The 60,948-nt window shown below is 33.4% G+C and overlaps 5 protein-coding genes and 2 pseudogenes across 6 annotated transcripts; 5 read left to right on the forward strand and 2 right to left on the reverse strand.

The window, feature by feature from the left end:
- Positions 1–3,728: 3,728 nt before the first annotated feature.
- On the forward strand, positions 3,729–4,331 carry LOC128040998 (wall-associated receptor kinase 2-like). Its single transcript, XM_052630249.1, has one exon. It carries the CDS (start codon positions 3,750–3,752, stop codon positions 4,329–4,331), a length of 582 nt encoding a protein of 193 aa, XP_052486209.1. The 5' UTR covers positions 3,729–3,749.
- Positions 4,332–10,611: 6,280 nt separating this feature from the next.
- Positions 10,612–13,345, forward strand: LOC105769748 (wall-associated receptor kinase 2). Of its 2 annotated transcripts, XM_012590590.2 has the most exons (3): positions 10,612–11,588; positions 11,722–11,895; positions 12,024–13,345. In XM_012590590.2, exons 1-3 carry the CDS (start codon positions 10,625–10,627, stop codon positions 13,223–13,225), a joined length of 2,340 nt encoding a protein of 779 aa, XP_012446044.2. In that variant the 5' UTR covers positions 10,612–10,624; the 3' UTR covers positions 13,226–13,345. The 2 variants fall into 2 exon arrangements, with proteins under 2 accessions (XP_012446044.2, XP_012446045.2); XM_012590591.2 differs by lacking the exon at positions 11,722–11,895.
- Positions 13,346–19,649: 6,304 nt separating this feature from the next.
- Positions 19,650–23,225, forward strand: LOC128032017 (wall-associated receptor kinase 2-like; annotated as a pseudogene).
- Positions 23,226–33,858: 10,633 nt separating this feature from the next.
- On the forward strand, positions 33,859–36,353 carry LOC105766860 (wall-associated receptor kinase 5-like; annotated as a pseudogene).
- Positions 36,354–36,682: 329 nt separating this feature from the next.
- LOC105769747 (probable methyltransferase PMT24) lies at positions 36,683–41,776 on the reverse strand. The gene is made up of 9 exons (XM_012590589.2): positions 41,615–41,776; positions 39,874–41,011; positions 39,642–39,791; positions 38,504–38,774; positions 38,302–38,412; positions 38,021–38,195; positions 37,535–37,804; positions 37,173–37,367; positions 36,683–37,080 (listed from the first exon to the last, which is right to left on the reverse strand). Exons 2-9 carry the CDS (start codon positions 40,975–40,977, stop codon positions 36,855–36,857), a joined length of 2,502 nt encoding a protein of 833 aa, XP_012446043.1. The 5' UTR covers positions 40,978–41,011; positions 41,615–41,776; the 3' UTR covers positions 36,683–36,854.
- A 2,732-nt stretch (positions 41,777–44,508) lies between these two features.
- LOC128040999 (magnesium dechelatase SGRL, chloroplastic-like) lies at positions 44,509–46,864 on the forward strand. The gene is made up of 3 exons (XM_052630250.1): positions 44,509–44,631; positions 46,395–46,538; positions 46,667–46,864. Exons 1-3 carry the CDS (start codon positions 44,509–44,511, stop codon positions 46,862–46,864), a joined length of 465 nt encoding a protein of 154 aa, XP_052486210.1.
- A 728-nt stretch (positions 46,865–47,592) lies between these two features.
- LOC105769750 (TOM1-like protein 4) lies at positions 47,593–54,939 on the reverse strand. The gene is made up of 10 exons (XM_012590593.2): positions 54,490–54,939; positions 53,939–54,102; positions 52,509–52,587; positions 52,180–52,278; positions 51,964–52,077; positions 51,395–51,543; positions 50,576–50,657; positions 49,203–49,288; positions 48,937–49,128; positions 47,593–48,485 (listed from the first exon to the last, which is right to left on the reverse strand). Exons 2-10 carry the CDS (start codon positions 54,046–54,048, stop codon positions 47,873–47,875), a joined length of 1,524 nt encoding a protein of 507 aa, XP_012446047.1. The 5' UTR covers positions 54,049–54,102; positions 54,490–54,939; the 3' UTR covers positions 47,593–47,872.
- Positions 54,940–60,948: the final 6,009 nt, after the last annotated feature.

Below are 60,948 nucleotides of genomic sequence, written 5' to 3' on the forward strand. Positions count from 1 at the left end.
TAGCCCAGAAAAAAAAAAGAAGAGCAGGCCAGCAGCAGCCCCAGGCCCAGACCAGTGCAGCCCAACAGTAGTGAAGCAGGCCCAATTGCGGCAGCCCAGTACCAGCAGTAGCCCAGCAAGCAGCTAGCAAGCCAGCCCAGCAAAAAAAGAAGAAAAAAGGAAAAATAAAAAAAGCCCAAACAGCCCATAACTTTGGGTTTTGGTAAATTCTTGAACTTTTAATTTTATCTAAATATTTAAATGCTGTCCCGGTTTTAATATTATTGCATATTTTTAAGTATTTTTTATTTTATATTTATGTTTTTTTAATTTTATTTTATTTTATTCGTTAAATTCGAACAATTTTGACGCATGAGGCCACGAACCGATTTAGCATTAAGTCATTGATTTCATCGCTACGTTGGGTGAATATCGATGGCTCGTGTTAAATACGGGACGCCCTTTTTAAGATTGAAGGAAAAAAATCAAAAATATTAAAAAATCCTCGTGTTTAAAAAAAATTTGTGTTTTAATAGGATCACGATTAAATATTAAATTCAATCGGTTTGACACTAATTCGTCGATTTCATCGCCATGTTGGGGTGAACATCATCGATTCGTATTAAATACGGCACGTTTTTAAAGAAAGAAAAATTTTGTGTTTCAAATTTTCGTGTTTTCAAAAATTACTCGTATCTCAAAAATTTTTGACTTTTCGCATTTTCAAAAGTCTTCGTGTTTCAAAAAAAATTTCGCGTTTTTAAAAAAAAATCTCTCGTATTTCAAAAATTGTCGCGTTTTAAAAAAATTTCTTGTTTTCAATAATTCTCTTGTTTCACAAATTTTCGTGTTTTAAAAATTTTCGTGTTTTCAAAAAATTTACCCTGTTTTCAAAAATTCTCGTGTTAAAAAATTTCGTGTTTTAAAAAAAAATCGTGTTTTCAAAAAAGTTATTGTGTTTCAAAATTCTCGTGTTTTCAAAAAAAAAATCTCGAGTTTCAATCGGATCATGATTAAATATTAAATTGAAATTGTATTTTTGAAAATTAAGACAACGCGCGTTTAACGAGATACCAATTTTGGGCGTCGCGAGGGTGCTAATACCTTCCTCGCGCGTAACTGACTCCCGAACTCTAATTTTCTCTAGATTTTCACGTAGACCTAAAATCACCTCTTTTTTAGAAAAAAATTAAAAATAAATTTTTTTCTTTTTTCTTCTGAAAAGAGAATTTATTAGGTGTCTGATCACACCTAAAAAAGATCAGTGGCGACTCCTTTTTCAAATAAAATCGAGATTCTGTTTTCAAAATTGCAATAATTACTTCGAGTAGCGCCCGTACCGAAATTTTTAGGTCGCTACATTTATGACTTGTGTGTCATGCATATGGAATAAGTGTGGAAAGTAAAGAAATGCAAATGAAAATAAAGAAATTTGGAAGAGTTAAAGTTATATAAAATCCTACTAAGCTTGGGATAATATGTATAAGTGATGCTGTGGATTTATTCACCTTGTGAGTTGATGAATATAGTTTCATGAGTATTGTGGTATCAATATTGGATTATTCTTGATATGTACAGATTTCATATTTGAAATGAATTAATATGATTAAAGATTACACGAGCTTACTAAGCATTCATTGCTTACATATTTGTTTTTATTTACCCTACAAATTATCGGAAGCTCGAACGGGTTGGAAGCTTGTCGGAGTTATATCACACTATAAATTGATTCTATCGGTAATTTTAGATGATTTGATTCTAGTTATATAATTACATGTATAAGTTAATTTGGCCAATGTTGGCTTATTAATGTTTTGTTATATCTAGCCATAGGGATGGCTAGTGATGAACATGTTTTGATGTGCATATGAGAGGCTATATCATGTTAGATGTGAGTGTTTGGTATGCTTGAATGATGATAATCTTATAGGTATGTTAATACTTAGTACAAGTATGCATATATGTGAATTTGGTCAATTTGATAAGTTTGAATACTAGAGGATTTGTGATGATCATATATGTATAAAACTTGGTTTTAGCTTGATTTGAATACTATATGATGTGAAATATCCGTTTATTTGATCTGTAGATTCCGATAATGCTTCGTAACTCTGTTCCGGCGACGAATACGGGTTAGGGGTGTTACAGTTTTGACAGTAAAATTTTAATGAGACACATTATCTATCAATAGACATCCAAGGGAAGTGTTATAAATATTTTATTATTAAGTGGATGTTTACTACGATCAAGATAAGTTTGATATACATTAGGACTCTAATGTTTATAAGAAGTAGAGTTTTATATTATTTATATTTCTTATGTCTATAAATATAAAATTTGGAGAAAATTTGGAGATGCATTACAAATATCATTATTGATTCATAAAAATAAATTATTTTTACTTTTCTATTATTTATTATTTATTATTTATTTCATAACATATTCATTATAGTAATTTTAAAACAAATTAAAATAATAAAAAATAAAAGCGACGTTGAAGTCTTTGTTATCCAAGCTTAAGTAATCTAAAACTACATTACTTAAGTTGAAAAAACACTTAATATTAAACTTATATTTATAAAATGTATTCAATAATTGAGTAATGATAGAGAGGTCAGTCATTTATAAATAAATTTTATTTCGCTTGAAGTTTAATATTTAAATATTTTAATTTTAGTTATCTTATTTAACATTTCATATAAAAATAATGAAAAAATCATATATTAATATTTATTTCTTTATTAAAATATGGTTTTAAATAAATTTTTGGCTAAGTTAGAATTAAATTGACTCATAACACAAATTTTAATAAGACGCATTGCATTACTAAAAAAGATGTGGATTCAAATTTAAATATTGAAAAATAAAAATACAAGTCTTGAATATAAACTATAAAATAAACATGCAAAATTATAAAATAAAATAAAAACAATACATATACTATGGGCAGTGGCAAAATCAGAAATTTTTTTATGAGACTGAAATTAAATTATAACTTTTACGACGATAAAATTATAATTTTACTATTTTAATAGACTATATCTTTATAATTTTAGAGGATTAAATCAAATTTTTATATTTTAAGTGGGTCAAAGTGTAATTTTATTTTTATTGATTTAAAATTTCAAAATTTAAATTAAAAATTTTTTATTTTAAGAGACGGGTCGCTGTCGGTAAGCATTGGTTAAATAAAATAAAATAAAAGAATAAAACGACGTTGCCGTTGGTATCTCTCATTCAATTACCCCACTTCTAAAATTTACCGTGTGGAAAAAGTCATTGATAGTTATTGTAGTGGACAATTAATAAATACAAAAAATTATAATTTAAAATATAACATTGTTTTAACAGGGATATGAATGATCATATCACTTGACGCACTGAGATAAAAATCACGGATTCAATATTTTTTCCCTTCCCACCCAAATAAAGTAATAACTAATATATTCTACCCCCAGAAAATCAGAAATGTGTTACCAGTACTCTTCATCCATCCAGGGTTAATTAAATTTGGGGAAGACATTTATCAAGAAAGAAATTGAGTTATGAATAATTTAAAAAAAAAGGATAAGTACTATAGAATAGGCTACGGTGAAGATGAGTACTAGAGACGTTGGTGGACGACAGCTACGTCAGGGTTACGCTAACCTAACTCATAGACACAGCTTTGAATCTTCAAACAAGCTTTCCTATAAAATTGTAACCAATATTTAGATCTTCCCCAATATCTTATTCTAGTAATAGCCGAGAGAAAAAAAGAAGCAAACGTCATGGGTTTGAGTTTTATATTTAAGAAGCTTGCTCTGGTTGCAGTTACGTTGACACTTACAGCAACTTCAGTGGCAGCTCAAACACAACCAGGTTGTGAAAGCCGCTGCGGGAATATCAGCATTCCTTATCCCTTCGGTACAGGCGATGGTTGCAAAATTAGCAGCGACTTTTTCATTACTTGTAACACCACTTTCAATCCTCCAAAAGCATTCTTAGACACCAGTAATATTGAGATTCTCGACATCTCTCTGGATGGTTATTTGCGCATAAGTCAATCCATAGGTTATGACTGTTACAACAAAGTCGAGCCTTCATATTTTGCTACGTGGATGTGGTTTTCAAAATTCTCCTTATCTCATACCAGAAATAAGTTCACAGCCATTGGTTGTGATACTTATGCTTACGTAAAGGATTATTTGGGACATACGTATTCAACCGGATGTTTAACGTTTTGTGATAATATTACCAATGTGGTGGAGGGATCTTGCTCTGGCATCGGCTGCTGCCAGACTGCTATCCCTAAAGGAGTGAGGAGTTATCATGTAACGTTTGGTAGTTCTAACAACCATTCCAAGGATTGAGCAATACATTTTTACAAGGATGTCCTAGTCTAGAGTGCCACACACTCAGAGGAACAGACGTTTTAGTTGTAAAATAGTGTGCTGTGCGCATAGGTTGAGAATTTCTGAAAGCATCGGTCAAATGGAGCTTGTACAGGCCATGGTGTACTGATCCTCTAAGAAATACCTCCTTGGTCCTTAAGTCACGTACCTCGCACTGTGTCGGGAGAAATTCAAACATCACCTGGTTGTCTCTTGTGAACTTAGACACAGATAACAAATTTTTAGTAATGCCAAGAGTATATAAAAGTGATTTCATGTAAAGTGGTCGTGTCCTAGTGAGCAAATAGGACTGACCAAAACATAGAACAGGAGAGAGCTACAATTTCCAACATACACCTTACTTGGCCCATTGCGAGATGGATTATCACCAAGAGAGGTAGCAGAGTGAGTGAGATGATGCGTTGCCCCAGAGTCAGGATACCATGCAGGGCTGCCCACAATGTCAGGTGTAGCAATTAACACATGTGGTGGAGAAACAGTAGTAGAGGAAGGTGAAACCTGTTGTGTGTAGTCACTCATATATGGATGGGCCCAGTTAGACGTAGGCGCTGACTGATAGGACCAGTTGGAAGGAGGTTGAACTACCAGGTGGTATAACTGACACAGCAGATGGTGTTTAGGGAGAAGGACTAGGTGCATACATGCACATATTTGCTTGCGAAGAAGGCCTGTAGTTGGTACTTTTGTAAGATGCATCAAACTGATGATAGCATCGATCAACCAGATGTCCAGTTTTTCCATATAACTGGCATTGAATACAGGCTCCAGACGAGCGACCACGCACGACCCCGAGAATTTGATGCACAATAAGGTGGTACAAAAGTATTAGTAACTGACTGCGCAGGTTGTTGAGAAACTAAATTGGCAGAACTAGGAGTCTCAGCCAGTATAACCTGTTGTCTAGCTTCAGCATCAATTAGCATAGTTGTGACATTCTGAACAGTGTATGAAAGATGACTAGCAAGAATGATTGAAACAATGGACTCATATTCGAACGGTAGCCCATTAAGGATAGCAGTTATATGCTCATGTGCACTGATATCCTCTCCACAGCTAGCAAGATTATCACAGTAGGATTTGATTTTCAGCAAAAACTCTTTCATAGACATATCACATTTTCGTTGAGAGTGTAACGCACGACAATATAACATCAGTCGAGAAGTAGTTTTGCTACCATACAATGTTACAATAGAATTCCAAATCTGAGCACTGGTGTCAAGCCCAATGAGATGAGGAAGAACATCTTGACTTACAGAGGACAAAAGCCAGGAAGCAAGAGCGCTATGTTGCTGTTCGAACCTAGTGAACTCAACATTTTCTTCAAGCACCCCATCATCACCTGGAACCATCGAAGGGGGTGGTACGGTATGCAAGTCAAGAAAACTTTGCAGTTTGTAAGCTTTAACAGGTATGCAAGTCAAGAAAACTTTGCAGTTTGTAAGCTTTAACAGCCAACAGAACCTGTTGCCACCATAAAAGATAGTTGGAATCATCGAGAAATATACTCACTTTCTTGGTAGAGAAGAATCTGCTATCAAGAACACCACTAGCAAGATTAGACGCCATCGTGGGTGCAGCAGACTGAATAGCAGAAGGACTCGCTGGTGGATCCATGCAACAAGCAAAAAAAACCGAAACTTAAAGCATCAATCCCAGGAAGAGAGAGACGTCTGATACCATGTTGAAATATAACCAAAAATATTATAAAACTGAAGAAGTATATTAAACTTTATTAAGTCATATTAATGACCTGATACATGCATTTATAGCAATAGTTGAGAACTGTTTCTTTAACAAACTAACTGCTATCTTAACAGTCAACTAACTAACTTCCAGATACTCTAACAATTTGCGCATAAGTGAATCCATAGGTTATGACTGTTACAACGAAGTCGAGCGTACTTCATATTTTGATATGTGGATGGAGCTTTCAAAATTCCCCATATCTCATACCAGAAATAAGTTCACAGCCATTGGTTGTGATACTTATGCTCACGTAAAGGATTATTTGAGAGATACGTATTCAACAAGATGTTTAACGTTTTGTGATAATATTACCAATATGGTGAAGGGATCTTGCTCTGGCATCGGCTGCTGCAAGACGGCTATCCCTAAAGGAGTGAGGAGTTATCATGTAACGTTTGATAGTTCTAACAACCATTCCAATATGTTGAGCTTCAATCCTTGCAGCTAGGGATTTGTTATGGAAGATGGAGCCTATAACTTCTGTATTTCAGATCTTTACGACGAAAATTTCAAGGACAAAGAATTCCCAATGATACTTGATTGGACAATCGGGAATCAAACCTGCTCAGAAACTAAAATGGATCAAGAAAATTATGCTTGCAAGGAAAATAGCGACTGCATAGATCCGGAAAATTGTCCTGGATATTTGTGCAAGTGTCTTGATGGTTTTCAGGGTAACCCTTATCTCTCCCAGGGCTGCCAAGGTAAAGTTACAATCTTCTCCATTACGAATTCAAGTTTGGTGAATTTATGTTATATATATATATACATGGTCAGTTAAATTCGAGCCAATATATTATACTGTGCCTAATTTGATATTTCAGTTTTACCCAATGTGTGAGAAATTTCAGATATTAACGAGTGCAATACGTTGAAGCCTTGCAATGGAACATGTAACAATGCGCCTGGAAGTTATAATTGTTCATGCCCTGATGGGTTTGAAGGTGACGGCTTGAGAAATGGAATAGGCTGTAGCCCTAAAGTAGTCATGCCCCACCATCAGAGCTTTTCTGTTGCTGTAGTTGCATTAGGTTGGTACATATAAACGCTACTATAGTAAAATAATGTTTTAAAATAATGTAACTAATATATATTCTGTTATGAAAACAGGTATAGGCGTAGGTGTTTTGTTTTCACTCTTGTGCTTGTCATGGGTTTATATGGGGCTTAGGGAAAGAAAGCTCACCGCAGAGAAATCGGAAAACTGTCAGCAAAATGGCGGGATGTTAATGCGAGAACAGCTTCCAAAACGGGCTGAAATGCTTACTACCTAAGAGCCCCAGATTGGAATCTCTCCATTTTCCTAGCAACCATGATCGGTGCTTCCCGATTAAAAAATAAGTTTGAATCTTCCAAACATGTTTTCCTATAAATTTGAAACCAATATTTATTTACGTGTCCTTTCAAAAAGTTTATCTTAGGTTTTATGTATTGCCAACAAAATTTAAAGAGCATGTTCTGTTTGTAGTTTAACAATTATAGTGACTTCATTGTACAAGAAAATCGAGTAAAATTCCTTTTTAAGTTCATGCACTTTGAAAGTTGTAGCCACAACATTAAGCTTTAATGTATTCAATTTGTGCACGTAAATCCATTCTTTTGCGAGTAATTTGTTCAGGTTTTACCGATTTAAAAACATACTTTCAACATTTAGCAACAATCTTTTGTAGTTCTTTTATTCACTTGATCAGGTCTAGACTATGATCATAATGAGAATATTATATGAGATTTAGCCCATTTAAAAGCATCGTAGATGGAGAGTGCCTTTAAATATGACAGGCTTCAATTTAGCGAGTTTTGAATTAGCATGGCCAATAGGCTTGAAAGGAAAAAAAGAGCTCCTCCACATCAAGTTATATTTTTCTTGAGAATACCTCCAATATTAGCATGGCCAGGATTATCAACATTATACATAAATAACTCAAAAAGGAGGAATAAAAGTTAATTATCTCTGAGATTAATTTCATGAACTTTGGGCCATCTTACATTCTCCATCTGATAAGCTGTCAGCAGAATATACTCACTGTTTCTGCTATAACCATATTGGGTGAGTGTTAGGCCTGTTGTGCCTCCACCTATCCATTATCCATATGTTGAGTAGAGTTATGGTTGAGGAAATTTTTATTTTCTTTGCTCAATCCATCATCTTCTAGCACCCATTAGATTCACCTTTTATTTATTATTAAAATTTTAAAATATTTTGATTTTTATAATTAAATAATCAAATCAATCTTAAATTTATTTTATTTAAACTCAACCAAAATTAGATTCAATTTATTGAGTTAAACTGATAACTTGACCTTTTATGGTCTACTTGAAATTTCCATGTAACTATTCTTTTCAAAATTTGACAGCTAAACTATTATAACTATAGTTTTTATTTTTGTTGGAACGAGTATTATGATATAGATTGGTACTTAGAAATTTAAGAAATAAATTTGTCACGTTTCCAATGGATGTTAAAATAAGGAAGAAGAGAGACTTAAATTGATAGCTATGTCGTTTTTGTTACAAGCCACTTCTCTCTCCAAGCCCGGTCGTATTGTTACAATTCAATTGCCTTGAACAAGTCATTGATAGCTATGCTTGTGATAAACAGTTGGAATTTGTAGCATTTTAGATTTATTAAATTATAAAAAACTATTTATTTTATAAATAAATTTAATAAATAAAAATTCATCATTTAACAAATTTAAAAGGGTTAAAGTGTAAATTTGTCATGACACGCTATAGATGAATATTGAAATTTGTCACTATACTTTATTTTTATTATTTGACATTATGTTTTGAAAATATTAGTAAATTTATTATTCAACTCTTATGTGATTTAATTTTACTGATAAATTTTATCAATGACTAGTCAATTAAGAGATAAATAATAATAATATTAGTTTGTGAAAAGAAAGCAATGGAATTGTTAAAACCAATATATATGTGGAGTTTTACTTTTGTTTTGAGAATCAAATCATAATACTTGTGATTATAAAAAAATAAAAAATGGTCAGCATCTTAATAAAGATGGGTACTATATAGACAAACGTTGACCGTATGACTTCATTATTCTACTCCTTCGTATGGGTTACGCTAACTTGGCTTTGAATTTTCATACATGCAATTCCTATAAATTAGTAACCAAACTGTTAATCCTAGATACAGCCGAAAGAGATTAATAAAAAAAAAATTACTCAATTAAGAGAAATAATAAAACTAAGAATTAAAGATTATTTTTCATCAGAGTGACAATAAAATTAAGAGCTAGAATTTTATTCAATTAAGGAAACAATAAAATTAAGAGATAAATACTATTTTTCATAGTATTTGACGATATTGGTCAACATTATAGGCGTAGTTAGGGGTTGGCAAGAGCCTCGGCATTCCTTAAAATAGAAAGTTTTCTATTTAGTAAAGGTAAAATTATACTTTAGCCTCCTAAAAATGATAAAAAATTTGATTTAATCTTTTAAAATTTATAAAAATATAAACCAAAATTACATTTTTTACCATGTAAAAGACCACCTTAAACAAAAATTCTGAGTCTCTGCACTTGATTTGACAATATTTGGTGCTCTTGATTAAGGAAAACACAAATATCAAATTGCTTGATTTTGTAAACTTAGATTAGAGTATTATTCTGTTTTCTCATCAGAGTACAAATCACAAACAAAAGCATTTTTAATTTCTAACTTATTAATTAACGTAAGTTCAAATCGTTAATATCTAAATTTTATACTCAATGTAAATTTGTAAAAATGAAAAAAAAGTACTGAGATGCAATAATGCAATTCATTAAAAGAATCTGCAATGCAATGCATTTAAAATTTATTAGAAGAAAATAAAATTGATAAAGTTTTGCAGTGCCATGGAAGAGATAACTCTAAAATGTAGTAAATAATGTTTTTTATAAAAGGAATGTTTTTGTGTTTTATTATTGAAGAAAACTAGGAAAGTTTAAAAGGTTTGTATTAATTTAGTTTGATGTGATTGTTAGAACATTATGTATGGTGTCGGTAAATCTTTCCCTTAAAATGAATAATCAAGAAAATAAGAAATGCAACAAATGATAAATAAAAAAGTTAATAGTGGATTGAAATGTTAAATTTCAGACTAAAAACCGACAAAGATTTAGGAGTCGAGTCTACTACTCCTGTAAATATCCTGGGGATATGTAATAAAACGAATGACTAAAACGACCAAGACTTGGAGTCATGTTCATGTCGAGGGGTTAGCTGTCCTCAACTACACTATTAAACTTACCCTGTAAAACATGTTAATGTATGCAAAAGCAATTACTTATGCACTGTTCATCCATGGAAAGATAAATTTAATTTGGATGGAAGGTTCCTTTACACCTTTGTGAATGAGTCAACACAAGACTAAGGAATCATGGGCTCACTTTAGTATGTTACAGTGGGTTTGAATCTTCATTCATGCTATTCCTATAAATTACCACCCAATAGTTAGATGTTACCCAAATAAACGTTTTGACTGAAGAATTAGTCTTTCCAATGTGGTACTATATGTCAGGAATAAATGCCAACAGAAATATTCTACGCACGCATTTGCCTCCAAAAACACGCAGAGAAATGAAGGCCTCCATGGGAGATGAAAGACGAGCTTGGCATCTCGCATTTGTTTGCCTGTTACTAGCAGCAGTTGCAGCAGCAGAATCAACTCCAATAGCCAAGCTCGATTGCCAAGACAGATGTGGGAACGTTAGTATCCCATATCCATTTGGTACAACGACGGATTGTTATCTCAATGAAGATTTTTACATAGCTTGTAATTCGACTCACTATGATCCTCCACGGGCATTCTTAAGAAGAAGCAATATAGAGGTGACAAACATAACTGTCGAAGGCAAATTGTGGATTATGCAATTTATAGCCCGCGATTGCTACAATAAATCGGGCTCCCCAGTTTCCAGCAAGACTCCTTCCATCACGCTGTCCAAATTCAGGGTCTCGGATACTGATAACAAGTTCGTTGCCATTGGCTGCGATACTAAAGCAACCATTCAAGGTGTTCAAGACGACAAGGCCGGATACACGAGTGGGTGCATAAGCAAGTGTGACAGTATTGACTATGTGGACAATTTTACATGTTCTGGTATAGGCTGTTGCCAGACATCCATTGCTAAAGATGTACGATATTTTGACATTACTGTAAGAAGCTACCATAATCACAAAGGTATCTGGGATTTCAATCCCTGCAGCTATGGCTTTGTTGTTGAAGAAAATAGCTTCAATTTTTCTTCGAATTATCTTCGTGATCTGCAAAATGTAACCATGATGCCCATGGTGCTTGATTGGTTTATCGGGAACGAGACGTGTGAAACGATAAAGACCAAGAGTTCGGATGATGTATGCCAGGGAGATAGCACTTGTTATAACGTGGATAATGGATCTGGATATCGTTGCAAGTGCTTGGATGGCTATCAAGGAGATCCATACCTACCTAATGGTTGCCAAGGTATTTTATTTCTTTATTTCCACAAATTCAATTTCCTTTATATTTTCAACAGTCTTAGTTATTTAGAGGTTATACTATACAGTAGCTCCTTTTTGGTGAAATTGTGGTGGGAATGGGATCTATTCTTTTACAGACATAGATGAATGTAAAGACCCAAATCTCAATAAATGTGAAAAGATATGTGAAAATACAAAAGGAAATTACACGTGCTTGTGCCCCAAGGGTTATCATGGAGATGGAAGAACAGATGGTACAGGTTGTGTTGCCAATCAATCTGGAGGATCACTTATAATTGAGCTTACTGTCGGTAAGGAGTTCTATTCGATTTCAGTCTTACAAGTTCTCTGCTATACTATTTAAGCGTCCTTTAATGCTTATCTTCTGAGTCTCAAAATGGATTCTGATGACTGTTTTATGACCACCATGGAATAATAGGGCTTGGCGTAGGCATTACAGTATTGATAGCAGGTAGCACTTGGTCGTACTGGGCATTCAAGAAGTGGAAGCTCATCAAACTTAAACACAAGTTCTTTCGACAAAATGGAGGCTTGATGTTGCAGCAAGAACTCTCCAGGCGGGACTCTTCCACTGAAACGGCTAAAATTTTCTCAGCTGAGGAGCTGGAGACGGCCACCAACAACTATGATGAAAGTAGGATTATTGGTCGAGGTGGTTATGGCACAGTCTACAAAGGAACTCTATCAGATGGGAGAACCGTAGCAATTAAGAAGTCCCAAGTTGTTGATGAAAGCCAAATCGATCAATTCATCAATGAAGTTGTTGTGCTTTCACAAATCAATCACAGGAATGTGGTGAAGCTTTTAGGTTGTTGCTTAGAGACGGAAGTTCCATTGCTGGTTTATGAATTTATCACCAATGGTACTCTCTTTGAGCATATCCACAACAAAAGCAAGGCTTCTTCCTTGACATTTGAAACCAGGTTACGTATAGCAGCAGAAACTGCAGGTGTGCTCTCATATCTGCATTCCTCAGCTTCCATACCAATCATTCATAGGGATGTCAAGTCTACCAACATACTCTTGGATGATAGTTACACTGCCAAAGTATCCGATTTTGGAGCTTCGAGGTTGGTTCCACTAGACCAAGCCGGGATATCAACGGTGGTTCAAGGGACTCTCGGATACCTGGACCCTGAATACTTGCAGACAAGTCAGCTGACAGAGAAAAGTGATGTTTATAGCTTTGCGGTAGTCCTTCTAGAGCTACTGACCGGACAAAAAGCACTTTGTTTTGAAAGGTTAGAGGAGGACAGAAATCTTGCAATGTATTTCATTTCAGCTTTGAAAGAAGATCGCTTGGTGCAAATTCTTGAGAAGTGCGTAGTGGATGAAGCAAAGATAGAGATGGTTGAGGAAATTGGTAGCCTTGCAAGGAGGTGCTTAAGAGTGAAAGGAGAAGAAAGGCCCACAATGAAGGAAGTCGCAATGGAGTTGGAGGGGTTGAGAATGATGCTGGAGCATCATCCATGGGTAAACAACGATGAGTCGAGGTTAGAAGAGACTGAGTATTTGCTCGGTGAACCATCGTTGAAAATTGGTTCTAATAGCGGTATGAATAATGTTACATATGATAGCATCACAGATCATATAATTTTACAAGTTGGTCATGGAAGATAATAGTTTCAATCTTTCACCTCAGGATATTTATTTTCTAAACTTACAAATCTTTTTGTTTGTATTTAAAAAATATACATTGTAAATTTTCTAATTTTATATCTTCTTTTTTTCCAAAGTCATCCAACGTTATGTCATTGCTATCAAATTATATTACCATTTTAAATATTTTTATAGAAATATAATTAAATTAGTCGCCGTTATATTACATCAATATTAAATTTAAATTCAAAATATAAATAAATGTAATAAAACTTTAAAACATAATATCAATAAAAATAAATATGCAATCATTCTGTATTTTAATTTTCTATATTTACTTACACTCGAATTGTTTAAAATATGAATATTATAATATTTTACTATAAAATCATTAATTAATTTGATGTAATAATTTTAAATATATATAATTGTTAATTTAATTTTTAAATTATAAATTTTAATATAAATATATAATTTCAATTGGATATTATAAAGATTATGATATTTATATAAATACATATATATTTTTACTTTGTTAACAATTAGTCAAAAATTGACAATTGTAATAATAAAATTTACAAATCTATTTTATTATCAATTTTAATATTTTTATGTTTTATCATTTATTATTTTATGCATAATATTTTTATCTTGTATTGTAAATTATTTATTACTACTTTTATGTTTATGCTATTAATTGATTATAAAATATTATTACTTATATAAGTTGAAATTTAATTATAAGTTGATAAAATTTTAATTTAAAACATGCAAATTAATGAATTAATCAATGATTTCACTTTTTTTGGTAGTTCAATAATAAATTAAAAAGCAGCTCTAAACATAACACTACCAGCTAACAAACTGGAGCATAAAGCTCGACATAGACAACATAGTCTTTAGAAGAGTCTCTTACAAAGCAAACTAGGAGTGCTGCCCTTTCTAGCCAGTACATCAAGGCAACTATTTCCCTCCCTGAAATTATAAAGCAATCAACTATTCTGGAAGGTCTCCAATAAAGTCTTGCAAACATTCACCAAGGTGTTGCAAAGCAAATTTGAACAAGATTGATTCTTAATAATAACTGTAGTAGCATCAACTTCCACAATAATATCAACAATGTTCAAATTTTTAGCAACAGTGTTTGAAGAATAGTTGAGAAATCTATGACAACCAGACACCCATCTTCCTTGGAAATCTCGAATTAGAGCTCCACGCCAGCTCCTGCTGAACCAGGATTTCCTATCGAAAAACCGTCACAATTAAGTTTGAACCACCCAATCTCTTGTCCATTTCACTTTGATGAATCTTGGCATATTTGTATCCTTGATCTTATTGGAGATGGAAAAGATCTCAGTTGCATTAGCAAGAGCAGTTGGGATAATCAAATCAGGAGTGTACTGTTTTCCAAAGACTTAATCATTCCAACCAACTAAATATTTCTCAATATAGATTTTTTTTTTTTTGCCTGGTGTAAAAACATTTTGCTAAAGAGTTCACTTCAATCCGGTCTTGAAAAGGAAGGTTGAAGGTAGAAAGAAGTTGGGGTGAAATTCCCAATCTTGACCAGATTAATTTCAAAAACAACTTGAGAGTCTCAAAGGATATATATGGTTAAGTGTGTCTGTAGTCTGTACCCGTTGCGTAAAAGGGCCAACAATCCTGCAAGTTTAAGGAAAAAAACTATGGGAAGGATGAGGTGAGCGACCTCCCATACGAAAAAGGTGATTTGGGGGATAAGATTGATTTTCCATATTGATAACTTGTTTTAGTATAGTTTTTTTTTATAGTGTTTTAGGAGGTTATTTTAGCAATTACTTTAGTTTTTAGTGCATTTTATAGTTTTTTTATATTAATTATTTTTTATTTGATTTTCATTTTTAGATCTAGTTGGATTTATTTATTATTTTTTCTCTATATTATAGGTTTTGAATGAAGAACAAAATGTTTGGAGTATAGAATGAAAAAATTGTGAAAAAAAGTCTTCCGCTCCACCAAATATCGATGTGGTGGAGCACAATCTTCACTTCAGAATTTTAAAACATCAAGCAATTTGCTCCACTGCACTTCTGTGTTTGGATGAGCAAAACGATTAAAACTCTAAAAATAAGGGGTAACGTGATTTAAGAGAAAAGAGGGGGAAAAGCGTAAAAGAAATAAACTTTGAGGCTAAGAGGAGAAGAAAAAGAGATTCGGAGCACTAAACACTAATTCAATAATTATTTTTCTCTCTAAATTATTTCTTTTTACTTTATCTTAATGCAAGTTTGTTATGAACTTTTTCTTGTAATGCTTTCTCAAATCAACATGAATTAAATTATATTTTCTTGAAACAATAATGAATCTGATTTGTAGTTAATTAATTTATTTTCTCTTCAATTATTTCGATCCTTGTTAATTATTTATTCAACCCCATGCATTTTTAATCTACTTGTCTGGCCATAAAGTTGTATTAATTTGATAATCTTGATTTGTCTTGGAAGAGAAAATTAATGTTTAGATCTAGATTGAATAGATTAGGATTAAATGTGGTAGCGTGGATGAACTAGTTAATTTGAGGCTAAAATAAGAAAATACCTTATGCCCTAATCAACCCAGTATGTTTGATCATAGTGACTTCACCCAACTTGCTTAGCATAGAAATATAGTTAGCAGAGAAGGGGAATTAGCTTAGCTAGATACTGGAAGGGTCAAGTTAATGTCATTGAATCATGTGTTAGTAATTAAATAGATTCAACAATTGACTGAGAGATAATTTATTAATGGAACTAGGTGAATTTAGAGTTCCAAAATTTTAAAATTGACTGAAAAACTTAGTAATTTTCATTGTTTTAGTTTAATAAAAATCTCTTTAATTTGTTTAGTTTAATTTTAGCAGTAATTATAATTTATTTTTCTTGATCCAGATTTAATAAAATTGAATAGTTGGTACTTAGCAGTTTAAAATTTAATTTTCGTGGGACAGTATTTTTTTATTACTTAATTACTTAATTTGACATGTGCATTTGTCTTAACGGATTTTCAGTCATTACATATCCAGCTCTAGTCATTACTAGAATTTTATGTTGTTGTTTCCTTTATACCAAGGGCCAATAGCTATGCAGATTCCAAAGAGCTAGAAGATCCCGGTAGAAGTCAAATTCCATCCAAGAATATCCTTGCCTCTGCGAAAAGTGGAAGTTGAGATAGCATTTAGAACACTTGGAGAGGTGAGTTTTTCTTCATTGAATTTAAAGGGTTAGTAATGTGTGATCGAAGGGAATTGAGCCCGACCAATTTTCGTCCCAAAGATTAACAGAGGTAACATCCTTGACGATCCATTTGAAGCATCCCCAAAGTAACCTTGAATGCTTTTGAGAGCATTCCAGGTGATAGAGGGCTGTGGGGAATGTGAAAGTTCTTGAAGATACTTTAATTTTAGGATTTTAGCCCAAAAAGATTTAGAGTTGTGTAATAATCTCTAGCAAAATTTGATAAGTTGGGCTTTGTTTTGAGCTCTCATACGTGAAATATTTAGTTTCTCTAATCTTTTAGGTTTTGTGATAGTCAATCGAATGATTCTATGTAATTTAAACAAAAAATTGTGGTTGATTTGATTGATTGAAGAATAGATACTACTAGGAAGCTTTGATAGTATGAAGTATTTTTAAATTTAAAAAATAAAAATATTTTTAAAAATTAAAATAGAAAAAATAGAAAGTATTTTAATAAATCAAATGGAGCTTAAGTGTTGAAAATTTAAATGATGAACTCTTAATGTTAAATTAAGGATAAGTCACCAACTAATGTTGAGTGTAAACTTTCAAGTAGAGAATGCATATTTGAATATTGAAGACAATATTGTAAGGCCACAAGTTTTGAAAATGAATTATAAAACGAATATGGAATATAAAAAAAAAATTGATGTGGGTTTTAGCTTGTGATCAGAAATTTCCAAGAATATCCAAGTGTTCTAAATGCTATCTCACCTCTCCAAGTGAACGTGAGAAAGGGGAGGAAGATATGAATATGAAACAAAAGGTCAACAGACCTAGCTCTATGATTACCATGCATATTTATAGACTTCTTTCTCACTGCCTTGGGTTGATTGAGCAGGTGCTCAAATCTTCATTTTCAAATTGAACGAGTTAGAAAAACCAAGTTACATAAATTGAAATTTAGGTACTAAATTTTAAAGGTTTGACAGGTATTAGAATTGGAGTATAATCATACGTTATATTTATTGAAGACTATGCTGAAACTTCTGGGGAGGTGGTTGCATGGAAAATTTGCAATCAACAACACTAATAAACTGTTTGGTGTTGAATATGGAATTTGTCTATCCAATTGTGTTACTTTATGAATGCCAGAGAAATTTTTCCACGCCCTTGCCTTCCAGAGCACACAGAGAAATGAAGGCAGCCACGATTAGTTTTACATTAAATTGTATCCACATAAGGTCAGAGTTGTGCACTCTCTCATGTTCTATTGATCCCTTGTGGGTAAACTTGATTTGGGGAAGATTACTTTTCAAGAACGTAATTGAAAGAAATTATAGGATAAACAATTTTTTTTTTTTAAGTTTATTAGCTTTTAACTCCATTTTACGAATAATCAACAAAACAGAAAGGAAAGGGTCTACGTTGCATTAAAGATGATTAATAAGGAAAGAGTCTATGCTGGCCTAACTCATAAACATGATCGGTGTTTCCCATTTAAACCAACTTTGAATCTTTAAATAAGCTTTGCTATAAATATGAAACCAATATTTTTATTCAAGCAATAGCCGAGGAAAAAACCAGAGGTCATGGGTTTGGATCGTATGTGTAAGTGTCACGGGCCGCAGTTCAAAGCCCGTGACCAGCGCACCAAATGCATCCAATGGAGGTCTGTTGCTCAGATGGGGATCATTTGGCCCACAAGAACTGGCCCGATTCAAAGAGATATTGGAGAAGCCTGTCAGATTGAAGCCTGGTTGGCCCGATAGCGAAGAGATGGCAACTTAGGCTAATATGGTAACTAATCTTAGAAGATAGAGGGAATCATATCTTGTAAAGATTAGATTAGATTTGATAAGGCTTATCTTGTAAATCCCTAAAATTAAGGGATATGGTTAAATCTCATCCGTCGATGTAATTGTATCTTGACCGTCGGTTTTGGGGGAGCTCAACTATAAATAGAGAGCCTCCCCCTCATTTGTACTCACTCCTGAATTGTTTCATTATTCTTTGTGAATAAGAGAAGTAGAGAGCATTTACTCAAACACTTTGCAAGCGCTCTTTCTGTTGTTCTTTTGCTTAGCTTCTTTTGGCAAAATCGCTTCCGCTGTTCAATTGGTGCCTTGGAGGAGTTCTTAAAGAATCCTCATCGAGTTAAGGCTGACTTGGGCGAGTTTGGAGCAAACGGATCGCCTAAGGCCGCACGGATTGCGAGACGAAAGGTCTAGCCCCGTGACAAGTGGTATCCGAGCCAAGTTTTGAACCAAGTGATATCTGAGTTGTTGGTTCAAAGGCACCGTTGGGATGTCGAAAGAAGAGTTCGAACAAAGGTGGGCGAGGAAGTCTTTGAGGGAGACAATATCGGCAGTAGAGGAACGTGTGGAAAAACTCAAGGGTTCCATGGAGGATGTAAAGGAGGCACTCGATGGGCTCGAGGATCGCATAGCAAACTGGGAGGAGCAGTCCAGAGACTATGTAAAGATGTCTCTTGGTTCCACCATGGATAAGGTAAACGAGTTGTTTAATTCACACCGGGATAAACTGTCGGACAGGAGTGATGCTCTCGAGGCCATGATGATGGCTTTGAAGGAGGAAACAGTGGCCACGACGAGGGCTTTGAGCACAAGAATAGAGGAGCTCGAGGGAGAGCTGGCCTTGTGTCAAGCAGCCGTGGGGAAAGGAGTGGCAAATGCAGCACTCAGTAATGAGGATGTCCCAAAGCCGAAAGAGTTTGTGGGGACAAGGTCTGCATGTGATGTGGACAATTTCTTGTGGAGGATGGAAAACTACTTCCGTGCCAAAGGCATCGTGGAAGATGCGGTTAAGGTAAACACTGCTTCAATGTTTCTTCCTGACATTGCGCTTTTATGGTGGCGAGGTAGGACCACAGATAAAAGGCATGGTGAGATTGGGACGTGGCAAGAGTTCCAATGCGAATTGAAGGGACAGTTTACCCGAGTTTGCCGAGGAAGAAGCTTGGGCAAAGTTGCAAGGATAACATAACGAGGCACAGTGGGGGAGTATGTTCAAGAGTTCAAGGAACTCATGCTCCAAGTTTCAGATGTGACCGATGAAGAAGCATTGCTTGCTTTTCAAAAGGGATTGAAGCCGTGGGTCAGACAGGAGGTGGAACAAAGAGGTGTCCAAAAGCTGTCGGAAGCCATGACGGTAGTTGAGGCCGTGGTCAAGCTTGGTCTAGGAAAGACAAGCTTGGGTCTTCCAAGTCCGAGGAAAGGGGCGTAAGTGAAATGGATCACAAGGAAGATAGAGTTAATGGCAATGGCAACGGCGACAATGGTGGTAATGGGAAACCACGAGTTGGGAAGAAGAAACCCAAGAAGAAAAGGGACAAGCTGAAATGCTTTCTCTGCGACGGTCCACACATGTTGAAGAAATGTCCGAGAAATCCGCTTAAGAAGAAGCCGTGGAAAAGGCCTTGGTACTTGGTTCGAGCGCAAGGGGTGTCGAAGCCAAGGAGGCCGAAAGCGAGAAGAAGCCAGTGGAGTGCTTCTTGTGTCATGGTCCGCATAGGTTGCGGAAGTGTCCGAGGAAGTCTGTCATCGAGGGGAACGATGGAACAGACAAGGAGCCCAAGAAGCTTGGTTCGAGCAAGGGAAAAGCCGAAGCCAAGAGGGCAAAGAGGAGCAAAAGGAAGCAAGTAAAGTGCTTCTTGTGCCGTGGTCCGCATGAGTTGCGGAACTGTCCAAAGCAAGCCGGAGTCAAAAGAAAGGCAACGTCTGAGCTTGGTGAGTCATCGGAGGGGCTTCCACACAAGGAAGAGGTGAGTTTGTCATCGGACTTAGAGGAAAAAGTTGCGATGAAAACAGTGAAGCTGGGACCAATGAGGCTCAAGTTGAGTGAAGCGTCAGAGTTGGCCGAGTCATCGACAAGGCTTCCACCTATGGGAGAGGTGGGTGGTGCATCAGACTTCAAGAAAAAGGAAGCGATGCATGTGGGACAGTTGACCAGAGTAAATGCAGCGAGTAGGACGGCTCGAGTTAAGAAGCGATGTAAGCCGAGGCAAGAGTCCCGAAGGAAGGGAAAGGCTAAGGCGTCGAGACGAGACCGGGGCGAATCAAGTCAGTGCCATTCGGAAGTCGCAACGAGGACGTTGCGAGAATGGGTGGGGGAGAATGTCACGGGCCGCAGTTCAAAGCCCGTGACCAGCGCACCAAATGCATCCAATGGAGGTCTGTTGCTCAGATGGGGATCATTTGGCCCACAAGAACTGGCCCGATTCAAAGAGATATTGGAGAAGCCTGTCAGATTGAAGCCTGGTTGGCCCGATAGCGAAGAGATGGCAACTTAGGCTAATATGGTAACTAATCTTAGAAGATAGAGGGAATCATATCTTGTAAAGATTAGATTAGATTTGATAAGGCTTATCTTGTAAATCCCTAAAATTAAGGGATATGGTTAAATCTCATCCGTCGATGTAATTGTATCTTGACCGTCGGTTTTGGGGGAGCTCAACTATAAATAGAGAGCCTCCCCCTCATTTGTACTCACTCCTGAATTGTTTCATTATTCTTTGTGAATAAGAGAAGTAGAGAGCATTTACTCAAACACTTTGCGAGCGCTCTTTCTGTTGTTCTTTTGCTTAGCTTCTTTTGGCAAAATCGCTTCCGCTGTTCAATTGGTGCCTTGGAGGAGTTCTTAAAGAATCCTCATCGAGTTAAGGCTGACTTGGGCGAGTTTGGAGCAAACGGATCGCCTAAGGCCGCACGGATTGCGAGACGAAAGGTCTAGCCCCGTGACATAAGGAGTTTGCTCTGCTTTCACTTAAGTTAACAATTATAGCAATCTGGGTAGCAGCGCAACCAAAACCGGAGTGCCAAAGCAACTGCGGGGATATCAACATCGCTTATCCTTTTGGAACAGGCAATGGGTGCAACATCAGCAGCAACTTCTTCATTCGTTGCGACACCACTTCCAACCCCCCAAAAGCATTCTTAAATTCCACTGATATTGAAGTTCTCCACATCTCTCTAGATGGTTATTTACGCATCCAACAAATGGTAGGTTTTGACTGTTATAATTCATTAGGACGCAGTTCATATGGCGAGTCATATTCACTTTCAAACTTCCCCATATCTAATACCGTAAACAAGTTCACGACCATTGGTTGTGATACCTATGCTCTCATTGAGGGTACCTTGGGACATACGTATTCAACCGGGTGTGTAACATTCTGAAGTGACGTGGAGGATGTGATAAATGGGCCTTGCTCTGGTATTGGCTGTTGCCAGGCAGCTATCCCTAAAGGAGTGAGGAATTATATTCTGATACCCGTTGGAATCATTCCAATGTATTGGACTTCAATCCTTGTAGTTATGGATTTGTTGTGGAAGATGGAGCCCATAATTTCTCTGTTTAGATCTTTCCAATGTTAATTTCAACATAACGAAATTCCCAATCATTCTTGATTCGACAATTGGGAACCAAAATTGCACTGAAGCTAAATTGGATAAAAAAAACTATGCTTGCAAGGAAAATAGTGTTTGTATAGATCCGAAAATTATAATTGCAAGGAAAATACTAGTTGTATAAACCACGGATATTTGTGCAAGTGTCTTGATGGCTTTCGGTAACCCTTACCTCTCCTATGGTCGCCAAGGTAAAGATATCAACTTCTTTTCATTCCAGATTCATTTTGATGAATACTTTTAATTTTGTTCCCAATATATTTTTTTCGCTTTAAAATGTTTGAAAATTTGTAGATATTAATAAATGCAAGACACTCAAGCCTTGCAATGAAACGCAACATGTGATAACGTGGTGGAAGTTATTATTGTTCATGTCTTGAGGGATTTGAGGGGATGGCGAGAAAAATGGAAAAGGGTGCGATCCTAAAGTCAAATCACACCGAGTTTTCCCACTCTTCTTGTTGCATTAGGTTGGTTGGTATAAAATGTTGATTTCTTTTTATTTGGTAAATACTTTGTGCAAACATATTAATACTGAGATGAAACTAATCCAAATTTAAACCGATTTAATTGGTCTAAATAGTTTTCATATTCGATTAATACATCATTGTTAATGTTGGATGGAATTAATCCTTTAATTTGTTTTGGATTAAAATCCATCCAACATCATTATTAATTTCTCATGGAAAAGAACTATATGAAAATTAATATTGTGATGTATGTTTACAAAACATATCGCACCTGTGTTTACAAAGTTTAGGCAAACATTAATGAGATATGGATATTAAAGCTTATCGGTTTTAATCCATACAAAGTTCAATTGAAACTATAAAAATGGAGCTTTTTTATTATTTTAAATTACAATTTCTAGTCTCATATTGTTACAAGTATAGGCATTTTATTTTTGCTATTATGCTCCTCATGGGTGTATTTGGGGCTGAGGCAGAGAAAGCTCAACAAACTGAAACAAGAATACTTTTAGCAAAATGGTGGGAGTTTGTTGCAAGAACACCTTTCACGATATAAAGAATACGGCGAGACAGCTAAACTCTTTACAATCGAACTCAATAAAGCGACAAACAACTACCATGAAAGTAGAATCCTTGGACAAGGAAGTCAAGGTACTGTTTACAAAGGATTGTTGCCTGATGGTCGCAGTATTGCCACTAAAAAGTCCATCATTGGAGATCAAAGCCAAGTTCAACAATTCGTTAATGACGTTATTGTGTTATCCAAATCAACCACGGAAATGTGGTAAAATTGTTGGGATGTTGTTTGGAGACACAAGTCCCTTTGCTAGTCTATGAATATGTAAGCAATGGAAGCGTCTTCGATCACTTACACAATGCCGATCATGAGTCTTTCATATCATGGGAAGCTCGTTTGTGTTGGTGCTAGAAACAAAGAACAAACAAGTTCAGCTTATGGCTTGAGCAACAAGGCTTGATACTTGCAGAAGAAACAATCGAATTTAAAACAAAAGAAAGAAGAAAAACAAAGAAAATGGAGAGTATATGGAAGAAAACAAACTAATTTCATTCAATTTTGAACAATGGCATCATGCCAATACATAAACCAGGTCATGCCAATACATAAAGAGAGAGTGCGATGGACCTCCGTTGTCTGTTTAAGCAGATTGCTCCGTTTGCAGTTAAGTTAACAATTTTAGCAATTTGGGTAGCAGGTCATGCAAAACCAGGGTGCCAAAGCAAGTGCGGAAATCTAAGCATCCCATACCCTTTTGGAACAGGTAATGGTTGCAACATCAGCAGCAACTTCTTTATCTCGTGCAACATTACTTTCAATCCCCCAAAAGCATTCTTAACAACAGGTCATCTTGAAGTTCTCTACATCTCCCTGGACGGTTATTTGCGCATCCAAACTGCAGCAGCTTATGACTGTTATAATTCATCAGGACGTAGTTCCTATCACTTTAGTGTTGGAACATTTTCAAATATTTATAGTATCCCAATAACTATAAATGAATGGGTGTAATTAATCAAAAGATAAATCTTTTGGTCATTGGTCAAAAGTTATATCATTTGATTTTTTTAAAAAGAATTATAATTATTCAAAAAATATTATTTGAATAGTTACAAATTAAATGAATAATTATTATTATATATTTATTCATAAAGACACCTATTGAAAGATGTCTCTATGAAGAGACAAGAAAATTCTTATAAATAGGAATGGGTTTTCATTTGGAAATATATCAACAAATTCTAATATTATTTCTTCTCTTCCTTCATTTTCTAATATTATTAGATTATTCTATAAAGTATTACTGCAGAAATCCTTTGTAGAAATTGAGTTTTTGTTACATATTACTCAGTGCATAGTGGACTATTCTCGTCAGTGCAAAACGCAAATAGTCATTGGCTTCATTGTATCCTCGAGGTTAATTTGCTTGGAACTCATTTGCACACTGAAGATAAGTGGGGGCGAATATAACCTTAAAGATAGTGGCTTGATACACGCCTTGGAGCCTTGTCCTATTTCTTGTTTTTCTTTTCGAGTTCCGATCATGTGTTCGAGATTTTCCTTACCGGAGTTTTTTAATAACAATTTTAAGGTTATATTTCATGATGACTACCACAACACATGAAAGTGGAACACTAAGGGAGTTGGCTTCCAACTTTGTTAAACTTGATCGTTTTGATGGTGGCAATTTTCGACGATGGCAGAAAAAGATGCACTTTTTGTTATCAACTTTGAAGATTGCTTATGTTTTGGATACTCCAAGACCTGAAGAGAATGAAAACGAATTTGTTGCTGCAATCCGAGAAAGACAAAAATGGGACAATGCTGATTACATGTGCATGGGCCACATATTGAATGGTTTATCTGATAGTTTGTTCGACACCTACCAAAACGACGTCACCGCTAAAGAATTATGGGACAAATTGGAGGCAAGATACATGACCGAAGATGTTACATGTAAGAAATTTCTTGTCAGTCGTTTCAATAATTATCAAATGGTCGATGGTCGTTCTGTTATGGAACAATTTCGTGATATTGAAAAGATGCTGAATTAATTTAAGCAATATGATATGAAAATGGATGAAATGATTAGGGGTGAGCAAAACTAGATTCGACTCGAAAAAATCGAAAAAAAATTCGAATTTCGAGTTAAACGAATCGAGTTATTCGAGTTAATCGAGTTATTCGAATCAACTCGAATTTTTTTTTCGAATTTCGAGTTCGAATCGAGTTAAGTTTTCGAATTCGAATAACTCGAATAATTCGAATAATTCGAATATCAAACTATAATATTTGACAATTTTACCCTAAACTCCCAAACCTTTTTACTTTTCCCTCAAAACTTTTACTCCTTCCCACTTTCCCCCTAGAACTTTTACTCCCCTCCCCTCCCAACCCCCCAATCTACTCAAAATACATTTCCCACCAAAATTTTACTCTCCCATTTACTTTTTCTCAAAATTTTACTCCCAAAAACCCTCAAAACCTTTTATTTTCTCTCAAAATTTTTACTTCTTCCCACTTTTCCCCTAAAACTTTTATTCCCTTTCCATCCCACCTCCCACCTCCCACCTCCCACCTCCCATCTACTCCAAACCCTCCCCCCTTCAATTTTTTTAATATTTTCCTCCAAAATTTTACTCCCCTATTTACTTTCCTCAAACTTTTATTCCCAAAACTTTTATTTTCCCCTAAACTTTTACTTCTCACTCTTTACTCTCAAATAAAAATCAAAATTATCCAAAAATCACTAAACATAAATAGTAATAATTTTATTTATATTTACTATTTATATTATTAAATTAAATTTCACATTTTATATTATTTATATTATTGAATTGTTTAGTCATATTGAATATTTATATTAAAATTGAATTATTAATTATGCCATAAAATATTCGTGTTAAAATTTTATATTGGTATTAATTTCACATTTTATTTTTAAAATAATTTTATTAAAAATCATATTTTTACATTTAATATATTTTTAATTCCAAAATACATAGTGACAAGAATCTAAAGATAATTGAAACAACTAAGCAAGCAAATAAACTAATCAAGATATAAAAAATTAATAAATAAATTATGAGGTGATGAAAGTTAATAAAAAATTTGATTAAGGTAGACAAATTTTATTACGATGGGTGACAACGGTTATAAGGACCCAAAATTATTTTTTTAAAATTTAACTCGAACAAATATATTCGATTCGATTCGAATTCCATCTCACTCGACTCGATTCGAGAAAACTTCAAATAAAGTTAGGATGATAAAATGAGATTCGAAAACTCGATTAACTCGAAAAATTTTTATTCGATTCGATTCGATTCGATCGAATGCTCACCCCTAGAAATGATTGTGGTATCATCTATAATAGACAAACTTCCTCCATCTTGGAAAGACTTTAAAAGAAGTCTAAAACATAAGAAAGAGGAAATATCTCTTGAGGCTTTGGCAAATCATCTTCGTATTGAAGAAGAGTATCGAAAACAAGATCAGAACCTAAATTCTGAAAATGCCAAAGTACATGTTACGGAAGAAGTACAGACTACTAAACCATTCAAAAGAAAGTTCAATCAGGCTGATAGAGCACCTAAGTTCAAAAAGAAACAAAAGGGCTCATGCTATCATTGTGGAAAGCCGGGACATTTCAAGAATGAATGTCGATTTTTAAAGAAGAAATCATCTTCTAAGGCTGATAATAACGAAAAGTTCGTTGCAATGATATCTGAAATTAATATGGCACAAGATGATAATACATGGTGGATTGATACCGGAGCAACCAAACATGTGTGCAAAGACAAAAGCATGTTCACAAAGTTCACACAATGTGAAAATGACAATGTCTTGTACATGGGAAATTCTTCCACCGCAACAATTAAAGGCAAAGGGTCTGTTGAACTACAATTCACTTCTGGAAAGGTTTTAACCTTAAATGATGTATATTATGTACCAGAAGTTAGGAAAAATTTAGTGTCTGAAGTCTGCTTGAATAAGTTTGGTTTCAAACTTGTTTTTGAGGCGATAAGTTTATTTTGTCTAAGGGAGGAATTTTGTGGGAAAATGGTATATGTATGAAAGCATGTTCAAACTTAATATTATTAATAAGAATAAAAATATTATTTCGCTTATATGGTTGAATCATTTTGTTTGTGGCATTATAGATTAGGTCATTTGAATTATAGAAAATTGAATGATATGTATAAATTAGATTTAATTCTGTTTTTAATAATAATATTGAAAAATGCAATACACGTATGTTGACTAAAATTACAAGAAATCCTTTCCCTAAGGTTAAAAGGAAAATAAAATTGCTTGATTTGATACATAGTGATTTATGTGACTTGCATAATACTCCTACATTAGGTGGAAAGAAATATTTTGTTACTTTTATTTATGATTGTTCTAGATATTGTTATGTATATTTATTGCATTCAAAAGATGAAGCGCTTGATAAATTTAAAGTTTATAAATCTGAAGTTGAACTTCAGTGTGAATCATTTATCAAGTGCTTAAGATCGGATAGAGGTGGAGAATACTATAATCCAAGTTATTTTGAACTCACTGGAATTGTCCATCAAGTTTCAGCCCCTTACACACCACAACAAAATGGTGTAGCTGAAAGAAAAAATAGAGTCTTGACTGAAATGGTAAATTCAATGTTATCATATTCAAGTCTTAGACAAGGTTTTTGGGGAGAAGCTGTTCTAACAGCTTGTCACATATTGAATAGAGTTCCTAATAAGGAAACTAAAATAACCCCCTATGAACAATGGAAGAAAAGGAAACCAAACCTTAATTATTTGAAGGTTTGGGGTTGTAGAGCTATTGTAAAAGTTCCAACACCTAAACGTAAAAAGTTAGGTGAAAGAGGAATTAAATGCATATTTATAGGTTATGCACATAATAGCAAGGTATATAGGTCCATGGTAATTGAACCAAATGATTCAATTTCAATTAATACTGTTATTGAATCAAGAGATGCTTTTTTTGATGAAAATAGATTTAATTCTATATCAAGACAATTACAACCACAACAATTGATTCATTCTTCAAATGAGAATGAGATTCCATTGAAACAAATTGATAATAATGATGAATCTTGTCAAGAATTAAGAAGAAGTAAGAGGATTAAAAAGGTAAAAGATTTTGGACCAGATTTCATTATGTTTCTTGTAGAAGGAAAATGTGAAAGTATATGCAATAAGATACCTTATTGTTATAATACCGAATCTGATCCTATTACATTTGAAGAGACAGTGAAATCTCAAGACTCTGCTTTTTGGAAAGAAGTAATAAATGATGAGATGGATTCAATAATGGGAAATCAAACTTGGATCTTAGTTGATCTTCCACCAGGTTCCAAACCAATAGGTTGTAAATGGATCTTCAAAAAGAAAATGAAGGTCGATGGAACCATTGATAAATTTAAAGCAAGGTTGGTAGCAAAAGGTTTTACACAAAGACAAGGTATTGATTACTTTGATACCTATGCTCCAGTAGCAAGAATTGCTACAATTAGACTATTAATATCACTTATCTCTATATATAATTTGGTTGTTCACCAAATGGATGTTAAAACTGCATTTTTAAATGGTGAATTGGAAGAGGAAGTGTACATGGAGCAACCGAAAGGATTTGTTGTTCCAGGACAAAAGCATAAGGTATGTAAGCTTGTTAAATCTTTATATGGGCTTAAACAAGCACCAAAACAATGGCACCAAAAGTTTGACAATGTTGTTTTAGCTAATGGCTATAAAATAAATGAATCCGATAAGTGCATATATAGCAAATTTGATAATGGAAAGGGTGTCATAATTTGCTTATATGTAGATGACATGCTCATTTTTGGCACGGATTTGGAACAAATAGAAAACACAAAGAAATTCTTGTCAAACAACTTTGCTATGAAGGATATGGGTGTAGCAGATGTTATTCTTGGGATTAAAATAACCCGAGATGAAAGCACTATAGCTTTATCACAATCACATTATATTGAAAATGTGCTTAAAAAGTTTGATCTCTTCAACTGTATACCAGCATCTACACCCATGGATCCTCAATTAAAATTAGTATCTAATGCTGGTAGGAAAATTGATCAATTGAAATATGCAAGTCTAATTGGTTGTCTTATGTATATAATGACTTGTACAAGACCAGATATGTAATAGCCTGAATTTTTAGTGGTGTCGGAATGGTGATTCGAGATCACTAAATCTGACAAATGAGTAGAAAATATTATAAATTTAGTAAGTATAAGTTAAATGTGAAGTTAGGAAAATTTTTGAAATAGTGAATAGTGTACTAGGAATAAATATTAAAATAATTAAAATAAAAAAATGAGGTATCGAGACCTCAAGATTTTAAACCGAGCCATAAATATTTTTAGAAATATTTATAGAGTGTCATTGAGCTGGTATTAAAGTTTCGTTAGAAAATTTTAACGTTTGGATAGTTAATTAACTAAAAGGACTAAATTGGGAATAGTGTGAAATTTGTTAAATTGTGATTAAATAGCTTAAGTGACTAAAGTGGAGGGATTTAAAGGCTATTAGGCCCAAATTATATGGGCTGGACGGTTGGGTAAGAAAAATCAGCAGAATGTAAGGAGAAACAGGGCAAAATTGGAAACTTAACAAATTAAACATTTAAAACAAAGACAAAAGTGAAAAATCTAGAGATCTCTTCACAATTTATCAGCAAAAACGCCATAGGAGGTCTGGAATAAGCTGGTTTTCATATTTTTGAATCATGTAAGTTTAATTCTTGATTATTTCTTCTAATTTTGTGATTTTGATACTTTTACAATTAGGTCCAACTAATTATTTCATTAGTTTTTGATTCCATGGCTGATTTTGAAAGTTACCATTGATTAGTGTTGGATTTTATGATGAATAAACATGAAATTGAAGCTTTAATTTTGTTATATGATGATTTTATTAAGTAATTTTGATAGAAATTGATTTTAGGGACCTAATTGTGAAAAAGTTGGGAATTAAGGTTTGGTGTTGCGGTTTTGAGTATGAAAGGCTATGTAGTAGTCTAAAATAGTTGGAAAAGGTGTTAATTGAGAAAAATTAGATCAATTGAGGGTTAATTGAGTAGGGATCAAATTGTAAAAACTGTAAAGTTTGGGGTAAAAGTGTAACTTCGAAAATTAAAGGGCATAAATTGTGAAATGAATTAGAATTGAATTAAATGCTGATGAATGAATAAATTTGCATTTTAGATCGAGAACACAAAACAAGTCGAGGAAAAGAAAAAGTAGCTGATTAGTCCCTGAACTTTTACAAATTCTGCAAATCGATCCAGGTAAGTTCATATGGCTGAAATTTAATGATTAAATGTTAATTTCATGAATTATACAATGTATGGTGAAATGTATTTATTGTTGAAATGAGAATAAAATAAAAATGTGAAAATCGAATAAATGATCAAATTAAGTGGAACGTCGGATTTGAGTACTTCTGATCAAGTGACAAAGTGATAAGTGCTATACTTATCTGATCAAGAAACAAAGTGATAAGTGGTTACACTTATCTGATCAAGAAACAAAGTGATAAGTGGTTACACTTATCTGATCAAGAAACAAAGTGATAAGTGGCTACACTTATCTGATCAAGTGATAAAGTGATAAGTGGTAGCTTCAGCTACACTTATCTGATCAAGTGGTAAAGTGATAAGTGGTAGCCTAGCTACACTTATCTGATCAAGGACAAGTGATAAGAGGTCATATGGCAAAGTGAAAGTGAAGTACTCAAATTTCCATAACCGTTCCTTAATTTTGATCAAGGATGGTAAGTGACAAATGGGCCCAAAGGAATTATGGTAAAAGAATAAGTAGTAGTGAGTTTATACCAAGGAACTCACCAAAGATTGTGGTTGACAGTAAATTTAGTAATGGTGTATATTGTATAAGTGTACAAGTGTTTGGTAAGATTTATGTTTTATGCCTATGAACTTACTAAGCTTTTCTATAAGCTTACATGTGTGTGTTTATTGTTTTGTAGATTAACGTATTTATACATTCGGAGGATCGGATCTACATCAAGAATCACACTACCCGATATACTCGGTAGTTTATGTTAAGCAACTTTTGGATTTATATGGCATGTATAGGAATTGAAGTAAAAAGTAAATTTGAATGTTATGGTTGCGTTAGATATCGAAATATATACATGTTTTAGTTTGAAATGGTTGATTGGTTGAACTTCATTAGTATTTAAATGAAGTAGATGAAATATGGAATTGGTTGTGATTTGAAATTTGCAGGAAGGTTAGACAATTATAAAGGGTTATATTGAATTTTTTTAAAATTGCAATGGAGCAGTTCTTGGACAGCAGCATTGATGTAACTTTTAAAAATCACCAAAAATAGTGGAAATAGAATTAGAAGTTGAGTGAGATATGAAATTAAAGCTGAAAGAGTCTAGTTTCATAGGAAATAAGTGGAGTAAGCAAAAGAATTATATACTTTTATATATTTGAATTTTAGTGAAACAGGGCAAGAATGTTTTGAAGTCCCTGTTCTGACTTTAGAAATTCATTAAAATTGTACAGAAGGAATTTTGAGTTATAATTTATATGTATAGACTCCTTAATGAGTCTATTTTCAGTATAAATAAGTTTAATCACCATATGAAGCCTTTAATAAGAGATAATTAAATTTTAGTGATGAGTGGTTAGGATAGTCGATTAGTGAAACAGGGAGACTTCAACTAATAAACTGTACTAATTGGCTAAAGAAAAATTCTGAAAAATTTATGGTGAATAGATATATGAGTCTAGTTTTATGGAAAATTTACGGATCTAAATTTCGAGTTTCGTAGCTTGAATTATAATTATTTTAGTGACTGCTGTACAGGAGGACAGCTTTATTATGAATGATGAAATTAAATTTGAAAGTAAATTTTTATGCCCCGAACTTTTAAGTTAAGTCAAGTAACGCCTCATGCTCGACTCCGGCCATGGTCTCGGGTAAGGGGTGTTACAAGATATTGCATATGCTGTTGGAAAATTGAGTAGGTACACAAGTAATCCAAGTAGTTTGCATTGGCAAGCTTTGAATAGAGTACTTAGGTACTTAAAGAAAACTATTAACTATGGATTGTGTTATAATGGATATCCTCCAGTTTTAGAAGGGTATTCGGATGCTAGTTGGATTACAAGTTTGGAAGATCATGCATCTACTAGTGGATGGATCTTCATTCTTGGTGGAGGAGTCATTTCTTGGGGTTCCAAGAAACAAACATGTATTACTGATTCCACCATGGCAGCAGAATTTATTACATTAGCCGCTGCATCTAAAGAAGCAGAATGGTTAAGAAATTTGCTTTATGATGTACCTTTATGGCCTAAGCCAATTTCACCTATTTCTATCAGTTGTGATAGTGAGGCTACTCTAGCAAAGGCATATAGCCAAGTATATAATGGAAAGTCTAGACACATTGGATTAAGACATAGTTATGTCCGACAATTAATCTCTGATGGAGTGATCACTATTAATTATGTGAGGTCAAGTGAAAATTTGGCAGATCCTTTGACAAAAAGTCTTGCTAGAGATGCAGTAAAAAGGATCTCAAAAGGGATGAGACTCAAGCCTATTAATTAGAGTCACCCATGATGGAAACTCGACTCAACGCTTGGTATAACGTCAAGTCTTGAGTTCAATGAGACAAAGTGCATCATTAGTATGTGACTGTTAGCACTATAAATAAATTCATCCTAAGATTAAAGTGCTAGGTACCCGTAATGATAAGGGAATGATGAGTAATATACTCTTAATGGACCCATAACATAAATATGTTAGAGTGTTATAATTACGGGAACACTTTTGATGGGATCTACCTATGTGAGTGGAAGTGTGGCCGCTTCTAGGAGCTTAAGGGCTTGGCTCTGACAGAACTCATGAAAAGAGGACATAGACACATGGCCATAATAGTGTCCCTAGTTACTAAGCATTGACTGATGTTGAAATCATTGTGTGAGATGTGTTCAGCTAATCAAATGGAATAGTTGGTTCAAAGCTTAGTCTACCACGCAATTTCGATTAACTTTAACATGTTTTTCACTAAGTGAAGGTTCAATCGTAAGACACATTTATTTATGCAAATTGATTTCCAAGAATATCAAAATCTAAATAGTTTGAAAATGAGGGGAGATTGTTGGAACATTTTCAAATATTTATAGTATCCCAATAACTATAAATGAATGGGTGTAATTAATCAAAAGATAAATCTTTTGGTCATTGGTCAAAAGTTATATCATTTGATTTTTTAAAAGAATTATAATTATTCAAAAATATTATTTGAATAGTTACAAATTAAATGAATAATTATTATTATATATTTATTCATAAAGACACCTATTGAAAGATGTCTCTATGAAGAGACAAGAAAATTCCTATAAATAGGAATGGGTTTTCATTTGGAAATATATCAACAAATTCTAATATTATTTCTTCTCTTCCTTCATTTTCTAATATTATTAGATTATTCTATAAAGTATTACTGCAGAAATCCTTTGTAGAAATTGAGTTTTGTTACACATTACTCAAGCATAGTGGACTATTCTCGTCAATGCAAAACGCAAATAGTCATTGGCTTCATTGTATCCTCGAGGTTAATTTGCTTGGAACTCATTTGCACACTGAAGATAAGTGGGGGCGAATATAACCTTAAAGATAGTGGCTTGATACATGCCTTGGAGCCTTGTCCTATTTCTTCTTTTTCTTTTCGAGTTCCGATCGTGTGTTCGAGATTTTCCTTACCGGAGTTTTGTAATAACATTTAGAGGGATCCGTCTTGCAAAATTCCTCATATCTCATATCAAAAACAAGTTTACCGCCATTGGTTGTGATACCTATGCTTACGTCCGAGGTTCCTTGGGACATACCTATTCAACCGGGTGTTTAACATTTTGTTATAACACTACTGATGGAATAAATGGATCTTGCTTTGGCATTGGTTGCTGCCAGACGGTTATCCCCAAAGGAGTAAGGGGTTATAATGTAAGCTTGTCTACTTCTTACAATCATTCTTATGTATTAGCAACAAGACATTCCCAATCATACTTGATTGGACAATCGGGAATCAAACTTGTAAAGAAGCCAAAATGCATCCACTTAATTATGCTTGCAAGGAAAACAGTGCTTGTGTAGATGCAGAAAATGGCCCTGGATATTTGTGCAAGTGTGTTGATGGTTTTCAAGGTAACCCTTACCTCCTCTACGGCTGCCAAGGTAAAGACATCAACTTCTTCATTATGGATTCATTTTGATGATATAGCTTTGTGCCCGATATACTAATTTTTGTTCTTTGGAAATGTTTGAATTTTGTAGATATTAATGAATGTGATAAACTGAAGCCTTGCAGTGGAACATGTCATAATACGCCTGGAAGTTATTATTGTTCGTGCCCGGAGGGGTTTGAGGGTGACGGCTAGAAAAACGAAACAGGATACCGTCCTAAAGTCGTTACCCAGAGCCAGAGTTTTCCGGTTCTTGTCGTTGCACTAGGTTGGTAAACATAAAAGATATTATATAAGTTAAGGGATAATGATAAATTTAACTCTTAATATTTATATTTTTTTAATTTGATAATATTTATATCTTTTTTTTCAATTTGATCCTTATTTTTTTAGTCAAAATTTGCGATCCATGACTTTTAAAAAATTGAATTTAACCATCGGTCTTTCAAAAAGTGTCCAAATACTACATTTAACAAAAATATTGACTAAACTATTAAATTTTTAAATATCGCAACCTAGATGATAATCCACATGTACATTATACTATATTTTTAATTTTATGAATTTTTATTGAATTTTGATTTTTTGTACTTTTGAATATTTTTATAATTTTGAATCATTTGTTTACGGATATAAAACAAATAATGTCATGTCAATAGAAAGTATACGTGGACTACCACACAAGTCGCCACACCTATATCATTAAAAATAATATTTTAATTAACATTTCCATTAAAAATGATTTTGACTTTTTAAAAAAATTAATAATCAAATTTAACTTTAAAAAATAAGGATCAAATTAATCAAAGATATAAAAATACGATTTGATATATTTTTTTAATAGACAAATTTGGTATAAAAGATGCACAAATTAGCTAAGTTTATTTTTTAGATATAAATCCTTTATTTTATTAAAATCATATATTTTGCAGTTATTTAAAAAAAAAATCACATAATCTTAATGTTTCTAATTACCCAACTAATAATCATATGCAAATGTATTGTCTCCTTAACTACAGGTATAGGAGTAAGCCTTTTATCTTCGCTTTTGTTCTCCTCATGGGTGTACTTGGGGCTCAAGCAAAGGAAGCTCACCAAACTGAAACAGCAAAATTTTCAGCAAAATGGTGGGATTTTGTTGCGGGAACAACTTTCGAAACGTGAAGAGTGTGGCGAAACAGCTAAAATCTTTACAGCCTAAGAACTAAAAAATGCAACCAACAACTACCATGACAGTAGAATCGTTGGACGAGGAGGTCAAGGTACTGTTTACAAAGGAATACTGTCTGATGGTCGCAGTGTTGCCATAAAAAAGTCCATCATTGGAGATCAAAGCCAAGTTCAACAATTCATCAATGAAGTTATTGTGTTATCCCAAATCAACCACAGAAATGTAGTGAAACTCTTGGGATGTTGTTTGGAGACACAAGTCCCATTGCTTGTCTATGAATATGTAAGGAATGGAACCCTCTTCCATCACTTGCACAATGCCGCTCATGCATCTGTCATATCATGGGAAGCTCGTTTGAAAATAGCCACAGAAGCAGCAGAAGCCCTTTCTTATTTGCACTCTGCTGCATCTCCCCCGATTATTCATCGCGATGTCAAGTTGACCAACATACTTTTAGATGAAAACTACATTGCTAAAGTCTCTGATTTTGGTGCTTCAAGATTGGTCCCTTCAAATAAGGCACAAATAACCACGCTTGTGCAAGGAACACTGGGCTACTTGGATCCTGAATACTTCCATACAAGTCAATTGACTGAGAAGAGTGATGTTTATAGTTTTGGGGTTGTTCTCATAGAACTATTGACAGGTTTGGAAGCAATTTCTTTTGAAAGACCGGAACATGAGAGAAATTTGTGTATGTATTTTGTTTCTGTTATGAAAGAGGAACGCTTGCTAGATATTATTGATAAACGAGTGTTGAACGATAAGAGCATTGAGCAGCTTAAGGAAGCGGCAAATTTAGCTAGGAGATGTGTGAGATTGAAGGGAGAGGAAAGGCCAACTATGAAAGAAGTTGCGTCTGAGTTAGAAGGATTACGAACAACGCAGAAACATCCATGGGGAATACACGACTTACCTGATGAAGAGACTGAATACTTGCTTCATGACTCTTATGGTTGTGGCACTAGCTATGATGGCTCAACTAGCTTCTCTGTGGGCCCTGACAGCATGAAAAACCAGGTCCCATTTGACATTGATGGTGCACGGTGATTCTTTAATTTTCCTTTGGTTAAAAGAAGCCACTGAAAAGGAGGGACACTAAATCCTATATTCGCTATAATATCCTTTTCTTTTCATTGAAATACGTAATGTTATTAGCTTAATGAGTGTGTTTTTATAAAAAAAATTAGATTGCTCTAAGTTTTTACATTTTGGATTTAATTATTAGTACTAGTTTTAACATTTTTAAACTCATTTTTCAAGTAGACCTCCTAAACTCGGCCCATGAACAAATTTAGTATTTTCGATGTGAAAATTAATATGATCAACAAAATTTATCCCTTTTTCTCTGAAAATGATGTTAAAATGCATAAAACATTTTTGGAAAAAGAAAATCAATCCCTAACAGTAGAAATATCCATGAAGCATGAATTTGATCTCTTATAATCCATACTATCGAAATTATGCATTTTAATTCAATCTGGAAAATTTGGGCCAAAAATTGTAATTGTCATAAGTAGGTATGATTTTGCATTAGCAGAAGGATGACTAGATCTACGGTAAACTATAACATCTCGGATTATATTCTAGGGCCATGGAATGTTACAGCTATGTGAGCATCATGTTCAAACAATAGCAAACTTTATAGGTTCTTCCGTGGGACGCCAAAATGTCTTATGAACACAAAGCAATCCCTCGTTGTCCTTGGAATATATCATTCGGATCTCCCATTGTAGTGATTTAGCCATGCTCTCCACCTCGCTTATTGTTTCAAGATTGTCTCGTAAGATCAGCTTTCCTTCTGGCCTCAGAATCCGATCAACTTCAGCAATTACTGCAACCAACTTGCACCTGTGTCCAGGAAAACGACATCAAATATATTAGGGAAGTAATCTAGGTTGAGAATGACATCAGCAAGAAATATAACAGGGAAGAGAGCAAACCTCTTTTTGATACTAGAGAAGAGATGATCAGCATGAACAACATCATACGTTCTAGGGTATGTATTAAATGACTCACACCAATCATGATACATTCCGAACAAGCCACGTTCATAGATTATTGGAAGTGTATCGGGAGAGTCGATTGGAACTACATTCATAACCCAAACTTTCAGGTCTTTCAGGGCCGCAGCAAACCTGTACACAGAAGCAAACAAGCATATGGGAAGAATAAGCCCCAAGAGAATGTAAACGTAAGTTTACAATTAAGCTGAGCTTTTAGATTTCAGCTAGGGTAGTTTCGGTCTTGATTGGGAAGGGCTAAATGAAATCTGTCATAGCTAGCAAGAGGTCAAACAAAATACCCTCCATAAACGGCTTTCATATCTATGACATTTCTCACAGAAGACCAGTCGATTCCCATCCCACTCAAATAGGACTGGGAGACCACTTTTTTCCAGTGACTGTAGTCTGCAGTAAGATCACTCTGAGCAGCTTTACCATAAACGCCAACCTGAGAATTCAACCAATATGGTGGCTTCTCCAACCGTTCCGGCCACTGTGCAGGCCAAAGGGAACCACGCTTTGTTGAATCTACTGGCACTTTGTGCATGCAGGCCTGAAGGGGTACATCCCTGATGGCATAAACCAGAAAATATTGTCCAATTAAAGCATTGCAAAACATTATTTGTCAAAAAGGTAGGGAGTATTTGAAATGCTCCTTTAATCTAGAGAAGTTTCCAATTGATTATGAACTTTATCTCATAACGTATTTAGGCATAATTTACACTTATAATGAAATTGGACAAATTACTTCCAATCAAGGAAAAATATACTGATGGTAAAATTACCAGGCTGCATTGGGGTCATCAGATTCTTCACAAAGTGGAGGTGCATTTCTAGATCTTTTATTGTAACAATCATTGGAAGTTGGCTTTCGATATATTGCAGCTCCAACATTGTTCAACTTGTCCTTTTTAACAACCACCAGTTCCCAGCACATTGACTTTGTTAGCCGAGACATTTCTGCCATCAGTAACCACAGCTTACAAAATGGAAAGGAGGATAAGTAAAGCTAAACCAAAATATTGCTATCTTCAGAGATATATGACTGGGTTAAAAAGCATTTTACCTTGCCAAATGCCAACATCTTCAGGGCCCTTCCTATAAACTGGTGTAGCAGACCAAACAAAGTAACCACCAGGTCGCAGGACACGGTTGAGCTCTAACAGAAGTTTGCCACCTAATATATGCCTCAAAATGTGTCTCTGTATTAGAAACAATATAACACTATATAACTAAATGACTATAAATATAAGAAAATGAGATCCCACCTTCGACATGCCAGGGTACCCTGCAACGTGCACAGTGCACAAGATCAAAGACAGAACCAGGAAAAGGTAACCTTTTGGTACCCATCACATTTAATATGGCAGGAATTCCCCGTTCAAGTGCAAACTGCACTTGGGCTTCATGCTCATCCTTAGGTGCAAATGACATTGCAAGAACATTTCTTTCGAAAAGATAGCCTCCAAAGCTAGCCACCCCACACCCAACATCCAATACAACACGGGTTCTTTTTCCCCAAGCAATTTCAGGAACAGACTGCATTATTGAAGCAAATATGCATTCAAATTTACATAGTCAGATAATAGTCAGGAAAAAGAATAAAATCCATACAAACTGAATCCTAAAACAGTTAGCTTACATGACTAAAATATTACACAAGTAGAAGAAAGGAGCAAAATAAAAGTTAAAGTAATACATGTATAAAAAGGAGCAGAAACAACGTTAACAAACACTAGCAGTGGATGATGGTTTGAGTATAAGTTTTTGAAGAAAAATAATAATGTCAATGTCTTGAAATAGCTTCAAGTTCTTTGTGGTGGCACTGGTTACACAATTATAAATAATCAGAGACGTGTAACCAGATAGACTTCTGCTTCATAGATGAAATGACATATCAAAGAGAAAGAAACCCCTAGTAACTAAAAATAGGCTCTAGCCAATTTGCTTATTGGAAAGAATTAAGTTTGTGCTCAAGCACGTCTATGTATGATTGTATACAAGTACACATGTACAGAGTGAGAGTCAGCTTATTAGAATTATGTATATGCATGTCTATACAAGCCGAAGCTTAAGAAATACCTCATTTGGATACCTTGTATATGATTGGCCTTCATATGGTTATTTATGCAGCATTTCTAAATACCAGAACTGTACTGATGCATGGATTTAAGAAGATCATAGACCCGATGATTTTAATCATCTCAATAGTAAACTATCTAGGAAAAAGGAAAGGGAAATTCTTAAAGTTGTTCTTCTCAATTACATGCTGCTTTTTCCTTTGAACGTGTAATAAAAGTAGCTGGTAATCTAATATCAGCAAGCACCAAGGCAAACTAAAAAGAATAATATATCCAGACAGGCTATGTCAGTAGACGGAAAATATATATAACGAAAAGGACTTACCTCTTGAATAAAATCGATATAATGAAGAGCACCATTCACAAACTGAGTTCCACCACCAGGAAAGGTAAGGTATTCACCAGTAACCTTAACCCAATTTTGATGCCCCTTAACCTCTGCAAGCTTGGTGTGGGGGACATTGTAGTACCATATCTGCACCAAGCACCAAAGAAATTTCAATCAAAATAAATACACAAAACAAAAGCACTTGTTCATGTAGTAAATAGGTGCTTACTTTATCTCTACTCTTAGGCCACTTTACCGAGCGCTTGTATCCTTCAGGCAGAGGGACAAGACATGTAGGAGCTTCATCAGGACAGTGTCTCTCACGATGTTCATAGTGCATTGTGCTTGGAAGCTTTCTGATAACTTGCCAATTGTCTAGGCAAGGTATGTAGTCTGGCCCAGCAGTTGACTTACAGAGTTTCCAATGGTGATCATTATTTTTACTGGATGTAGAAGACTGTTGTGATTTCTTCTCATTCTGGGATTCTACTGCTTGAGTAGACCAAGCTCCATTTTGAGTAGTAGTTTCAGTCAAAATTTCTGACTGAGCACCAGCAGGGAGAATCTCATTTGAAGCTTGATTGTTTTCCTTGCTTTCCACAATATTGTGATCAGCACTTAGTTCCAAATGTTCATCTTGATTTTTACCATTCTTCTCCTCGGTCAAATTTGCCTCTTTGCCAACATGTTTTAATTTATCTGCAGTTCCATCTACCCCATAGTTCTTCCCGCTCTCAGCGGACTCAGATCCGTTTTCATCTGAGCTCTCCTCTGATTCAGTGTGCAACTTGTTTTTCATTTCACCACCTTCATTCTCTGCTTCTCCAGTCTCTATATTTGATTCTCTGTCTCTTGAATTTGTCTCCCTATCTTTCCCATCATCTTCATCCACCATTTTTTGTCCACTTTCTGACTCGGTTTTCTCATCAGAACTCTCGTTTGCATGATTTTCTTCCTGGTTTTTCTCAGCTGAATCCTGAGACTCCTTTTCCTCATTATTACTCTCAACCACTAGGTTGTCCAACGAATTATCCTCATTAGTGATCCCCAATTCTTTACTAGACAGACCACTGCCATCTTCTCTTGTTTCAGCCCCGGATAGATCACCTGAGGTATCATCAAATTGCTTAGAATCACTTCTTGACAATGTTTGTTTCACCTCATTTCCGGTCTCCACAGATAAAAATTCTGAATTCTTAACTGGAACAATTGATGAAGACATGAACATCCAAATCCCAACTAAACAAAAAATAACAAACACAACTATAGTAGCTAACGAACAGTAACTCGATGACTTCCTCCCATCTACTCTGGAATACTTTCCGGTAGCCATGCTTCTTTCTATTGGATTTTCTTGCTATATACAGCTGGAAGGGCAATAACAACTAGCAATTAGTATCACAAACTTCTACCAATCCATTCATTTTTCTAAGGAAAACCAATAGCTGAAAATATTAAAGCCAAAACCTCCCGCAGAAGTGACCATTACATGTTGCTATTAAAGCGTTAAACCCTAGAGTAAGTAAAAGCTATTCTTACCAATAAACGAGAAACGTCATAGCCTAGGTAACAATAAATCAGATAAATACTGCATTTTTTTCTGAATACAATCTTTCAAATAAAGATTAAAACTTTATACTCAAAATGAAATCTTTTTTTTTTAAACCCAGTTCCCAGAAGTCCACTAGAATGTGATTTTTAATCTTTAGCCATTAAAAGTTCAACTTACAGAAACCCTGATCAGCAAAAAAAGAAAAAGAAACAGTAACTTAAAAACACCATTAGAAGCACTTCAATTCCACGAAAAAAAAACCATAACCAAGACAATTCCTTAACTGATAAGGAAAGAACTCAGCCACACAACCAAATGATATCTAACTTGAAAACATGAACAACAAAGGAGAATTTTTTTTTATTTAAAAAAAGAAGAAGAAGAAGAAGAAGCAAGAGTAATATGTTCAAGACTGTACCTTTGGTGAAGGGTTGTTGAAGGGATCTGGGTTTGGAGAAATATAGGTGGTTATGCCAATTTTTTTACTCTCATAATTAAAAAGAGTGGGGATGAATGATAGAGAGGTGAAATGAAGCAGAAGCTGCTACTGACTTGATTTCTTTATGCAAAGCGGAGCAAGTCCATTCCAACGGTATTTGACGGCAGATGATTAGGGCACGATTGGTTCGCTGTATTAGATTAGAGGTGTCTGTATTAGATTAGAGGTGTATTGGATTAGAGGTGTAATAGAATAGAGGTGTAATAGCAAATCAACTGTTTGGTTGAATGTAATGGAATAGAGGCGTAATAGTAATTTTGTGTTTGGTTGAATGAAATAGAGGTGTAATAGCATAATGGAAAAAATTAAAATGACTAGAATACCCTTAGCATAAATTTATTTTGGTAAATGATTATTGTTATTGTTATTTAAATTTTAATAAGATTATTATTATCAATAATAAATAATTTAATCATATTTAAACATAATTATTATTAAATATATTAAATATATTATAATTAAAATATATAATTTAATAAAATTCTTAATAATTAATATTCTTATATGAATTTACTCAAATCATAATATATGATACTATAAAAGATAAATTGAAATGATTAATATTAAATATATTTTAATTAAAATATATGATTTAATAAAATTTAAAATAATTATAACTAATAAATTATCTTATATGACTTTGTATAATTTGAGGGAACCAACCAAACAAGTAATGCCCAAGTTAATAAATTGTAGATCCACCTAAACTAGTTGAATTTATACTACAATAATAGGGAATCGGAGACATCTTGTACTTGGAAGAGGATGCAGATACATCTATACCATTTATACCTGACGGAGCCGTCTATACTGCCCGCTACCATAACTTCTGTTTCCATTTGACCCTCTAGTGTCTGGACATCAACTTGTCTGCTCCAAAGCACTATAACGTATATTTCTTAATAAATTTTCATCTGTTGCACCTTATCTCCAAACCTGAAACAAATCAAATCTGTAAAATACAATAATGAAGACTAAGTGATTATCAAGAAGAAATTTGGGAATAAAACTCTAACTTAAAGAATGACAAATATTGCAAAAGAGATATGCGTGAGTATTACAAACAATATAAATTCATCAAATTTTGAGTTATCTCCTCCATTAATTAGTTTATTTTGTCCTCTCCAAGAAGAAAACAAGGATTAAGAGGAAGAGATCGATATGGTGATTACGATTGACTCCAAGCAATTCAATTCTAGTCCATAGGTTTCCCATAAGAGAACGAAACATTATCTCCCCGAAAGATGAGACTTGGGAGTTGAGTTGTAGCTTATATTTTAGAAAAATTTAAAGAAAACCCATCACTAAAAACCCTTCTAAACAAAATTTGATTATTGCAAGAACGAAACCAAACGAAATTAAACTTGAAAAGAAAAATCGCTAACCTGAAAGTGTAATCTTTGTGATAAAAGAAGCAACTTTGAACACATTTGCAGAGAAAGTGTGAAGGAGATTTTGGGAAGAATTTTCTTTATTTCTATTCGCCATGGTCGAATGGCCATTCAAAGCATTCAAAGATCTTGAATCCCTATTACGCATTTGAGGAACCAACCAAACAAAGGCATTGATATTCTCCCAAGAATAAAGAGGGTGCCAACCAAACGTGGCTGATTCTTTTAATCAAAACCGAAAAGAAACGGGGGGAGCAAATCGTGAAAAGAAAAGAAAATAAACCGGGAGCAAATCGGCAGAAAAGAAAAGCAAAGAAACAAGGAAGCAAATCGGATGAAGGTAGAAGGAACAGAAGAGAAACAAAGGGGATCGGGGGAGGGTAAAACAGGGAGGGTTTGCTGAAGCGGTAGCTAATCTGGGCAAAAGAGGGGGAATAGAAATCGGTGGTTTTCACCGATTAGGAAAGTAATGGATTACACGCGTATTAGCAATACATTGAACCAAACGACAGAATAGAGAGGGATTAGGTGGGGCCCACCGATTAGGGTATTGTAGTTGGCTGGATTCCAACGTTACCATGGAAACCGTAACATTTGGAAAAATTAGAAACGATCTTGAATATTGTGTACTCATTACTTGGCAAAATTGACTCATTATGATTTCACATGCACCTGACTCACCTTTGAGAAATTTTGCTATAAAAATTATTAAAGAAGTGGTTTTATAAAATATTTATTATTACTATTTTTATAAATTAGATTTTTATAAATAAAAATAATTACTCTCAAGATAAATATAGTATATTTTAATAAAAATAAATAATTAAATGGTCTGTAATTAATTTTAAGTTAAAATTATCCAATACAAGTAAGCAATCTCTCACATATCAATTTCTATTAAAGGTTGAAATATTAATCATGATTTTATATTATTCTTTTTCGATCTAATCTACATTTCATTAGAGATATTTCTTCCTAATTAAAATATAACTATTTTGCCATGTGAAATAATTTGTTTTTGTATTTCATTTTTATTTGTTATAATTTGATCCTATCCAAATAGATAGTTACCTATCCATATCAATCTATTATTTTTTTATTTATCAATATTTTTTAAAATTTAAAATTTAAATATTTAAATATATCAAATGATTTAGATTAAATATTTTTAAATATAAAACTATTAATTAATTATATAAAATTTTATCATGTAACAAATTTCAAGTAAATAAGGAAAATTATATGGCATTTTGCTCTTGATTGTAAGTATAGTGTAAAGTCAAGTTATAGACCGAATGTAAATGCTTTAATTCAGGACAGACCGTAACAAGAAGTTTGGCATTTGCATATCCCTCCTCATGGGAAGGAGCTTATTTGGCGTTGTTTGCACTTCTTTCTTCCGATTAAAATTTGGCTTCTGAAATGGGTATTCCCGTTATACAAGTATGTTGGGAGGAGGATGGGAATGAGGACATTGAACATGCCTTGTTGAGCTGCCGTAAGGTGCAAGCTGTTTGGACTACAGCAACAATACCTACGGATGGGGTTACTTTGTCGGATTTCTTGTCGGGATTGCTGACTTAGTCGATCAGTGAGGCTCAGGAGGCTTGTGTTGTTGTGGCAAATGTTTGCAAATGTTTCCAATCATTATGATCACATCATTATTGAGTCGGATTGTGTGTCAATAGTGTATGATGTATTAAATCGATGATGATTCGGAGTTTAACTGTTTAATTTTAAATTCCTTAATGTTGAGTATTTTGTTTCAGCACTTATCCTTTAGTTGGGTGCGTCGATTGATCAATAAGACAACTCATTTGCTTTTTCAGATACCCTTATTACATGCAAATCACATTGAATAGTCTACTTTATCGTCTTCGTTTTTTGATGTTTTGAATGATGATAATTTTTCTGTATCGTCTTATGGGTGTTTGGGTGACTCTGTTGACTTGGGTCTTAATGTTCCTCTCTGTTAATTGTTGATTTAGCTGATTAAGTTTATTCGAATATAAGTTTTCTCCAAAAAAAATAGTAAACAAAGGGAAAAAAAAAACATAAACATATATCCATAACGTTACTTTAAAAATATTTACAATAAAATCATCGCATACTAAATATATAAAATGAAAGTTTAATAAAAACATAAACATAAAAGTTGTATTGGTGAAGCTTTTAAAAATAGTCTTCTTCTTTTCTTCTTTTTTGTTATATAAATTTTTATTTTTATATTAATTTTCTATTTTAAATTTTAAAGTTAGCTCATTTATTTGGTAAAACTTTAGAAGTTTAAACTTTAAATTGGGTAATAAAAGGATTTTAAAGTTTGTAAAAAATAATAATTTTATTTATTTATTAACATTATTCATGTATCGACTAATGCGTAATATTTTAGCCGGTGTAACCTAAATTTGTCGGAATAAATCGGTGTAAATGGTACTGGCCAGAATTTATATCGATACAAAAAGGAGAAGTGAATGTTTTACTTTATTACTAAAATAGTGCACACCAACCGATGCAATTGACTGATTGAGACCAATGCGAAACCTGCAACATTGATTTGAAATTGTCAAAAAAAATTTGTTAGTTGTTAGCTTGAAATTAAATAAAAAAATTCAAATAAAGAGGTAGAGTTTTTTTTATTAAAATAATAAATTATATAAAAAATAACTATTTTGATGTTTATAATTTCACCTTTTAATGATACAAAGGAATTTTGAGTTTTGATATTATGGTAAAACACTAAACCGGCTGGTTAATAAAAATTTTAACGGTATTCATGATTTAGATTAAGAAATAACATTAATAATAGTAGTAAAACTATGATAAATTAAAGAAATAAATATTAAATTAACAAATGAATTTTGAATTTTTATAATGCAAACATGAAAATTAATTTAAAATAAATATAAACATAAAACTTTAATTTTGATTAATTATATAAAAATTTATTTTAGTTCAATTGTATTCAATTAAAAAAATGTATCAATTTTATTTTCATATTTGATAAATATAACTATTTTTATATTCAATATGTAAATGTTAATAATTTATGAAAACTGAAATCAAAATTCGTCTAGTCTTTGCCAAATTTAAGAGATACAGAGACTACAGCAGCCCAAAAAATTAGTATATTGGTTATCTGTTAACGATACCCTTTCAGCTCTTCTGGGTATACTATAGCCATATTTGTGAATTTATGAGAAAGATGAAATATTCATTCTTAAGCATTGAATAGCTTCAAAGAGCTGTATGCAAATTACGCTTACTCTGCCACATTGCTCAAACGAATAGCAGTTTTCAATTTCTAGGTTGTAAGGCTCTTGGGTCCTCCGACAAGTTTCCAAGCTTCCAAACTGAAAGTTGTGTTCATGGGAAAGGGACTACTAAATTATTCTGCAGATTTCACAGCCAACTTAACATTCACAATCTCTAATGTCATCAACCTTCATCAGGTACGAATTCCATTAGTTTCTATCTTAGGATTTGAACTTTGCACACTCTTTTTATTTATCTAAAAGCATGATGGTGGTATAAACTGTTACATCTTTCATGGAGTGAGCTATTTGCATTCAGTGCTCAGTTGAAAGGTTGGTATAACAAGGATGATGTGGCTGCTGAGTGGAAGAAAGTGAAAGAGACCACGTTTCTGAACGTGCACTGTAATGTAGGCGGTCCGAATCTCTTGCTGCGGAGTTTAGATAACCACATTTTCTCCGAGGAGCTGCCTTTGCTAAGTTTTCCTCCATTGAATCAGGAAAAGAATAGGACTAAACGATGATTAGGAAATTTAGAAATCGGCTTTGACGTTTTCGACTTGGGAGTCTTAAATTGTCATATTTGTGATCTCAATATGAACTTGCTCCTTCATTTAGCCATTTCATAGACAGATTTTCTTTTTCTTTCGGCATGCTGTGTTTTGACAGTGCTAGCGACATTCTCATGGCAATGTTGTGTTGCAACATAAGCCAGGTACTTAAAGCTGTGCTGCATGGAGATTCAGTCCTTTTCGCAAATCACCTGGAGCTAACGAACGCTGGATGATTAAGCTCGATTATTGAACCAAGGTCTTCTTTTTTTTAATCTCAGATATCGTAGCATTATTTGAAACAACATTATTGGAAAGTACCCTTGTTTATGTTCAACCAAGTTAACTGCAGAAAGTTCCTCTCTCTAACAGCAAAGTGCGGAAGAAGTTCAAAATCCATCTTTCAAGCACTGTTGACCTTCCTTCTTTAATCCGTGACTCGAAACAAGGGGTCCATTTCATTAAAGGATTTTTCTTCCGGTTCTGCTTGTGATTGATTGATTAAGAAATGTAAATGCATATTTTCTTATTCAACTGAGCCCATTTCCTTCACTCACTAACTAATTGGCTATTTTCTTTGCTCCTCTGTAAATCAACAGTAAAGCTATTATCAGATAACTTCGTCTGGACCGGACCATGGACACATCTGCTGTGGAATCTAAAATAATTTAGCAGTAATAAAATGACAAGATGCGCATCAATTTGAAAGTATGAAAATCAAGTGCTTGCTTGCATCAAAATATATGCAAGATCAAACTGAAGAAATGATACACCCAGTATTAATATATGCAAAATACATTGAATATATCCAATAAGCAGTTTCTCACAAACTAAACCAATAACAGCATAGAAAAAGCTTAAGCAATGTATAAACCCGTGTTTATTTAATAACATGAGACCTCACAACCTACTACAAAAACTGATAATCTATAACTGCTCACAAGCTGTACCATCTGGAACCAAACTGACTACTGGAGATGATCAAAATGACCTGTTATTGGGTTTGGATGATGAAGATGACTTGGCTTTGGCAAAATCAACCAGGTCTTTGAAGAGAGCATCTTCTGGTTTTTCTTGTTTGGTTGGGGTCGTTGAGTTAAGGGAAAGATTTTGAGTTTGTCCAACCAAGCCATCATAAGAGGAACCTGATCCGTTACTGGAGTTAGAAGAACCGCCAGGATAATCATGTTGTTCAAAGAACTGCTGTCTCTGATTAAACTTCGAAGGCGGTGGTGGAAGGTTTCCTGCAGCATTGTCCCAGGGTGCTGGCGGCAGCAACTCAGAATCAGCAGATTTGCTCAAGGAAGCCGGTTTGTCGTATATAGGCTGCCCACTGAGCATAGGTGAGGAACCAGAGTCACCTGAAGGGTAAGGAGGTGATGATGTGCGAGTGCGAACAGAATGAGCTGCAGGTTCTCTTGTTTCAGGGGAATTCTCAGATTTGTAGGTATCACCACTAAGGTAATCAACCATGCCGGCATTTGTAGCAACCGGACTTTTTGACGAGGGTGGAGGAGGAAGAAATGGATCAACTCGCCCAGGCTCACTTTTAGGCGCTCTCCTGCCCTGTCCTTGAGAATTATCCCTTGATGATCTGTAATAAGCGAATACAGGGGTTCATTAAATTTAGATCAAAAGCGAAAATAGCTAGGCAAGAAATAAGTAGTCTTTATGCATGTTTAACAAGACGGGATGCATATAGAGAATAAGTAGACAAGACAACTGCTACACTTTCATCCATAAAATCCAGCTATAACTTCAAGCTTAAGTTCAATTATATAAATAATGGGTTCCTACAATGGAAACAAAAATCCCAATGAAGATCAGGGAATGCAACACATGGACACAAGTTGGTTAATCGCCCATGGTTCATTTCCATGTGCTAAGTAGATGAATTTACAACTGGTAAAACTTATTTGGGCCTTTCATGGTTTCAAAGTGCAAGGCTAATCTGGTGGACTAGAAATATTTACAGCAAAACTAGCAGAAAAATGTTTTAAAGCAAACATAGAAGGGAGTGAGGAAGAATAACACAATGGAGTCACCTATGAGATAGCTGAGCAAATTCATCTTCCGACTCATCATCCTCATGGTTAATATTAACATATGGCACAACAGGAGTCTCTGCTACTGCTTCAGTCGGAACAGTATTTCCTTTCAGAATGTCATCATGCCGGCAAAGAACACGTTGCAAGCTGTCATTTAGTGCTAACCCCTGACATAAAAGTTCCTCATCTCTGAAAAAGAAAAATCAATCATCAGCATCATTCTAACAGGAGGAAATCAAATGAAGATACAAGCAGATTCTCACGTGGTACTATTAACAAGAAGCATCACACGCTTTTGGTAAGAACGGCATTGATCAACAAGTTCAACAATGACTTCTTGCTTCACAGCCTGTATAACATCAAAAACAGTGAAGGAGTAATCATTTGACTTGCATCAGGCTAAAAATAGTTATTAATTTAATCACCTCGCATGCATTAGGATTGTTCAGTTACAAACTATTATCAGAGAAGAATAAGTAATGAAGTTCAGAAACAGAATGATCCTACAGACAGACACAAATATCCAGTGTAAAAAAAGAGGTCAGAACATAAATTGATCAGATTATCTAATAATTTCTGCAATAAACAAAGGGAATCCATTTAAGAGTCTGCAGCAGAGGTGTTACGCATCAACTTAAAACCAATTAGACCCAACTTGAATCTATAGGACCACATGAAAAACCAATACTCAATAGATGTGGTATAACACCACTTACACTCCCCAACACATGTAGCTCAACAAGGTCTTACCCGTGGACAACCTCAATGAAGGTCATAAACCTCAAATGGAGTTAGGCAACAAAACACACCTGGGCTCCAATACGATGTTAATCCAAAACACTAATTGGCAGGCGAAAGGGTCTAACTTGAATACAAGACCATAGGAACCCTATGCTTAAATAGACTTTGGATAACACCACCTAACAAGGGTGTTAGATAACTTGGATTCAATTGAAATTAAGGAATTATTCATCATAATGGAAGGCAGAAAAATAATACGAAGAACCAAACAGGTACTGTTGCCACAGATTTAAGAAAGCACATTGCACAAAGTGCAACAGCAAAAGAAGATTAATGAAGCTAATCGCATATAAACAGATTAAAGCATTGCTTGGTAGAGTGGAATGAAAATTGTAAAGATGGAAGATTGAAGGGATAGAAAAATAGAAAACTGGAAAATATAATTTTTCTTTCCATATGTGAGCTTGATAGGAAAGAGGGAAAATTGGGGGATCTTACTTTTCTTTCTATCTGGTGCTAGGTAGAGTTGAAAAATGGAAGGAAAGAAACTAAAACATTTGAAAAATGCATAATTTTGAACTAACATACACCTCTCTCTCATTTTCTCTCCTCTCATCATTCAAAATTGGAAGGATTAGTTTTTATGCATTAGGATTAGTTCTTCACTACCAAGCACACTCCAAATACATTTTCTTTGCACTTTTCCACTCCCTCCTCCCATCCCTCCACTTTTCCACCCAACCAAGCACACCTTAACTTTTAGAAAAATAACCTTCCCCTGTACTAAAAAAAAAGGTGAAAGCACTATGTTTATCAGCAATCAAACAAGCAGAAAATTAGAACACATAGACCACATGACAAGCATAATGATCCATTTGAAGGGCAACAATTTTACCTCAGGAGTCTTGGGATCCAATGCACTAAGCATTTCCATTAATATTTCTGCTAGTCCAGAAGCATTTTGAATCTCCGGCAAGCTGGAAAAACACGAGTTTCAACTTCAATATCTAGAGGCTATGGTAACAGAAACAATGCAAGTTTATGCAGGAAGTTTACACGTCAGAAGCAAAGGTGGAAGAGAGATGCAGCATAGTAACTTTGCAGTGGATTATTATGGTTTAACCAAGTAGAAAGAGAAAATACACCTTACACTTTATGTCCTAAAATTGGAAATATTACCTTTGAAACAAAGATAAGCTGGTCACAACAATCTATCAGAAGTAAAACCTGAAGTGATCTTTTTTATCATCGCAGTGAGTTAAAATCTAGTAAAATTTCTAACTTCCAATTATCTTGAACAATTTACTTAACAATTAAAGAAGAAAATGTGTTTAAAGAAAGGTTTTCAGAAAATGCCCCGCTTCAGTTTTAGGGTTATTAAAGAAAATAAATTCAAACATTTCATTTATACATATTTGTAGATTTTATATAAAAAATACATATACTGAAATATTCCAAGGAAAATGCAATAGAAATTGTGAGATAATAATGCAAATTATAATGATTATTATTTAGCATAATTTACAATATATATCTAACATAAAAGTAAACATGACAATTTTGCAGACACCCAAAACAAGTCTTCTTCTTTCAATCTAAGGGACTATTCAGTGAAGCAATAGTTCCAAAATCCTCGTCCTGTCAAACATGTTTTAAGTCAAAGACAGCTATCTAATCCACAACCAGAACATAACAGTTTTAGCACATATAATACCTGAGGCCAGAAGCATCAGACTGTAGAGAGGCCTCAATAGCAGCATCCTCGTATGTAGAAGCAGGGTGGTGACTTACTGGATGGGTCTGAGGTGGAGTAAATAATGGTACAGTATTCTCTTCTCTAGGAGGAAATTCAACTCCAGCAGCCTGATAAATACCAAAAAGAAAAAAGAAAAGTTTAAGAAATTATGGATAGATGTGAGTGTGAGTGTTAAGCATAGCAGCCCCTGCAGTCACTAGAACCCTAGGCAAACAAACTTATTTGGTTCAACTCTAGAGAAAAGATAATCTAGGGAAAATGAAAGGTAAAGGAGAAAAGTACGATCCTCCAGTCTTCCATCACATACTAACAAAACTAAACAATAAAAGCAATCGTTTCTCTCAAAACATAATATAGAAGAAATTAAAGTGATGTATTACATGGATCGAAGTGCAGCGACCCTTGAACCTAATGCATTCAGGAATAACAAGAACATACTTCATAATATTTATGCTTGGAAAATTAGAAGCTTATGAAGGGGCAACAAAAGAAGGGAGAGGCACATAGAGGCATGAGAAAACATTTACCTGTAGTTCATTATATGCGGCAAAATATTGAGGATACCTTCCACTAGATCCTCCAAGGGCTTCTTGCCATGTGTCTATCAAAATAAGTATCTTTTCCCTAACATTCAAGTCAGGCTGCACAGAAATCCAGAAGGAAGAATACAAGTATTAAATTCCAGAAAGGGGGAAAACTAACAAGAAAAATCAGGTATCAAAAGTCAGGTGAAGATAACTCACCTTCTTCTTTACTATTTTAACCATTTCACGCAAGATATCGCGCTCAACAATCTGCTGAAAAACATGCTCGCCACAATTTTTGCTGAGAGAATCCAATACCTGAACCAAGATATCAGATATATTGTGTCTGTTACCTCTTTATCATCATGCACCACTAAGAGAAGGGGGGATAGTACCAAGTTAATAGTCACTTGGGAACACATGATTAAGTAAGTTATCAAAAACTAACTTATAAATGTTATTACACCAATAGAGTAGATTTCAAGTAAAATAATTAAAAGAGATATCTATATGTATGACATATGAACATGGGGAAACATGTAACTCACAAAAAGAGCTAATAGCTGTATTTTTGGATTTTTACTGCCCAGCCGCTTCTTGATGATTTTCAACGCATCCTTAGCCTGCCTGCAATAGAAAAATAAAGAATGTCAATCAAATAAGATAGGATTCCACCATGCATCAGGCAAAGTAAATAAGAGGCTAGGGAGTTATAACAAGGCAGCAATGAACTACACATAAGCACAGGACAACCATGCAACTTTCATAACAGATGGTGCTCCGGGGCTATTGAAACCTTGGAACACAAGAATCATACTTCAAACAATCAAATAGATCCTTCTTCTTATTCAAACATTTTCAACTCTTATTCAGACTTCAAATCCTTCAATGCTTTTCCTAGTAAAAGAGATAAATACAACCCCAGGGAACTACCCAGTTATACAAAACACATATGAAAGACATTGAAGCCAGATAAAGCGATCGCTATATGTTGTACATATACTGATATACATATGTACATGTGTGTATATATGTACATATAATAGAGAAGGGGAGCGTATCCGAGGGAAGAACGATAAGTTAATAGAGACACATAGACATGTATACCAAACAATATACTTCCAACAGAACTCAAGAGTAGCAAGTCTGTAGCATATGGTATTCTACAATATAATATGGAGTCAAGTGTACATTCTAACCAGGATATGTCTTCATATCTCGCTCACAGACATTCCAAAATTTTAACTTACACAGTCAAGCTAAAAGGAATCCAAGGGTAGAGTACAAGCATGCATGTGCATTAAAATTCCTCTTCTTCCTTTGTCAAAGTCACAAAAATCTCTCTTTCACCCCTTACTCATGGCATATAAATCTTGCATAAAATTTCTCTCTACTCTTACAAGACCCACAGGATGCCATACTTGAAAGATCCAAAATTCTTTCCCTTCCACCTTCCCTCCCTTCAACACTCTCTCGGAAAAATCAAGTCAAGACAACTTGCCATTAGCATTATCAGGCCAAGCTCCTCTTGATCAAAGTTGGAAAGCTTAGCTCTTATCTACATCAATGGCAGAGCAAATCAAGATAACCAAGCAATCTCCCTCCAAGCTCTGCCTCTTTCCTTATTGGAGAACATCTGAACTACATTGAAGTGTCCCGCAAAAGTTCATCGCAATCTCTTCTGATGATATATTATACTAGGCAAAGATGGATGGCATAAAAAATTTGGCCTAAAATAATTTAAATAGTGATTACAATAATCTTGGCAAACAAGGATTGCAAGTTCAAAAATCATTAAAGTATCCGCATTGCAGAATTCATACCACAGTTCGCATAGGTAGAAGTACTTCTGCTTCCAAGTAAACCAAACAAAAATTCGAAAATAACAATTATAGGTACCAGAATGCATCATATAACAGAAATTATGAAAGAAGATAAAAAAAAACGCCGCCAAACATAGAAATAAAAGGAATGATACCCTGGGTCCATGTTTATAATGTCACATAGCTCAATGTTTAGAGCCCAATCCGGACCAATCAACATATCATTGGTTGCCCTCTCAGCACATGCTGCCGCGGTATGAGCCATCTTATCTGCCTCTCTCGTGAAGTAACAAATCCCAGTTTATTGTATAAGCACAGCCTACAAAAAAGTCAATCACAAAACCATTCAATATCATGAATATGAAAATTAAAATTACGAGTTTAACAAAATGAACAGCAGATCAGACGCATTTCTAGGTAAACGCTCATCAAAATCAGCTCTAGACGATGGTCATCAATAAACCCAATTTTGCAATTAAAAGAAACTATAGCTAACTCTCTCTAAGAATAATAACAGTCCGTATAGAACTGTTTTTTTCTTAAAAGTAGATAAAAAGGATACCAAGAATTGAATCCCCAAATTATCCATATATCCTTAAAAGCCACAAATCATAGAAAAACCCAGGACAGTAATAAAAAAACCCAGAAAGGAAATCAACAAATTTGATAGTCGTTGCAATAAAATAGTAAGCTTGAATAACATTACCTGACCCCAAGTGATCAAACCAATAAAACCCACTTCACCCCCAAAAGAAATTGAATAACAAAGAAATCCTTGACGGGTATGGATTGAGGTTTTTGCCTGACTAAACCGACCAAGAAGAAGAAGGAAGAGAGAGAGAGAAATTGGGCTTATAGTAAGCTCAAACTTGTCTGCGTTTTCCGTGGGACGTTGTTGAAGACCTTTCTGCTTTTAATTTTGTTTTGATAAATTTTCTTTGCTTTTTTTTTCTTTTTTCAATTTTGGCTTTGCGTCAGGCACTGGGTAGTCTCTATATGTTGGAATCAAATTGGACTTGTTCTCTTTTTCTTTACTTTAGGGTTTTTTTTTTTAATTTCAAATTTGTGGAAAGAAGTAAAAAAGAAAAGAAGAAGGAGACAGTTTCAATGGTTTTTTTAAGTTAAAACCTAAAAAGGATTCCTTGTGACAGGCTGTGATGATGGTTTGGGTGACCAAACCATATGGTTAAATCAAACATATTCCAAGTTTTATGAGAAGAATATCTTATTTGGGTCAACAATTATGAAAAATCAATTAGTTTTGTTTCCCAACAAAATAAATAAATCTAAATATTTCCTATTTTGACTTTTATCTAGGAAATTTCTAGAATCAAAGGCGTGTACAGGTTGGAGAAATTAATAACTCCTTTTTTTAATATATATTATTATTTGATTGGGCATAATTGGAGAGAAGTCAAGCCAACCCAAAATGTTATATTTCGTCCAACTTTCCCATCTTCTTTTTCTTTTGCAGTTTGCACCACATTCTTTATTTCCATGTCATCATTAGAAAATAAAATTTTAATTACAAAATGAACTTCATATGTTTATTGCATTTCGGAATTTCGTTGCTTAAAATCCAGGGTATTCAAAGGCAATTAATTCTAAATTCCTGGTTGTTCAAAAAAGTAGTGGGAAAATGTAGAGTGTTCATACAATAACCTTGTTTTGTTATCATCCAATGACTTTTCTATCTCTATCCAAAGATTTTTAATCCACATCATGACCCCAAGCTACAAAATCAGTAACACACAAAGCAGTTTTACTTGATTTTGTTTTTTCAAATTAAAAATTTAATTTAATATTTAAGAATGTTTGGATTAAATTATTAAGAATCAATATATGAGTTTGGTAAAAAAATTTAAGCTCATTTCAAACATAGGCTAGACTTAACGTTAGAGATTGACCCGATTAAGCGAGGCAGAAGAAATTGAGAAATTGAACACACAAATTTAACATGGAAAAACTCCTCCAAAGAGGATAAAAAACCACGGGCAAAGATAATTTTACTATAATGGCAAAAGAAACGAAGAGTTCAAAAAAAGATGGAGATAAAAACTAAACCCCGAAAATAAAGAACCCTCAAAACGTAAATACAAAATTCTCTAAATGCGTTATGAGTTCTAATATCTAATGGGTGTATTTTCTAAGGTTGTAAAAGAGTCTATTTATAGGCTAACTTCATATGTCAAATGATAATAAAATAATCTAAACTAATCAGTGTTTGATTAAAACAAATAAATAGAGTTTAACTAAAAGATTATTTCTCAAATTTAACTGAAATAGGAGTTATATTTAACACTTAGAGATCAAACATTCAATGTATGAGTTTGCCTTGTTTTTTATATTGTAAGATAGTATTTTATATTATGTAAAAATTAAATCCATAATAAGATATAATACTACAATGTAAAAAATAAAACGTTGCTTATATTTTACCAATTAATAAAAGAAAAGATATAAAATTATTGAACATTAAATTAAAGACAGTATAATTTTTATAATAAAAAATACAGGTGAGCCTTAAATAAGATTGATTTAATTTTACAATAAGTAAAATTAGACCAGTTTTGAGGTTATATTTTAGAATTCAACCTAAGCAGATATAGATTATACATAATGATCTAACCCAAATCTATTTTAACTTTTAACTCATGAGCGTTTCTCTTTCCATGTAACAAAATGCATCAGCTTTATCATGGGGAGCATAGCATAAAACATTCATTCCTGCTCAACATTGTGGTTGAATCTAGCTTTCAAAATAATATTTTGGTTACAATTTACTATAAGCTAAGAGGGTTTAGAGAATAAAAGAAAACGTTTGGTGATTTTGCAAATATAAAGTAGCGAATTCAAGTTTGAAGTATTTGAGTGAAATGAAAGCTTACAAGGGGTAAGAAATAGAATTGTTAATTCTAAGCATGTGTTGTTAATGTAAGACAACGTGGGTTTGAATGCGCTGAAGTGCATCATTTTTTAATTTAAAGATTAAGGAGGAATTATAAGTAATTCTAAGCATTATATCAAAAAATAAAGATTAAGAATTATGATATTATACTCATATAAAAAGAAATAAATCAAAAACTAAAAAAGATTTGTTGAAGCAAAATGTGGTAAAGAAGGCTACAAATGGTTTACAAAAAGGAGTTGAAAATTATTAGGTGAAGTTCGAAGGGAGAATCTAGTGACATTTAGGAAGAATTTAGGTAGGGGACTTTGTGGTAGATTTTTCTATACAAATATGTATGGAACAAGATTGTAAGTTCGTTTAAGTTATAGATTTGGCCTAAGGTTTTAGATGAATGAAAAAAAAATTGGAATTTGACACAACCTAAAATGTAAACAAATCCAAGTGAGATTTATAAATTAAAAATAACAATTAAAATAAATAATTAAAATGAAAAAAACAGTTAAATAAATTAAAGATCTGAACAATTAAACAAAACAAGATAGAATAAAGAAGAAAATAGAGAAGATAGATAAAAAAGATGGAGAGTGATGTGTAGAAGTCTTAAAAGACTTGAAAACCAGATGAATCTATAACCCTTTTCGAACGGCTCTAATTTTCCTTTCAATAAAGAAAACTTGGTAAGAAAAACTTAAAAATAATCTCACAATTTGAAAAGATTGTTAAAACTCTTATAAAAGAAAACTCAAAGAGAAATTCTTAAAAAGAAAACTCAAAAATAATTTTATTAACTCAAAATAAATAATAAACAAATTGATTGAATTGTGTATAGACTTTTATATAGGCTAGTTAAATACATCTAAATAAAACTCCCAAGTATCTTGAAAGTCTAGTTAATCTAAACAACAAGTAGTTTTAAACTAAACATTTTTGTTGACATAAAGCTCCTAGATAACTTAAAATACTAAAAAGTTATCTAAAATTCGAAATAAATAAATAATAAAATAATAAAATTCGAACCCAATCTGATTTAAACTCGAATAAAAGGTCTGAAGCTCATAAATTTAGTAATAATCCCATTCAAAAATTCTGCTCGAGCAATATTCACTAAAACGGTCATAACTTGAGTTTAATTTTACAATTTTTGTGCAAGCACATCTTCCTTAATGGAGTGATTAATTTGAGGACAGTTGGTGAAATATGCAAAGTATAACAAAATGCAAGGACTTGGTAAGTTTTTATTCATATTTTTGTGCAAAATTTGGGTAGTTTGTATGAAATGGATGGGAGTTTCTTATACGGACATTGCCGTTGCATTTACGTTTTGAGTTGATAGGTTGAGATTTTCTTCAAATGATGTTTTGCTGGGAAAAAAAAAAGTGTGACATAAAGATGGTAATGTCTTCTATTTACATTCAATTGTTGGTGGCCTATCGAGCATGTGAAAGCTTGACGTTCGCATGGTTCATATTCAGACCCAAAGAGCGCATAAATCCAATCAAGGCCCAATATTAAGTAGCGGAGTCTCGTAACGTAGCCATCAATTGAAACCCAAAGATGTCCTCCGAAAGGCAAAGAGTAAGAAGCTGATGACCCAATGATAAATTTAGCAACATTTTGGAAAAGAATAGGGTATATAGTTTATGAGTGTTATATATATATATGGGTACTCGATTTTTACAATTATTTTCAATATCTTACATGTAATTAATAAAAAATATATTTTTAATATCTGAAAGTAATAATATCAAATTTTAGTTTTTAAATTTGAGTTTCGAATTACTTAGATAAAAGTTCATAATTAACTAATAATAATAGGAATTTACTTTCATCGAATCAATACCAAAACTCGAAAAAGAATATCAATCATTAATCTATATTTAACAAATTAAATAAATTAATATTAACAATTAACTTATATCAAATTAACCCTAAAACCCGAATTAAACATTAACAAATTAACATTATTATCTTTGGCTACTAAAATGCATAACTTTTTCAAATATATGTATCACATTGAACCAAAAAATCTAAGTACCATATTAGAGAAAAAGTGTCAAAACATGATATATGGTATATTAAGTGGAAAATCATTCCATACGCAGCTTGTGGAGTTTTTTAGATTCCACAACCGGGTTGAAGGTATAACAAGTGTCTTATGGAATATAGCAAACAATAAACATTTTTAATTATATAATTAGATGGGGCACTTGCCATATTTTCAACCATGTTAGTGGAGTATAAAAACTCCATAAGTTATGTATCAAATAATTACCCACATATATAAGCTTATATATGGGTAATTATTCATACAATGATAGTCAATTTTTTAATTTCACAAACAGAGTTGTTCTATTTATTTAGTTTTTATCATTTTAAATATCAATTAATAAAACATTAGTTGTGTGGTAAATTAAAAGTTTTACTAATGCAATTGAGGTGGGTTTAAATCCTACCGTTTTCATAATTTTATTGATTTTCAAAATAAAAACTAAGGTATCCTCGAATAATATAATTTATTTTATTACGAATAGTATTTCCGTAATTTACTTTTAACCGGGCACCAAATCATTCAAGAGCTTAAATAATTGTAAGTATAGATATACAATTGATGGAGGTAATAAAATGTATAGTAAAATTAAAATATACAAAAATATGTAAATGTTTTACTAATGTAATTAATTGAATGTGAGTTTAAATTTCACTGGTTTCATATTTTTATTGATTTTTTTAAAATAAAAGATTAAAGTACCCTCAAATAATATAACTTATATTTTATTACGAACAAGTATTTCTATATTTTTCATAACCGAGTTGGTGTCTGGTTGACTCATGAGACTAACTCGATCGAGAGATTAATAATAGTAAGTATAAATATACAATTAAAGGATATGATAAAGTGTGTAGTAAAATTAAAATGTATAAAAATGTCAAATTGAAGCTTTAGTAGAGTGGTAAATTAAAATTTTTACTAATGTCATTTATTGATGTGGATTCAAATCTCACTATTTTCACATTTTATTAGTTTTTAAAAAAGACTAAAATACCCTTGAATAATATAACTTATTTTATTGTGAAAGGAATTTCTATAATTTCCATAATCAAATTGGTGCTCGATTGACTCATGACACCAACTCAGTTATAAGCTTAAATAATAGTATAGATAAAATAATTATAATAATTTTATTAATTATGTTATCATTATTAGGCCTTGTTTGATGAACTCTGAAAAAATTAAATTAATTGAAAATTAATTTTTTCAATTATTTAATTTTTGCTCTGTTTGATAATTCAAAACTAAAGCAATTTGATAGAATTTTTTCTAAAAAAGTGTCAAAAATAATAAGTAGATAAGAACCATTTATCACTTAATGGAGAATATTTTCAATTATTTCAATTTTACTTTACTTATTTTAATGTTATATTATCCTATAAAAACTTTGCATTTAAAATTTAAAATTTTGTTTAGAATAAAATGAAATGTTTAAAAATAAGGATAAAATGTAGAATATATATTTTTACAATTTAAAATTTATATTTATCAAACAATATAATTATATTTAGTAATTAATTTTAAGTAATATATCAAACCGATGTCCGCTAAACTAATTAATAAATTGACTTAGGCAAGTACACTTATTAATTAATATTAATAGTATAGCTTTGGTGAGGACATATATTGTTCCCTCGAGGATTAAAATTACTAGTAATTATCACCTTTTATTATTTAACCTAATAATTCAAATGATTGATTAAAATTAAATCAAACTAGATAAATTAACTAATTAATGCACCAAAGAATGAAATACAAAAACAATCAAGTATTAACCAAGTAACAAAGCAATACCTAGGTAAGAATTCACCTAGATTTCATCTATAATTCTTAATCAAATTTATGCATTTTATTTTCGAGCTCTTTGATCCATAGAAATCCTTAATTTATGCTAATATCTCTTTCAAGCATAAGAGCAACTAACTCTAGGTTGATTAATTGAAATTTATTTTAAATTAAAATCTCTATTATTGCATTAATTTATTTTATGGGTCCCTTATTAGATTTGACTCTAATTCAATGATTTATGTTATCCTATTTCTAAGATTACGTGCAACTCTATTCAATTATACAAGATTTAATCACAAAAGGTCTATTCAACCTTAGAATTATGTATATCAAATATGAATTAACAGTCTAGAATTGCTAACCCAAGAATAATAAAGCATTCATAATTGAAAATGAGGAGACTAAGGTTTTATTGC

This window comes from Gossypium raimondii, chromosome 5, assembly GCF_025698545.1.
Source record: "Gossypium raimondii isolate GPD5lz chromosome 5, ASM2569854v1, whole genome shotgun sequence".
Lineage (NCBI taxonomy): Eukaryota > Viridiplantae > Streptophyta > Magnoliopsida > Malvales > Malvaceae > Gossypium > Gossypium raimondii.

What these genes read in the sequence shown, in the direction of transcription:
- LOC105769748 (XM_012590590.2), top strand. Translation starts at nt 10,625, where the DNA reads ATGTGGTACTATATGTCAGGAATAAATGCCAACAGAAATATTCTACGC. An exon ending in CCTACCTAATGGTTGCCAAG is followed by an intron (nt 11,589 to 11,721) that starts GTATTTTATTTC and finishes ATTCTTTTACAG; the next exon opens with ACATAGATGAATGTAAAGAC. An exon ending in TATAATTGAGCTTACTGTCG is followed by an intron (nt 11,896 to 12,023) that starts GTAAGGAGTTCT and finishes ATGGAATAATAG; the next exon opens with GGCTTGGCGTAGGCATTACA.
- LOC128040999 (XM_052630250.1), top strand. Translation starts at nt 44,509, where the DNA reads ATGGGTATTCCCGTTATACAAGTATGTTGGGAGGAGGATGGGAATGAG. An exon ending in CAACAATACCTACGGATGGG is followed by an intron (nt 44,632 to 46,394) that starts GTTACTTTGTCG and finishes TTCAATTTCTAG; the next exon opens with GTTGTAAGGCTCTTGGGTCC. An exon ending in ATGTCATCAACCTTCATCAG is followed by an intron (nt 46,539 to 46,666) that starts GTACGAATTCCA and finishes TTCAGTGCTCAG; the next exon opens with TTGAAAGGTTGGTATAACAA.
- LOC105769747 (XM_012590589.2), bottom strand. Translation starts at nt 40,977, where the DNA reads ATGGCTACCGGAAAGTATTCCAGAGTAGATGGGAGGAAGTCATCGAGT. An exon ending in ATATCGATTTTATTCAAGAG is followed by an intron (nt 38,775 to 39,641) that starts GTAAGTCCTTTT and finishes TCAATAATGCAG; the next exon opens with TCTGTTCCTGAAATTGCTTG. An exon ending in TTCTCTAGTATCAAAAAGAG is followed by an intron (nt 37,081 to 37,172) that starts GTTTGCTCTCTT and finishes TCCTGGACACAG; the next exon opens with GTGCAAGTTGGTTGCAGTAA.
- LOC128040998 (XM_052630249.1), top strand. Translation starts at nt 3,750, where the DNA reads ATGGGTTTGAGTTTTATATTTAAGAAGCTTGCTCTGGTTGCAGTTACG.
- LOC105769750 (XM_012590593.2), bottom strand. Translation starts at nt 54,048, where the DNA reads ATGGCTCATACCGCGGCAGCATGTGCTGAGAGGGCAACCAATGATATG. An exon ending in CCGCATATAATGAACTACAG is followed by an intron (nt 51,544 to 51,963) that starts GTAAATGTTTTC and finishes GGTATTTATCAG; the next exon opens with GCTGCTGGAGTTGAATTTCC. An exon ending in TGGATCCCAAGACTCCTGAG is followed by an intron (nt 49,289 to 50,575) that starts GTAAAATTGTTG and finishes GATGTTATACAG; the next exon opens with GCTGTGAAGCAAGAAGTCAT.